The sequence below is a fragment of the Lissotriton helveticus genome, chromosome 2_1 (genome assembly GCF_964261635.1).
Source record: "Lissotriton helveticus chromosome 2_1, aLisHel1.1, whole genome shotgun sequence".
Lineage (NCBI taxonomy): Eukaryota > Metazoa > Chordata > Amphibia > Caudata > Salamandridae > Lissotriton > Lissotriton helveticus.
Genome location: NC_136059.1, coordinates 1,265,809,699 through 1,265,881,787, shown reverse-complemented (window position 1 = coordinate 1,265,881,787; position 72,089 = coordinate 1,265,809,699). Strand labels below are relative to the sequence as shown.

At 41.7% G+C, this 72,089-nt stretch overlaps 1 long non-coding RNA gene across 1 annotated transcript; it reads right to left on the bottom strand.

Moving 5' to 3' along the window:
- Window positions 1-11,678: 11,678 nt before the first annotated feature.
- LOC144819716 (uncharacterized) lies at window positions 11,679-69,992 on the bottom strand. Its single transcript, XR_013607532.1, has 3 exons — window positions 69,930-69,992; window positions 31,522-31,679; window positions 11,679-11,911 (listed from the first exon to the last, which is right to left on the bottom strand). It is a non-coding gene; the product is annotated as an uncharacterized LOC144819716 (long non-coding RNA).
- Between the last annotated feature and the right edge of the window lie 2,097 nt (window positions 69,993-72,089).

The window sequence follows — 72,089 nt, the reverse complement described above, 5'->3', positions numbered from 1 at the left end:
TGGAGGGAGTTACGGTGGGGCAGGGAGGCGGGAAGGGGGAGGGGCAGGGTGGAGAGGGCTAAAACCCGGCATATGGATAATTACAGGTAAGTAAACAATTTAAATAATAAAACGAATTTCGTAGCGTGCACTGCATCGCATTTTGCGATGCAGTGCGCGCTACGAAATTCGTTTTATTATTTAAATTGTTTAATTACCTGTAATTATCCATATGCCAGTTTTTAGCCCTCTCCAACCTGCCCCTCCCCCTCCCCACCTCCCTGCCCCACCGTAACTCCCTCCACGGCCCGCGGCTGCTCTATACTATTGAGTCTATAGGAACTACACAAAAGTACGAAAAAAGATTCAGACAAGAGTGATGAATCCAAAAGTCTAGGCATCAGTCATTGGTTCATGTTCTCAAAGGTACAGACATCCGTTGTGGGGTCATGTCCCCAAAAACACAACCCACGAGTTGGACAATTTTGGGATAACCACAGGAGGGGAGATTGATTGGAGAGAAAGTCTAAGAAAACGGTCGTGGTGAGGTACCCCGGGAGAAAGCAAATAAATCTGCTCAATTTACCAGCATGCCGTTAATGAATTCGGGAACGGGGCACCACTCTTGTCTCAATCATTTTACGTACCCATGACAATTCCTGGCAGCTATCACTCATTGTTGTGTTATCTATGTCATGACGATGACCTAAAATAATTAAGGTCAAAATGCTGTCGACTTGCAGAAGCTAAAATTTGGGCTTTTACGGTTGTTTATTAAAGTGAAAAAGTGTACACTTTGTGCACGTGAAAACATATAAAAGGCGCAAGTTGAGTCGACGCTTCCCATCGTACATATTGTTGGAGCCCCCAACCAGCTATCTTTTCCATTATATTTGATTGCAGACAGGCAAATAGGTTTTGCACTGTGTGCAGCGCATCAATCTATTCTTGTTATGGGGCACACATAAAATCCATGAACCCAGAGACTGGCATCACAGAATCTGGAATTTGCTAGGAATGGAGAAACTCACTTTTTCTATAGATTACAAAAAGGAGGGTTTCAGAGAGATATGGGCACCCTCCCTAAAGTTTCTATCCAGCAAATGTAAGGAATTCTCATGTCAGGCTTAATTAATTTAACTCTCCGGGACTTATTTGCAAGCCTCTTGCGCACCAGTGCTTTACTTTTTGGGATGCATCGGTGGCGCATCTTGCTGCATCATATTTATAAGGACACATAAAGCCACCCAGATTGACTTTTCGTGGCTTTGTAAATACGGCCCCTTTACAATCAGCACTTTGCGTGAAAGGGGCATTCTATGGGTGTTGCTATGGGTGTTCGCATGCAACCCCCATGGCTACTGCAGCATTTCCAGATTTACGAGAAATCGTAAACCAGGAAATGCGTCAGAATGCTAGGGACGCGTAGGGAGGAGCATTTTGCAGCACGCATAGAAAGAGGAAATCACGTCTTCTGATTGTTTTTGAGCCGGCGGAAGTTGTTTCTTCCATCACAAAAACAATCATCTCTTCAACGCAGGCACTCTTTCACTACGGTGCAAGGGTGTCTTTGTCGGCACATGGCAGCCCATTGTGCGCCAGCGCAGGGGAGAGCAAAGGGATCGGTCATATCGTGGTAGATATGACGCATCCCTTTGCCTATAAAGTAACACAGCATGGCACCGCCAAATGGCTTGCGGCACTGCACTGCATTATTTTGTTGTAAATAAGGCCCTCTATGCCTCATCCCCTAAAGATGCATTCCTGACTAAATACAAGTAGACAGGAGTTTTGTGCCTGGACCACAATGCTGAACTATGTCTGCAAATGCTGCCATACTATCTTTGGCAGTGCTTAAATGGGGAAAAAGAAGTGTAGGTACTAATTAAAATAGAGGTTTGTCAAGTGAGTGGGGCTTGGGACGGGGCAATGGGTAAGATATGATCATACATAATAACTTCTGTACCAGTTGCAGCACATATCAAAGCACACGAGAAATGCATTTATGTCACTAAAACAGATTAACTCATTACACATAATGAAAGCCATGATGACATTTTCACCAGAATGGGCACTGCACACCAGATTAACAGTGCAGGGTCTGTCTAGAGACCTTGTACTGTTAATCACAACCACGTGACACAAGCCCATTCAAACCCCTGCAGTTTGGGGACATTCAAATGGGTGCTGCTGGAATCTTCACCAGCAACTCTGCAAAAGACTATTTCACGGCTTCATTACAAGCTCCTCGGAAGCAGAGCGGCATTTGCCCTGCACTGGAGGAAACCAAACCTGCTCCTGTCGTACCGTGGGTCATGGTACCGGTACTTTCCTTGGCTACAGAAAAGTTCCGGTACTGACGGCAAAAAACATTCGTGCCTGTACTCAGTACCAGTGAGTACCGGCCCATTTAAAGCACTGAAATTTCGGTTGTAGGTGTTGGTTTTTTCATGCATTTTAATTATAAAAATTAAAAAAAACATTGATCCCCATCATAATATCAATACTAATAATAAAACTTTAGACACAATTATAAATCTTCTTGAAACATATTCCTGTTTTTTTTTTTTTTTTAAACAAAGCATCTCTCTCAAAGAAGGGAATAGTATAAATGAAGCGCACTTTTATAGCAGCATATGTTCCAGTTAATTAAACAACAGTAAGTGTTATCTGATTTCTGCCTCGCTGTTTGAAGTAATCTTTTATCTCTCCCTTCTCATTATGGACAGAAGAACAAAAACCGGTGTAAATTTCAAAGCTAGCTAATAATGATGGGATAAGTAGCTCCATGTTTCTCTGCATCATTGGATTAGAGAAGAGTGCCCGCTCTGTTTCATCTAATACTTTGATCTTCATAACAGTTATCTGAAATAATGTATGCCAGCAGAAGCAGTTTAACTGCAGTGATTTACTACTATAAAATGCAGCTTTTCTTCTATGAAACATTTTGATGAAACACGACTGTGAGTTTGCGGTAATATTTTAATCTTTTGAAGCAGGTCTGGGTATTTCCTAGGTTTTTTTGATCAAACATGTATCACCGTTCCAGCAAATACATAATCGAATAAAAGGGTATTAAAAATTCCCAAGTGGCACTTACATCAAACGAATAGTGCAACCTGCAACCAATGGGGGTTATTGCAAAGGGCAACAATCAAGGTACATGTCATTCCATGGTGATCGTTAACACAAAAGAGGTTTGACCTAGGCCACTTAAACCTCATTTTCATGATCACACTCTCCTGTGTGGGTAGATACTTCAATCGAGTTAAACGAAAATAGGCCACCTCACCTCAAACACTGGGACACAGGAAAACGCCTAGGAAAATATTAATAAAAGAAACTCACAGGGAATGGTTAACTCCAGACCTCTGCAGCAACAACCACCGGAAAAGTGATTAACAAGAAGAGCTGTATGAAACAGAAGACAGTAGTGCATAGAAAGGAAAGGGAAGGTTAACAACAACAGTGCATTCGTTAGCTGCATGGCCAACAAGTGAAAAAAAACAGCTGAGTTCATGAGATATAACTGAAAATAATAAAAAAATAGGAAACTTGAGACACATCTTTGGCCTATTCTTCCACTGGCCAAGGTAATGACTTTACAATTAAATATCAGAAACCTCATCCATCAACGTGTCCATGCTGTAACCATCAATCTGACACTTCGCGTACAGAAGACCCAGATGTAGTGGTCGACCTTTCCACCACGTGGGCTTCTCCCTAATCAGTATCCTATTTGGGACTGAAAAGTACCAACCTCAAAATGAGACCCTTGGCCTGTAAATCCCCGACTGGCCCCTCCATCTGACACTGGCTGCTGGCCCTTCAACATGCACTAGTGGCCGAACATGACATGTTGACAGCGCAACCCCCATGACCAGTGGCCAGGTCCCATTCCGTGGACTGGCAACACTACGTGCATATCATAGAAACAAAACTTAGGGCCTCGAATGACCACAGGGGATAAGGCATAAACACTGCTGTACGCCCTGGACTGCTGTACACATGATACCCTGAATACCCACACTTGGATAAGCCTGGAACAGGAAAAAGGGGACATACGTACACACATGTGGGCGTGACACTTAGATATAGCTGTCCCTCACCAGGGGCCTGCCTAGATCGCACCTATATGTAATGCTGCACTAGGGCAGCACACCCTCCTCCTTATTCTGTTCCCATATTTGAACCCATTACAACTAGACCCCGCCAGTTTGTGCTCTGCATTAGCGGTATATTAAGCAGATATATACATACAGCACTTACGTAATAGCCACACTAGCTTGGTGGTATCAAGTTTACAAGTTTTCTTTGTTGTTTTTCTCTTCTTTTCATTTTCTTCTTAGTATCGAGTCTCTATGCAGTTATGTATTATAATATCGGCTGTTTATCTTTGTAATGACTTGATGCTGTCAGTATTTGGGAGGAATGAGGAAAGTGGCAATTCACCCCCCCCCCCCACCTAGTGGGCATACACATGCAAATGAAGATGCGCTATGTTTTGTACTTCAATATGACGTTTATACAGCTGTACGGTATGATGATTAGAAAATTAATAAAGATTGTTAAAACTTTTTTTTTTTTTTTTAAATGAACGAATTATTGCCAAAAAAAACCTCAAAATGAGACCCAAAAGCACTCTAAGGCCAACTAAGGGTGGTGGTTAGCAACACTTCTAACATTTTTAAGTAATACAACAATGTTTAATGTAATATGAGACTGGCTGTACTAATTTTTAGGTCTGGCATTAGACAAGATATTTTGATTTTGCTAAAATTTAGTGTATAAGGGAGACGCGCGAGTGCGCGACCAAGATGGCCGCCGCCTGAAGAGCTCCGTCGCGTTCTCAGCCCATTTTTTCATTAAAACGACGAAAATCTGTCAGTCGCTTCGTTTTTAGGAGGTCGGTGTGCTCCAAAAGCCCTTACCTGATCCTGGCAGCAGTTTCAGCCACTTTTCTGCAAGAATAGTGAGTTTTTCAACCTCTTGGTTCCTGCTCCCAGTAGTGCTTCCAGTCACAGCCTGAAATCTCTGTCAGGGGGGCGGAGTGTCATTTAGGAGAGGGCCTGGCTTTGGCCTAGCCACTCCCCCGATACAGTTTAGCTGCTGCACCAATACTTTGGAGCTGTTTTGCTTCTTTTGCTTCTTTTCATACTCTTTGCCTGTTATTTTTTCAGAATTTAGTAATTTTGAGCACTATTCTGATAAAATGGATAATAAAGCTCCTAACAAAAGAAAACAACAAGTTTCACCACCTCCTTTAAAATCGATAATGGTAGAATCTTCAGAGCCTTCCTTATCTCTCATTTTACAGGAGATTCAAGCTCTAAAGGCAAATACTGACACTATTGCGACTGAAAGTAAAAATGTGCGTAAGGAAATGGCTTGTTTATCGATGAAAACCTCAGATAACTCAATCAAAATCCATGATAATAAAACCAAAATAGATGCATTCACTCCACTTGTGGCGAAAATATCTCCAATGAGCTCGCACCTTCTGGATATGGAAAATCGAAATAGACAATATAATTTATGAATTTTTAATTTACCAGAAGAAGTTGAAGGAAATAATTGTCGCTTATATTTGGAGTCCCTACTTCCTGGCCTTTTAAACCTCAAATTTCCTGAAAAATTAGAAATTGAAAAGGCCCATCGAATTCCTATACATCGTAATCCACATCATACCAAACCACGACAAATGATATTTAAGGTATTTCGTCATCATCATTTGGTTATGATCCGAAAGGCAGCAAGAGACATTCCTTCATTGATGGTTAACGGTCACAAAATCTTTATTCATCAAGATTTTGCAAAAGACACTGTTGCAATACGTAAGGAACATTCGCTGCTCTTCGCCCTCAACTACGAAGTCTTGGTTATAAATTTGGTCTCCTTGATCCTTCGACGATGCGCATTTGGAAGGACTCATTCTCCAAATCTTTCCAGAGACCTGACGTTCTTCGCCATTTTCTTGACCAGCAACTTCAACGTCCAATGGATACACATGATCCCCATCCTGACTCTTGAATTCTTGTTGTTCATTATCTGCTGACAGGTTTTTGAATTCTTATTTTACCTTGGGGCTCCAACGGTTACGGTCATGCTTGTAGATCGTGTGTGCGTTTCACGGTTCTTATTTCTGTTTCCTGTTTTGTCTCTGTTGTGTCTTTTCTTTTATGTTTTCTCCTATCCTTCACATTTCATAATTCTGCGAGCTACTTATACTCTTCAATTTCCTCTTCTTTTCTCTATCATCCTCTTTTTCTTCTTCTCTTCTTTAACTCTTCACTATGGCTAATGTTAAAGTCATTTCATTAAATGTCAAAGGCTTACGACATCCAGTTAAACGTACTAAGATTTTAGATTATTTAGGTCGTTCTAAGGCTGATTTTTGTTTTCTTCAAGAGACTCATGCTGATGATAAAATATTGAATTATATGAAAAAGAAATGGGTTGACTGTATAGTTTCATCTCCTGCTATTGGTAAAACAAATGGTGTAGCAATACTTATTGCAAAAAAGTCTCATTGCCAAATATTGAGCAAAGTTGCTGATGTTGAAGGGAGGTATTTAATTGTATCAGTTAAAGTTCATGACAATGTTATCTCCTTGATAAATGTATATGGTCCTACTGCAGATGAACCTACGTTTTGGTCTACTCTTACTACTGAGGTTCTTAAAATTGGAAATGCTCCTTTGATTGTTGCAGGGGATTTTAATGTAGTAGCTGACCCCTTATTGGATAGATTGTCACATTGCAAATTTCACACCTCTAAAGTTTATTTTGCTTTTAAACATTTTCTCCATACCACAAAGTTAGTCGATATTTGGCGTCTCCATTTCCCTACAGACAAACATTTTACTTTCTTTTCTAATCCACACAATTCGCATTCTAGAATTGATTATATTTTAGTTTCACGATAACTCATTCCATCTATCACGAACCCCATCATTGGCAATATTTATATCTCCGATCATGCCATGATTTCCTGTATCTTAAATAGCCAGTCAATTCTCCCTAATCACTCTAGATGGCGAATGAATTCTAGCCTTGTTCTCAATGAACGCAATAGACCACGACTTCTGTCAGCTATATCAGATTACTTTCAACTGAACCCTAAAGGCTCAACTTCTTTGATTAATCGTTGGGATGCGTTTAATGCCTATATTAGAGGGACTGCGATTTCTGTTATGGCTCATGAAAACAAAACTTTTAATGCTAACATTGTTCGGCTGCAGAAACAAATAGCACATTATGAAAGACTTTTTAGTACCTCTAATGATTCAAAATATAGAGATATATTGCAAAAACTACGTTACGAATTCAATACTATTCTTAGTAAAAGAGCGGGGGTCCAACTTTCCAGAGCCAAAGCTACATTTCGTTTTAACGCAAATAAATCGGGTAGGCTTTTAGCTAATTATCTTCGTATTAAAACAGACAGAACTCAGATTGCTTCCATTCGTAATCCTACTGGTAAAGTTGCGATCTCACATGTAGATAGTGTTAATGAATTTTTTGAATTTTACTCTACACTATATAATAAACCGGAGTTTAACGATGATTCTATAGTTGACTCTTTCCTTTCTACCTACAATTTACCCAAACTTTCTCAAGCTGATAAACTAGGACTAGATTTACCCATTACAATAGATGAAATTTTATCTGCTATAAAATCCCTCAAACAAAATAAATCCCCAGGTCCTGATGGCTTACCAGCTGAATTTTATAAAGAATTTCACTCACAGCTTTCGCCCTTTTTACTTCAACTTTATACTTTTTTTAGCTCTTCAGGAAAAATGTCTGGGTCCTTTTCAGAAGCCTTAATTATTGTTCTTCCTAAACCAGATAAAGACCCCACCCTTGTTTCTAATTACCGTCCCATTTCTTTAATCAATCAAGATTGTAAATTATATGCCAAAATATTAGCGTCACGTTTATCTCCCATATTAGATTCTATCATACATTCTGATCAATCAGGGTTTATGAAAAATAGATATTCAGATAACAACACCAGAACGTTATTACACGTCATTGAACAAGCACAAACATTACATTCTCCATCCGGCGTTTTGGCTTTTGATGCTGAAAAAGCCTTTGATAAGCTTCATTGGCATTTTTTATTTCGTACCTTACGCTCGTTTAATTTTGGTGATAATTATATTCATATGGTTTCAGCCTTATATTCTGCCCCTACTGCTAGATTATTTATTAATGGTCAAGTCTCTACTCAATTTTCCCTTTACAGAGGTACCCGTCAGGGATGTCCCCTTTCTCCTCTTTTATTTTTACTGGGTATTGAACCTTTTCTTGCTTCTATCCGACATTGTGATTTTATTAAAGGGATTAAAGTTAAAGATATAGTGGTTAAAACTCTGGCATATGCAGATGATGTGCTTTTGTTTATCAGTGATCCCCTGTCCTCTTTCCCTTCTTTATTAGACATAATTTCTAAATATTCTTTAGTTTCCGGTTATAAATTAAACTCCAATAAAACTGAGTTTTTTCCCTTAAATGTATATTGTACTCCTGATATGGTGCCCATGAGGGAAATTATTTGGCAAAAGAAAAGGTTGAAGTATTTGGGTACCCTATTTTCCTCTTCCATTAAATCAACAATGACTTTAAATAGTGATTTTGTTTTAAATTATATTAAGGATAAATCATCTAAATGGTCTCCATTACAGCTTTCATGGTGGGGGCGAATGGAATGCATTAAAATGAATATTGCCCCTAAAATATTTTACGCATCGACTATGATCCCCATCCAATTCCCATTAAAATTTTATAAAGCTATTGATAAACTTCTCTCCAACTTTCTTTGGAATAAAAAAGCTAAACGCATTAATTATAAAAAATTGAAGATGTTAAAAAATAATTCTGGTTTCGGCATTCCAGATTTTCTTCTCTATCAAAAAGCCTTTATTATGAAACAAAGTGCTATTTGGCTTAACCACCCCTCTATACCTAACCCTACTACTTGGTTCCTTATTGAAAAATCCATTGTAAATCCCTTTCCACTTCCCACTTTATTAACCATGTCAATTAAATCTTCCTATGTTCATAAATCTCATATCATTAAATCCACTAAACTCATTTTTAATGATCTTGATTCTATTTTTGAACACCTCATGTCTGCAACTAGTGATTTGTCACTATGGTATAGTTCTGTTATTAAATTGAATAGACATATTAGTTTTTGGTCTTCATGGATTAAAGCTGGAATTTTCTATCTTAAGGATATTTATAAGGATAATACGTTCATATCATTTCAACTGTTACAAACTACCTTTAAATTGGTGAATTCAGATTTCAGTAAATATGAATGTTTAATTAATTCTATCTTGGACTCATTTTCACAAACTATTCCCTCTGTAGTTCATGCTGATTTAATCACGTATATTCAAACTGTGTCGTCAAATCCTCATTGTGTTTCTATTTTATATAAAAAATTATCTAATAATTTAGGTTCTAATATTAATGAGATTGCACAATTTTGGAACAATGAACTATCTCTTTCTCTGTCCATTAATTCATGGGAAACTATTTGGATTTCCAATATATCTGGTTGGTTCCCTGTTTCTTTGTTTCAAACTAATTCTTATATTCTATTTAATTGCATGTGGACACCTGTGCGATTATTCAAAGCCAAATTACTTCAATCTGATACATGTTGGCATTGTAATTTGCATTCTGGTTCATTACAACATATGCTTTTCACTTGTCCTTTAGTTTCTAAGTTTTGGACAGATGTTTGGGGCATTATTAAGACGATTCTTCATATTCAAGAGGATTTAACATATAATCTGTTGATTTGCAAATCCATACTCTTATCTCATGATTTAACTACACTTGAATGTAAACTCTTTAATTTCCTAATTTCAGCTGTGTTAAAATCCATTACCTGTTGTTGGAAATATGTTTCAAAGTTATCTGTTCATGCATGGTGGTCTTGGGTTATTTTTACGTGAAGAGGAGCACAATTATCTTTATCCGGGGTTTGTCAAAACTCACCTTCTTTTCATTTATTTTGGGTTCCTATAGATATTTACTTAACGAATTAATCTCTAGTATTGTTTGTTATGAATTTCGTTCATATTTAACCTTTGTATATAGTAGCTCAATTTATTGCCTGTTATTTATCTGATATTATAGGTTTCCTTCCCTTCCCCTCCCTCCCCCTTCTTTTAGTTGTTTCATTGCATTGCTTGTATTTATACTTGGATCCATGAATGTATTCTATTTTTCTGTATGTCTTGTTTATTGTTACTTATGATAAGAACCTCAATAAAATATTTTGAACACAAAAAAAAAGTTTAGTGTATAATATACTTACTTCAAGGAGCTTTCAGACAGCCTTCTATATACGTTGGGCTGTTGCTTTATTCATATTTTGCTTCCTCCCACTGCTGCATTCAGCATGGGGCAATGAGCCAGCCTACTTCAACCACTGGCTACCTTCACTCTGAGTGATTGTATTTTGTTCTCTCACAAGGAGCACATCCGAACAAAAAGTAGTTCTCTTTAATGTGTGTTTTTTAACTTTATTATTACATTAGTGTTGGCTTTGTGTTTAGAGCCTAATGTGATGGCAGAAGTCTTCCAGCTCATGTTTTTGAACGTGAGCTCAGGGCACATTCCAGATTTATCAGTTCCTTACTCCTGCTTTTGTAAATTCATTTTGGATTGGCCTTTGTTTATCTTACTGTTGCTATTTCACGCCATACCAAATTGCGTCCATTTAAAACTGCTCCTTATAAAGTCATTCTTTTTTAAGTATGCATGCAATGAAGTGAATTTATAAGAGCACTTCTGTCTCTCATCCTGGTAAGTAGTTTAATTGAGGAGTGCAGTTATACTTGTAAACCAATTTAATAAATATGCCCTGCTTGTATGGCTTTCAGTATTCTTATATGGCATGCTTATATAGACTTTTAACTATTATATTACTAATTGAAGCTGTGATACTTATTCCAAATTCCATATCTATCTATCTATCTATCTACCTTTGCAAGTTTAGCTATTTATCTATCTGGCTAGGAAATCCTCTCAATCTATGTAACCTTCTCTGTATATGCAACCTTCTCTATCTAGCTATCTATGTATGCAAACATCTCTTTCTTCATAAACACCTATCTAATTGTCTATATATCTACCTATCTATTTGTCTATGCTAAACTATCTATCCATACATTCCTTTCTCGTTGCCTTTGCAAGCCTCTTTATCTATTTTGTAACTTTCTCTTTTGGCAGTTTTAGGTCTAGTGTTATCCAACAATATTTTATTATACTAAAATTATGCATATAACATAGTTAATTATGGGAGTTTTAGCCAAACTTCACCCATTAGTCTGTTTTTGCGTTATTCACATTTTATTTCCACCCAATACAGTGTGCATCATGGGGCAATGGGAAAGCCCACTTTAGCCATTGACTGACTTCACTATGAGTTATGGCATGCTATCCTTTCACAAGGAAGTTATCCGTACACAAAGTAGCTTCCTTCAGTGCCAGGGATTACTGTGCAAATGTGTGTGTGTGTTTTTTAGTCATAAGGGAAAGCAGGAAAACCTGCTTGTAGAGTGCACTGTTCCTAAAGGGGAAAGAAACCCTTTCCCAATGCTACAACAACATATTACTAGTAATCAGTACTATACACAAATGTTCACATACACATTTAGTGTTTTATTCTAGCATCTCTGTATGACATATCTATATTCTTTCAAAATATCTTTTTGTACAAACAATAAATGAAAATTGGTCTTTTCACAGTTCATAAGTTGAAGACCATATGTTTTGCTGACTCGTCTCTTGGTCGGATGTGGAAACAGGATTATTAATCACTCATAAAACTGTTGATGCAATTTTCACACGACATGGTGCCCAATGCATTTCGGGACCAGGAGGTACCCTTCATCAGGGGGAAATCCTAAAATATATACAAACAGTCGATCAATGTCAGGTTAAGGTGCAGAATAATATCACAGAAGTTAACAATCAAATGGTAGTTCACTGACACTACAGGGGGAACAGAGAGGTAACCCAGTTCATAAATTCATGCAATAATGCATCTATATGTAGTGGTACATAGGATGGAACACGAGGTAAATGCGGAAAACATATCATTCATCAGTACATGTGATGATACCATGTTATTTAAACATACCAACATAGTGAATAAATGTGTCTCCCAAGTTTTTATCAATGTGCGCCTACTTATGATACATTGCTATAGAAACATAAACATCTTAAACGTACGAAAATGTACCATACAATCAGAAGTAACTTTGGAAATAAATGATTAAATGACCCTGTACATAATACACAACTGAGCACTATTAATCTACCTCTAATATCAACCCATTACGATCATCATGACGTCACATACCTATGTGGTGATATGTCGCTGAGGGACGATGTCCTATACTCTCAAGTGAAACCCTAGGTTAATCTAGGAGCCTGTAAGCTGTAAATCTATGGATTAAAAATGGACATAAGAGGTGCTGTTGTCATAGGAATATTACTAAAAGTTGTACACAATAACGTGTTGATAATTTTTAAATCACCTGGATAGTGATGATCCTCCTAATACTGGTAGGTGCCCACAATAATCCAGCTACGTAAACGAAAACAGTGACAGGATTTAGATGAAAAATCGTGATTATAAGAAGGACCCTGTTCCCTACCATGTGCTAAAAGTTAACGAGAAATTGCATACCTTCGTAAGTTTCAAGGAGTCATCGATGACAATCTGAGGATACCAGTTAGCTTTAAGGAATAACTCGTCCAGACTACTAGTCTGTAAAAATAAACGCCAATATGTAACTTAAGTCCTGAGCATGAACGCCCAAACACGACTAGTGTAAATAGTAAATAATGTACCTTAATGGTTGCTAGCTGGTAACGTGCAGAGAGTTTGCACGTAAATAGACAGTTGCAGTATGGGGTTATGTAATCGTGCCGTTGCCAAATCTATTGGGGACATAAAAGTAGACTTGACTTAGAGTTTACCAAACTACCGAAAAAAACGTGAAAAATAATCTAGTCATAACTAGAATAAAGTCAACAGGAGAATCTTTCTATTTATTCTCAAAATAATGTACCTGTATGCTTGGAGCGTAGCCCTGTCTGGAAATCTGCTTGTCTGGTGAAACCGTGTTACCGCGCAAGGTTACCATACAACTATTTAAAGAGTTCCTTAGAACCCGCCCTAGGGTAATGAACTCTGGGAAATGTAGTCACTACACCAGATGTAGTTTGAGGCATTGAACTCAAATGTATGACTACAAGAGTATCATTTACAGTTGTAAGCTGTCTCTAAAAGAACATATCGATTCAAATTTCGAAACTGGTGCACGGGGAGATGAACTACGAAATGATAATATTATTAGGATACATCCTAATTTTTCAGAAGTTTGCCACGATATTTCTGAAAGGGGGCTCCTAACATTAAATAGTCTAATATTTTTACTAGACGGGGCAATCCATAGTTTAGTGACTCGCCTGGAAACCTTTTGTAAAAAGAATTGTACAGTAGTTAAAACATCCTTAAAAAGAATTAAAACAGAAAAAATACAGTATATAGCAATGCATCATCCGAATGTCAAAGGGTAAGGCTAGCTGTGCATCAATAGGACATTAATACAATACAATGTTACTACGTATTCATAAAAAGCACCCTAGATCTAGCCTATCATTCAGACCAATAGGAATTCCTGTACATAAAAAGTCTATCCAATATGTTTCTCGTTGTAATAGTTTGGCAGAGTTGTCTTGACCTTCTTTCTTGGGTACTAATTCTAAAATTTGTCCTCGTAATTGCGATATATTGTGATGGTTTTCATCCCAATGCGTGGCTAAAGGGGAACTCTTTTGTTTAGTCCTAATGTTACTCTTGTGCTCTGTGAGTCTGATTTTAAATTTACGTTCTGTTTTTCCCACGTAAAGTTTGCCACAAGGGCATTTCAAACAGTAAACTAGATTGGTGCTATTGCAATCTGATATGTGCTTAAGACTGATCTTTTTACCTGTCATGGGGTGGGTAATACTATTGCCAACAATAATGTTATTACAATGTACACAGTTTTTGCATTTCATGGTACCTTTATATTCAGGAGAAATTTGCGAACTTTGAGGTGAGCGCAATAAATCCATCAAATTGCGACCCCTCGTGTGGGCAAATATAGGTTTCTCTTGAAATATGCCATTGAATTCACTCTCATTTTGAAGAAGTTCCCATCTCCTTAAGATACTCTGTTTGATCTGCCTAGTAGCTGTTGAGAATTTAGACACAAATGTAAAAGTATTTTTACTGGATCTAGTTTTGGGGTTCAATAATGTTTGACGGTCAATTATTGCAAGTCTGTCTAGGCTTTGGTTTAGGATATCTTTGTAACTTTCTCTTTTGGCAGTTTTAGGTCTAGTGTTATCCAACAATATTTTATTATACTAAAATTATGCATATAACATAGTTAATTATGGGAGTTTTAGCCAAACTTCACCCATTAGTCTGTTTTTGCGTTATTTACATTTTATTTCCACCCAATACAGTGTGCATCATGGGGCAATGGGAAAGCCCACTTTAGCCATCGACTGACTTCACTATGAGTTATGGCATGCTATCCTTTCACAAGGAAGTTATCCGTACACAAAGTAGATTCCTTCAGTGCCAGGGATTACTGTGCAAATGTGTGTGTGTGTTTTTTAGACCACAACAATATTTTTGCCTTTAACCAAATGCTTTTGCTTTAAATTGAAAAGTGTCTGCCAGTTTCTGCCACAAAAGAGTTTTGAAAAAAATGTGGCAAAACAAAACAACCATTGCCAAAAGACTGATTACCAACGCCAGACCTGCTGGCTTTGGCAGTGCATGCTGTTTGATTATAAAGCATGCTGACATCCTTCGGCAGAGCTCTACAGAAAAATGCAAATATATAAATCGCAAATGAGATACAAATGATACCTCATCCACTGCATCCACCTAAAACAGACATAGGAGTACTACACTCATGGACATCATGTAAAGGTCACCAGAAGTAAAAACTGCAGCAGCTAGATTGACCCTTGGTATCAGTGGCACTGCCTTTGTGATACCTAGCCGCAGATGTGACAAAGAAAATGGCCAGGAACAGAAGTTAAACAAAGGCTTACTTGTGGTGGCTTGCAGTTATCTTTGGCATTTGACTATATTCCTAATAGGGGCAAATACGTTCAGGAGTAGAACACACAATGCAAATGAATAAAGAGGCATATATACAACGAAGTGACGGAGTGCAGCGTTAGTCTTCCGGGCTTAACGCTGCACTCCACCACTGCAGAAATGCAGGGCTGCACCATATTTACAAGATTATGGTGCAGCACCTGTGTTTCCCTCTGTGCTGGCTCTAAATTTAGCAGCCTAGCGCCAACACAGGCACCCTTGCAGCATGGTGCAAGGGTGTCTGCGTTGAGGGAATGATTGTTTATGTGTGGGAAGGTCTCTCTTTCTGCAAATAAACAATCTTTAAGTGACGTTTATGTAACTTTTATGTGTGCTGCTTAATGCAGCCCACATAGAAGTTGCAAAACGTCACTTTTTAAAGATTGTTTATATGCAGGAAGTGTCAGGAAAAGTATGCAATCAATGTTTTGTTTTTGTTTCTATGTGTGCTGAACAACACAGCACACATGGAAACAGGAAAATGGACTAGAAATAAAGTATTTCTCCTTGTTTTGCCTGTTTAAGACCAGGTTTTCCCTAGTCTTGATTTTGGCACTGCCTCCTATTTAGTCCACCCTTGTACATATGGGGCAGTGTCAAAATCAATGTGTGTTGCGGTGGACACCCTCCGCAACACCCATTGCCCTCCCTTTCCCGCTAAGTACAGCGTGAAAGGGTGCCTTATTTACAAGGCAGCGTTAAGCCACATTAAATGGCTTAACGCTGCCTTATGAATAAGGTGAAGCCCCTATCGCCACCACAACGTCACTTAAAGTGACATTGTGGTGGCGATTGGGGCTTGTAAATATGCCCCAAAATGTTGCCTTCCAGAAACTTAACAATGGCTCCACTTCTGACTTGGGGGTTATACTCTGGGGTGCCCCTAAGCGAACTTTACAGCATAGGAGAGTATGAAAAACAGCACACAAGATCAAAGCAGAAAGTAACAAACATTATATAATGTGCTCAATTGATGTTGGAAAGGGCCAAGTCAAAGAGGTGTCTCAGTGTCTTGGCTGTCCCCGAGCTTGTAAGAGGAGGAATAAAATCAGCAGAGGGGAAAGGTGAGAAAAGACATTGATGGACAGAGATAAAACAGGGGAAGATGACACGGGGAAGTAGAAAGAAGCTAGGAGAAGGACTCTGCAGAGTGTCAGGCCAGTGACACAGAGGCAAAGACAGATGCTTGTGTTTCTGTAGGCTTGAGCAAGAAAGATAATAAAGAGACAACTGAGACATAGAGGAGACCAATGTGAGAGCGATAGAGATCAATAGATGTGATATCACAGGATGTTGTGCATTGAATTTTGTTGGGTTTTGTTTGTGTTATTCTTTCTTGCTCAATGCGTGAATTTACTTTTTATCTTTGGTAGCTTTCCTCACTTTACTGACAAACAGATTTGCTTACTGGAGCAAAGATGGAATTGAGAACAAGTCATTTTTAGAACGTTTTTTTGTCATTGTAGTGGTAAGTACACTATATTTAAATATTGTGGGGCAGATTTACAAGCCTCCTGCGCCACCTGTACGTCACGTTTCGTGACATACTGGTGGTGCAGGTGGCTCCTCCATATTTACAAGGACAGGAAAAGCCACCCTGTGTGACTTTTCCTCTCCTTGTAAATACGCCCCTTTCGCACGCAGCACTTTGCATTGAAGGGGCGTTTCATGGGTGTTGTTGTGGGTGTTCCCACGCAATACCCATGGAACAAGACACATCTCCAGATTTACGAGAAATAGTACATGTGGAGATGCATCTGAATGCCCCTTCCTGCACAGAAACAATCTCCCCACGACGCAAGCATCCTTGCACCATAGTGCAAGGGTGCATTTGCCAGTACATGGCTGCAGTTTGTGCGCCAGTGCAGGGGGAAGCAAAGAGATGCAACATATTCTTGTAAATATGTCGCATCCCTGTGCTGCGGAAGTGCCGCAGCGTGATGCAGCCAAAGGGCTTGCAGTGCCACGCAGCGGCACTTCCTTGTAGATCTGCCCCTGTATATTCTAGCCCTCCCTTATAGGGTGCGGCAATGCATGCCCTTTGGCTTCAATGACAACACTGGAAGTGACACCACACTGACTTGGTCTCAATGAGATACCAGAGAGACAATTAAAAACCCTACCATAATTGTTTTGTTAAAAGGTTATCTCACAATTCAGCATCTAAAAAGCAGTTTACTTTCAGGATTCTGAAATGCAATGCGGCAAAGGGGATCACAGCTGCAATGATTATGTTTCCTAAATTAGGCTTGGGTCATTAGGTACGGTGGCATAAAATGCCTGCCTTTCAGTTCCTTATTAATTACTGCAGGAGTGAGTGGTGAAAAACAACACATATTAAAAGATTCAAGACCATGGGCATAACTGATGGACACAATATAGTATTAGTGGTATTTTTAAGTTCCATATCAATTGTGACCAAATGTCAGAATTAATGCTAATGGACTGAGGTAGTTCCCTGTTGTGGCCTCTTCCCAAACTAATTCACAGTTGCTCTAGAACTGCTACTTTTCAGCTTCCTAATCAATAATCTTCAGATAACTTCCTAGAAGTGCCATTTTCGGAGGAAGGGTGCTTATCAAATTTTAGAACCTAGTAGACTGATATGTTAAAGTTTAGATAGCAGATATGGGGCAGCAATATATCAAAACTCACCAGAAAAAAAGCAAAATAAAACCGTAAAATAAAACAACACACTACAGCATGAATAAGCAACAGGGCGTGATACTATGCAGCCACATACACAGCAACAAGACATCGGAAAACGATAACACAGCACAACATAGCAAATCAACAATGCAACCGTCATCGTGGTATTGTGTGAAATATGTGTATGTGCATGCTTAGACAATTCCAGAGCAAACAATACACCAGTTCACAAAAACATATCACTATAATAACACAACAGCAGTACAATAGAACATAACACCATGTACAAAACAACACCTCTCAACATAATCAAACACACAAAACATGAACACAATTCAAGAGCGTAACAAAGTAACAGAAAGTATGGCAATAAAACACACAACACACCACACAACAACACAACAGACCGACATTAGACCAAAACATGAATAACACACTACAACAAAACATAACAGAACAACAAAACAAAACAGTACACTACACCACATCAGCAAATAAGAATGCAAGAAAACACCACAGCACAGAACATATAAAGAAGCAAAACTAGTTGTTGAATCCAGCAATAAAGCCAGCAGTGAGAGAGCGAGGGGACCCGAGGGAAAATTGAAGGAGAAAGAAAGCAAATGTAAAAGGATATGACAGAGGGGGTGCAAAGAACAAGACGTAGGCAAAAGTAAAGAGACTGCTGTTGCCATCTTAAATATGCTATCTGTGCCTGTTGCTCCAGAGAGTCCAGCTGTGATATGGCAGCTCACCTGAAACTGAAGTTGAGGTTGAACTACTGGGGTTGCTGCCCCAGGAACCCATGATCAGATACAAAGAGTTCAGTCTACCCTTAACTTTCATCATAAGAATGTTACCACCCACCGTACCCATGCACCTCCAACGGCCTCACCCTCTGTGAAGACTGCGAGCCGAAATAATCCCCTACCGATGAACCATATCTCAAACACCGTGCAACTTACTGATGACAAATACAATTAAAGTTTCATTGATAGCTTTTACCACAAACACATTCAGATCACTTAATGTGATACAGCTAATAAGACTGACAAGTTCAAATACCTTCTACTAAAAGTGCCTATCTGACACAGCCCCAGAATTCCTACCTAAAATCAGAACATTTTGGGCCAGATGTACGACCTTTTTTTGTGGCCGCAAACGGGATATCCTCACTTTGTGACCGCAAAAAAGGGTAAGGGCATGTGCAAAATAGCATTTGCAAAACTTGCCATTAGGAAGGGGTGTCCCTTCCTAATAGCGAGTCACCATGCCACGTACTATTGTTTTGTGACCACATTTGCAGCTGCAAAAAACACTCGCAGTTTACCACCTACTTCAAGTAGGTGGTAATCCACTCGCAAACGGGAAGGGGTCCCCAGGGGACCCCTTCCCCTTTGTGAGTATGTGAGATAATATGTATTAAGAGTAGACAGGGGTACTAGGGACCACTGCCTGCCCTTTAAAAAATGTAACTGAAAAGTTTCATATTTCTTTTTTAAATGCATCCCGTTTTCCTTTAAGCAAAACAGGCTGCACTTAAAAAAATAAGAACTGCTTTATTAAAAAAGCAATCACAGACATTGTGGTCTGCTGACCTCAGCAAGCCACCATCCCTGCGAGTGCGAGCCATTCATAATGGGGTTGCAAATTGCACCTGCCTCATTAATATTAATGAGGCATGCAATTTGTGACCCCATTAGGAATCCCAAACAGTGTCTGAATCACGTTTCTACATCCCAATTTGCGAGTCGCAAATTGTGAGTCGCAAATGCTAAGCAATTTGCAAGTCACAAATTGTTGAGCCATACATCTGGCTCTTTGACTCTTATCTGTAGGTTTGAAAGAAACATTTGGTTTTGTGAGAAGGCCATCCAGGTAAACTAAAGCCTTCATATTACAGCTAAGCCAATATTTTCGTATGAATCTATTTACATAAAAACAGACAAGTATCCCATTTGAAAAAAGAATGGACATTCAAAGCAAAATCCTGGTCTGTTCCAACTCAGGCTACTTTGAGTACTTGTACCTCTCTTCACACCCACCTATCCCAACTGTTATTGGTTTATTGGCACTACTGCTAAAACTTGTGACCTGGATTAATAGCAAATGACGTCTCATAAGATATCTTACGAATTAAACAGAAGAAATGTGATGCTTCACTCCCTGAGAATTATGAGCAACTGCTGTATTGTGTGCAATACAACTAGCCTGCCTGCCTGAGGGGACTGTGCTTATTGAATTTGGTGCACAAGAGGTTAATGTATAGTCCCTAGTACAACATTTAAAAGGACAACTTAGTGACCCAGTGGATGGGTAGTTATAGTTAGGTCTGCATTTCCATAGGAAAACCCTTTTTTGTTTTCCTAATAACTTTGTCTCCGTTTAACGAATCTTCCCAGAAAAAAGTCTGTTACACCTTTTCTCCTTCCCAGAAAGTTTCAGGTGATCCGTCAAGCGGGGGGACCAAGAAAAAGGGGATGTCCCAAAATGTGTTTTCCTAATACATTTTCCATAGGAAAATTGAACATTGATATGCTAAAACCACTCAATCAAACAGTATTTGTATTGCACACTTATCACCACGGGGGTACCCAGGCGCTGCCATACCACTGAACAAATTTGGCAGAAACCTAGATCTTGGTCCAGAAAGCATGCTTTGTGTACATTTCAGACAGTGGAGGATCTGCTGGGTCAACAGGAGATCTTATTGTCTGCCACCACATCAACATAGATGTGGCAGCAACCACCTAAGGGCTCATGACTCAGTCCTAAGCCCTAAACAAAAGATTACAAAAATACATAAGGGGGAGGTTAGGGATACCCTGACCCGCTAGGGCTGGTGCAGGGGTCCCAGAGTTAGTCTGTCATGGTCCAAAATCATTTTTTTTAAATTTAATTGGCAGCAAAAAAAAACGTGGGTTTCTGCACTACTGCAAAAATTACACCTGGGGTGGGCCAGGATCATGAGGGGGCAGCAGAAAAACAAATTTAGGGGAGGGGGCCTAGCTCCCCAGCTGAGACTCTAGGAGGCCCCAATAATCCCATCCCTTGGGGCCATCATCATAATAAAGGGGAGTGGTCCCTCTCCTTACCCTCTATGGGCCCCAGGGAGCCCATCCTCTGGGGATGACATAATAAAAATGGAGAGGGGGCATGTAGCCTCCCTCCTCTAGCCTAAAAAAGGCCATCTAAAATTAAAAGGAGAGGGAGCATACAGCCCCTCTTCCCGAGCCTTAAAAGGACCAGGAGACCCCATTCCCACAGGCCTGGCTCGATTAATGTGTCCCAGGGAGTTCATGCCCAGGGTAGGTAGGTATACTTGTAAAGCGCACTGTTACTCCATCTCGGAGTGTCCTGGCGCTGTATACCGCTGGGGAACCCGTCCTGGCTTTCCCTGTGAGATGGTCCCTCCTGGGCACCTCCAAGGTGAAGCCAGGCATCCCCGGCGCTGATGGGGCCATTGTGGAGATTAAGCAAGCTATTGCCCAGAGTTGCAGAGTGGAACCCATGGTTAGCATAGGCACCTCGGCGAGAATAATCGAGTCCGCGGACATTGACCCAAGACCCTGCCGCCTCAGGAATTGAACCCTGGTCCCGAGCCGATCTCTGCTTCAGGGTCTGCCGCTTCTAACCAGTGAGCCACACTTCTCCAGGGCACAGTAGTTTCACTGCACACATTAGTGCGGGCAGGGAAACATATCTGCTTCCACCTGCCAGGATCATTTTTAAGGCTCCCATCATGATAGAGCAGACATGTGGGTAGGGAAGGCATGTCTGATATCACTTGGCAGGAGCTTTAAAAATTCTCCTGCTTTTGCTCGATGGAAAAAAGCATTAACAGCTGCTCCCGCTGGGCGGGGGCAATGACGCCCCCCCCAGCAGGCGGGCAGCTGGCTGGGGTCATGGGGGCCCTGTGGCCCCCTCCCAGAAGATACACAGGCCCTGAGGGACAGGGTCTCCTGGTCCTATCAAAGCTTAGAGAGAGGGACCACGCACCAATATGATTATCATAAATACAGGCAAAAGAAAGCAGCTCAGTACGAGGTGAAATTTAATAGGAGTGTGATTTAGGAAGTATTTGGAAGGGTTATGTAGGACGTGCTGTTTTAAACGTTTTTTGTATGAAGGGATAGAGGGATCGCCACTGCTGTTCATTGGTGGTACAATCCAAATCTTCGCCTTAAAAGTAGTGCTTCAATGTGGATGACTTTTACATTTGGGTATGTTCTTTTGTTTCTCCCATGGACCTGTTCTTTATGATGAAGCTATTCACGGGTGTAAAGGAATTTTGTGTGGTTTGTGTTATTCATTTTATAGACTGTTTTATATGTGACAGGAAGGCAACTTTTTTGAATTGTAATCACCTATTAAATAGACTATATACAGGTGTGCAGCTGGGGTTGCTAGATTGGGGTGGTCATTATATAAAATGGAATGGTGCTTTTGGGCACGTGGTTGGTCCTGGTGCATTGCGGACATAGAGAGAAACAACTAAATCAAATGTAGTAACCAACAGTAAATGCAAGTATAATACATTTCACAAAACACAGTAGAATTTAATGGGTCTTTTTCATAGAGTTTTGCTTTTTAACAGCTTTAGGCATATATTAGGCACACATACTACTTGAAATGTGGGCTTGAGTTCTCCTTAAGTCTTATGAGACGTTACCAGAGAATATGTTCCAGGATGCAAGCTACATATAAATGTCTGGTTCTCTTGGAAGAAAGGGAGGCTTCTCAAATGGGTTGCAATTATTGATGCCTTATGGATTCTTTCAGACTAATAGTTTGGACAAATACCCACATGCAGCAAGTAATTGTCCTGGATTGGATGAAAGAATATTGTATACAGAAATAACATTAATATAATTTCCTACATATCAATTAGAAAACGTTCCACCTTTTGGGTGCAGAATTTGACTATTTTTTGTAAACAATATTTTGTACACAATATTTATATCAGACAGTGTTCTGACAATAATATTCTGATACTCTACATTGTAAATTAAAAGGCAAGACTCTGTAGCTCAGGTTCAGCTTTGCCAGTTAGTGTTGTCTTCAGAAATCATTTGGTGCTTGATTGGACTACCTAAATCCAGTGCTTGTCAGCTTTGTACTGTTGATTGTACATAGTTTGGTGCACATGTTTAAAGACCCCCTGGCCTGGTCATTTTGAAAACACCACTGCTTTGCTACACATATTTAAAAGCCTCTTAATTGATGTGGTATGTTTTACAACAACTGGAGTTTGGCTGTTTTATCTTCTAGTACATCTTTTTCAATCAAACCAGCCTTAGCTCAAAATATAGAATGTGTATCCTGACATCCATTCTCTCTAACTTGTTTTCCAGTATGTCTGCTGCACATGTGTGCAGCTAACATATCACTCCTCGCAGCTGTGTTGCTTTGGGTGCTTATTTCTTCTTAGTCATAGAATCTTCTTTTCAATATTAGTGACTGTAAAAGCCAATGATAAACAAAGTGTGCTATTAAAACACCAAATAGCTGCCTATAAAAAGTAAGTTACAAAATGAAAGGTAAGATATTCAAAATGATACCTTTGCACCTTAATTGTCTTTAAAACCGTATCCTTACCATAAAAGAATATAAGCACTGACAGTTATGTATTATCCTACAGCTGCACCAAAACAGCTACCTGCTGGGAACCCTTTGCTACAACCTGTCACATTGGCCAACACCCTGACAAGGTTATATACAGATCTTCAAAGATTTTGCTTTGGGGTTGCTTCACCTGTTTGACGCAGACCTAACGCAAAATCCTTTCTGATATTTTCAAAACAATGCAAATGGTTACCTGTGTTGCTTTGTAAATAAAAAAGTAACACAACTCAGCGCATTGTGTTGCCTAGCATTACTTTATATCAGTTAGTCATTCCATAGGTGGTGCTTGGGCATTCCCATGCATCCACCCATGTATTGTGACACAAATCCATATCTACAAAGACTTGTAGACATGGGATTGTGCCTGAGGCTGCATAACGAGGGTAAAGGAGGAGAATTATCTTTATTTCTCCTCATGAGTTCCTCTTTGCTTGTGTGCTGCAAAACAGGAAATAGCCTCAAAGGGTACTTTTTGTGCAGGAAGGGTGCACTTCCTCCACAAAAACTAGCCTGATCTTCGGAGCTGAAGCCTCCACCAAATTAAATTCCAAGTTAACAATATATACTGGAGATCATCCACGTTTGGGCTGTAAAACCCAACAAAGATGAATTCAAAATCTACACTTTTCAGTTTTGCTAAAACCCACCTACTAGTGCCTCCAACACGAACCCTTCCTTGTCAGTATCACTACACCCTTACAGCATTGGTCTTAATCTGACACTGCAAAACACTCAATCCATTTCTACATGGGAAATAGATCTTTACTCTCCCTTGCAACCAGATGCGTCTCCTGAAGAAAATGTGAGTGTGACTTTCTTCCAGATATCTCAGCACCACCCTCTGCCTGGTGCGAGACCTAAGACCATTCACATTACAATAATTTGGTGATACTGAGGACTTTTTTTTTTGTTTTTTGCACAACTGCTCCCTATCAGTGTCCCACCACCACCCCAAAACCAACCTCTCCCCTGTGCCCTTCCATGGGGAACCCTCCCTATCATATTAGGCATATAAATGCCTCCTGAGCCTACTACTGGGAATTACAAAAGTAAGCTCTTAATCAACACATTTTGCCGTGCTATTACATGTCAGGAATTTGGCTCCCGGCAAGAAGGCTTTTGGATCCATCCTCTACTGATTTTGTCTTTTTATAGAGTTTGTTAGTTCATCCACATGCTGTACTGTCCTGTAGTTATACATTTGATTGTAGCACATTATGCGGAGCACTGCAGCAAATTTCAATTGCACCTTTGCCCCCAACGCCCTCAGCTGCTCCATTCTATTGCCCAACTCCCATTGCCTCTGCTCTGTTGCTTTACTTATATCGGATCTTATGATAACAGAGAACCCCATAACAGCATTAGGCCTATCCCTTAATGCCCACTGAGGATAGCCTCCTTGACCGAATACGAAAGAAAATTCACCAGGATCGCCCTTGGTCCATTGAGTAGTCTGCCTAAAAGGATCTCAATGCACTCTCTGGATCTCCGGCTCAAAATGTATATCCTGTCTGTTCTATAAGATTATATCTTGCAGAAGGCCAATTAAAAAAGCTTTTATGTCCGTGCCATCCTCCATCTCCAGGATATTCAAAAATCTTAAGTTGTTCCTACGAGAGTGATTTTCCAATCACTCAAGATCCTCCCTTAAAGATTGTTATTTTTAACCAGCAAGGTGATCCCCGTGGCATTTTTTACCACATCTTGCCTGATTCTTTCAACTTCTTCTTCCAGTGCTTTAGTTCGGGAGGTGATCTCAGTGAGTTTCTGCGCTAGCTCCAAGCATGAGTCCTGGGTGCCCACCGATTGGCCTCTGAGACTGCAGAGCGGCTCTTGATTTCTTCTTTTAGCCCCAAAAGGATACCTATCAATGCATCGCCAACATTTTCCTTGGGTGCCTCTTCAGGTTTGCCTTTCGCCTTACTCCTTACGGATAGCTCCAGTAGCTTGCAGCCTGACTTGTGCTGCCTCTGCCACCAGCTCTGGCCCCAGCCGATCGGCAGCGCCGCAGCTCCCTCGTTGACTCTTCCCAACACGTGGCTGAGACTACACCACTGAGACCCTCCCACGTTTCCAGTACCTCGTCCAGGGGTCCCTTACTGCCTGCAGTGACATCTATTACCAACATCGAGGGCCCCGGTCGACTCCGTAATCCCGCCGGTAAACACTATCGCCCGCCGGGGGCCGTGAAATTAATCAAGGAAATTGTTCCAGTTTGGGAGACTTTGTTTAATCTTGTGTATAAGGGGAAGACACGGGTTCCTGGGTCATGGAAGGAGGCTACTAATGTCCTGATTCTAAAGCCAGCTAAATATCCAAGGAAGGCTGATTCATATTGTCCAACATCCCTGCTAAACACAGATTATAAGGGATTAGCGAGCATTCTGACAGGGAGATTGGCTAAACTGGCACCTCAGCTTATACACATAGACCAGAAGGGATTTGTCCCAGGGAGGCACATACACAAGCTTACCCATCAGTTAATTGTCAGTATAGATCTCGCCACGACCCGGTCAACCGCCCTGGCCATTGTGATACTAGACAAATCCAAGCCTTTTGATCGCGTCTGCTGGGCTTTTTTTGTGGGAAGAAGTGGAGCCTATTGGAATTAGTCTGTGTTTTATTGGAACAATAAAAAGATTATATGAGCATTCTCCATCTAGGATCCTCCTAAATGGCTTCTTACATGCAGTTTTCCGGTCACTGGTGGCACTCAGCAGGAGTGCCCCCTCTGACCATTACTACTAGATATTTACATTGAGCCACGCACTTTTGCGGAGGGATGGGCAGGTTGTTCCATTCAGTTCAGGTGGCTACAAAAGTAAAATAGTATTGTATGCTGATGATCTTATAATATTCGCCTCAGATCCAGTCCAAACTATACCAAGGGTGGAAGTTTTGTTGAGAGAATTTGGAGCATTATCCAGATTTTTAATAAATGATCTGAAGTCCGGGGTAAATGGTTGGGATATAAGAGACTGGAGTGGGGAAGTAAAGGATGAGATCAGGTATCTTAGAATTACTATTTTAAAGTAATACCTCAGCATAACCTGAAAAGTGTAGTGAAGGAAGTGGATGCACTACTTACCAGATGGAAGAATTTGCCCATGACCATATACGGGAGAGTAAATTTGATTAAAGTGGTGGACCTCCCTAAAAGGACGTACCTTTTTAACTGCAACCCCCTGAAATTTCCGGGAATGGTAGTTGATAAGATCCATGGGAAAATAGTTGGTTTCATGTGGCCATCAAGGGGAGTATGGATGGCCTGAAAAAAATTAAGACTGCGGCTTGGAGAAGGTGGATTGACTGTTCCGGAGATTAAATTTTACTGTGTGGCCTACCAGTTTAAAAATGACAGGGTACTCCTCGGTAAACCAGTACCCACAACATGGGGAGGTATGTTGGAGGAAATGGTAAAAGAATGGAACGCTAAAGCCTTCCTATATAAGTTTGGTGCAAAGAAGTTTTTTCAAGAAGGTTTAGTAGAAGATTTTAAAGGCAGCTTTGACTGTCTGACTTGGAGTTAGAAGGATTCTGGAGATGGGTTACTTCTCGGATGTCACCCCAATTTGGGATACTTCTCGGTTTTCACCCTAATTTGGGATAGTCTTGGCAAATTGGAATTTTTTAAGGAAGGGGTGAGTCTCCCATTGAGGAGAGCTTGGATAGCGGTTTGGGGGAACTACTAACAGTACATAGTATGTTGCCCTGGTAAGTGTTAGCGGCAAAGACTGGCAATTATCTGTCCAGATTTAAGTACTTACAGGTGTCATCTTGGGCCACAGCCAATGTAAAAGAATTTGAGGGCTTGGGAATTTGAGGTAAAACTGCAGGATAGGCTCTCCAGGGAAAAGTAGGTTGCGATGTGGTACTGGATGCACCATGATGGTGATGATGGGAAACGGAAGGCCCCATATTCAGTTTGGGAAGCAGTTATTCAGGATACCGAATTATGAACAGTAAGGCAATCCTCCTTAAAACTACTATAATCTGTGGTTAAGTCAGCCAATTTGAAACAGAACCATTTTTATAATATCAACTGCCTATACTGGAGACCTCAGAGGCTATCGAACTTTGCACAAGAGCTGGTCCCAAAGTGTCACAGGTGCGCATTTCTAAGAGCCAATGACCACATATGTTTTTTAAGTTCCCAGAATTGCAGGTATGCTGGCAGGGGGTGGAGAATATGGTTAAGAATATCTGAGGGGTGAATATAATGTTAAGTTTAACATTGGTATTAATGGGGGTGGAAGCCAGCTACTAACAAAATCTAGGAGGGCCCTGCTATTTTATATGATGCTCCTAGCCAAAATAGAGATCTGTAACCGCAGGAAGGATTCCTTACCACCTAAGGTGATTGATTGGGTTCAGGCAGTCAGAAACATTTGTAAAATGGACATCGGTTCTGGAACTGGGGGGGCTGATCGCAGCTGGAAATGGGTCGACCTCCAAAGATGGAGTGGAATGTTAATGACTTATTGTGTGGTCTGATGATTACACCTGTGAGATACCAGGTACCAGGAAACAGGTAGGACTTGTCCAGCGGGGCCAGAGATATTATGCAACGGGGCCAAGGTGGCAACAGGTTTTGGTAGAATGGCCTTACAGATATTGGTGATATGAGGACACAAAAAAAACAATTACTATAAAAACGATCCTGATTTTAGGCAAGAGTGCCTGTGTTGGCGCGGGGCAGCCACAAGTGCACCAGCTCAAGGAGAGAGCAGAACTAAGCTATTTCTTTGGAGATATGTGCAATTCTCCTATCTTTGATTATGCAATGCAGTGCAGCAATATAATTTTCTGCTCTACTTTACATGTGCTTCATGAAAATACAACCTTTAGGGCTAGATGTAGGTAAATGGTATTTACGGATTCAAGGGGTGAGATTTAGGAAGAATCTGTAATTGAATTACAGATTCTTTAAAATTTGGTATTTACCGATTCGGTAAATACCGAATCGGTATTTCCTATAGATTCCTATGGGCTGTGAAGCCCATAGGAATCAATGGGAAATACCGATTCGGTAATTACCGAATCGGTAAATTCCGATTCCAGCAAGGGTGCAGGGGGTGTCACTTTGACACCCTCTGGCACCCCAAAAATAGGCATGTGCGCCATGTGGCACACAGACATGCCCTAAGGGCATGTCTGTCTGTCACATGGCTAGGTGTGCATGCACACATGTGCACATGCACACCTGATTTCGGTATTTTAACACCCAATTGGATTGGGTGGTAAAATACCGAATTTGTAGGGCCTTTGGGACTCAGAAGAGTCCCACCTACATCTGGGATTTACCGAATCGGTAAAAATACCGCTTCGGTATTTTACAGAATCGGTAATGTTACCGAATCGGTAAATTTACCGATTCTGTAAAATATGCCCCTACATGCCAATTCTTAAATACCGGTCGGTAACGGCCGAAATCGGCCGTTACCGACCGGTATTTTGGCTCCTACATCTGGCCCTTAATGTGAAAAGCAGTCTGCAAGCTACCACAGGACAAACTGAGAGAGGAGGGAGCACAATTTGGGTCTGTAATGGCACTAAGGAAATCAGGATCTTTCAATAAACTGGCAAGTATCATTACCGAAGACTTAATACCTAATTTCAGAAATAGTCCGGTTGTCTAATTCCAAAGAGCATTCTATTGTACATAGAACAGCAACCTTGCCAAGACTTATGGATGTGCAGCACCTACGTCTAAATTTTGAGTCAGCGGCAATTCAAACAGTAATCCTTTGCATTATTTAAAGCTTGATTTAGAGTTTGGCAGGTGGGTTACTCTGTCACAAAATGACATATTCTGGCCTTTCCTATTACAAGTGCAATAGGATATAACCCACTTGTATTAAGGCTGATGGGATATCATTCACATTTGTGAAGCAGTACTGGTGTGCAAAACTCTTATTCAAGACCTTAGCTTAATCTAGCTGCTAGCTGTCCCTAGATTTATTTTGTATAATATGTTGAAACTAATTATCAAGAACAAACACATGCCCACTCAGATGGGGTGACATTATGTCACATTACCACTTTGTCCAATTGCAAGAAATATTATAACAGTGCTCAAACCAACAGCTGTAAAAACAGCCATATATTTAAAGGGAAAATGCAATGCACACGTCTTAATTTGACTGTCTTCCTCGAACAAACACTGCAATGTCAGCTGCATAGGTAGATCTTATTCTAGCCCATTATATATGAGGCAGTGTGGGATATGGCTTTGCCCAGATGAAATGTTAGGGTGATGAGAATGCTATGGTGGAACAGGATCACTGGGAGAGTTCTGTATGAGGTGGTTTGTCAGCTACAGTTGGTGCACTGGTAGTATCATTGCTTTGAAGCAGATACCATTAGGTTACCCTCAGAGAGGTTCAGAAAACCAGGGCACCTGCAGATATCCCACCCAATGAGTCATCTCACCAGCAGTGATCCATAGCTTTCTATCAGACAGTCTCAGCTAATCTTTCAGCACCCACACATGGCTCTCGAAGACCCTTGGCATACTCCCAGACACCACTGGCAGGCCCTCAGAGATGGTCAGCCAGCATGTACACATCTTCAACCTCCTTTGGGTCACCCCCAGCCATCTCAGACCGTACAGTCTGCACTATAATTCTCTGAATCACACATCAGTGATCCTTTACTTATCCTGAGACACCCTAAAGTTCAGACAAACTTAAGACACAGTTTTTGGTAATTGGCCATTCACCCACCATGAAATACTCCTAGCTGGCATTAGATTCCACCAGATGTCCTTTAGAGACCCCGAACGTGCATTCAGACTTCTCAGCAGAACTAGGAGAGCCTGAGCCAGCCACTAAACACCATATTTTTCATTTAATGCACCTCTAGACTACTCTCAGAAACCCCGACCCGACCCTCAGAAACCTCCAGCAGGCTGTCATCTTGCCTCTTTGACACCTTCACTTATCCTTTGGACATGGTCAGGTGCCCATCAGTCTGCATTCAGACACTGCCATCTGATATTTAAACTAGACGTGCTCTGAGAGACCTGTGGTGTGCCCAAAAGACACCTCCTCAAGAAAACCTGAGCCTGTTTCAGTCACCACAAGATGTACTAACACTCCACTAGACATCCATTTGGGTACTTAGGGGCTCATTAGGATGGCGGACGGACTTGCGTCCGTCCGCCACCCTAGAGGAGGAGGGACCGTCCGCAGGGGCTGTGGCGGTCCCTCCAGTGCAATTAGGATGTGACCGCCAGGGTGGCGGTCACATCCTCTATCTTTAACATTGCGGCGGGTGCAGCTTCAAGCTGCACCCGCCGCAATGTTAAAAATGCATGCACTGCATCTGCGTTAACAAAGCGGCAGGCACCGCGCGGTGCCTGCCGCTTTGTTAACGCAGATGCAGGGGGGTACCATAGGTACCCCCCATGTGCACCCCCCAACCCCCCTTCACCCAGGGGGCCCGCAACGGGCCCCCGAAGTGAAGGTCCGTATGCTTTTCCATGGCGGAAAAGCCGCTGCGGAAAAGCATACATTTTACGGCCATCCTAATATGGCTGGCGGTGTCTGATAGACACCGCCAGCCATGTTACAGCTTTTCCGCCGCGGTTGTAAGCCAACCGCGGCGGAAAAGCGGCGGACGGAAACCAGGACCCACCAGCCATCCTAATGTGGCGGTGGGTCTTTGGTGAGTCCGCAGAGGATTTTCCGCATCCTCCGGGCCTCGGTGGCTTCCGCCGGCCCGGAGGATGCGGAAAATCCTCCATCATAATGAGCCCCTTAGTGTGCCCTGAGACACCTCCAGTAGGCCCTCCAAAGACTCTTGCTCACCCTTAGAAACCCTCAGCTCGACCTCAGAGCTCACATCCAGATGCAAAAACATACCCTTTAGAAAGCTTCAATGAGCCTTCAGACACCCACATTTAATCCTTAGACACCATTTTAACTGGCCCTCTCACAAGTCTCAGAGATGTTTTCCTCACCTTGACAAGCATATCTTGCTGGTCACCAGTGACTGAAGTTACAGGTTACCCACTGCCCCTCGAGTTCTCCCGCTGGCTATTTACATAGGAAATCCAAACATACCTTCATATATAATCCAAACATATCCATTCCCAGAGTTTGTCGAGATGGAGTACTCTTCTGACTGGATAGATGACGTACATGCAACAGATGATCGCATTCCACATTTCACTGACTCATGAAGCATTTTGAGAAGTTGCAATTGAATTGGTTTTGTTTTCCTTGGTAGAAGAAAAAGACAAAATGAGTCTATTTTTTTCCATTTTACAAACCTAATTATGTGCATTGGTACATGCTTTTAGTTCATCAAGGAGAGTAATGACTGTTCATAGGGATTTAATGTAAGGTTAGTTTAATTAGTTGTTTGTTTTGTTTTGTAATTACAAACTGACTGTGAAAAGAATTGCACACATGCTTTAATTATTTTGCATTTTGCCAACAAAGCTAGTATGTTTCATAATGCCCAGATTTCAGAATGTTGTTTTGGATAATTTCTTTAAATAGTTCTGGTTCGATTCTAAAAGTTGGCATGGCAAAGCTTCACAGTAGCGACGTGCACTTCATAAGGTTACATTTATACAAGTTAAAAAGTACCATACAATACCGACAAAAGAAAGAGAGAGAGAGAGAGACAATGAGTTCTAGGGGAGGAGGTAGAGTGAGAGAAAAGGTTTCTATGCAGAGAATATACTGTTGATATCAGTGGAAGTATGAGGAGAGAGCTAACTGTAGGATGAGAACAACAGAGTAAGGAGAAGAGATTAACACATTATTGGGTCACTGGCTTAAACTCCACAAACAGCCACGGTGACAAGAGGCCACAATTTCATTGACACATGGAATTATTATATTAGATTGCAAATATAATTCCCTTTTTTGTTTAGAAAGATTTTAAATCATGGCTTCAAATGTCCTCTGAGCACTTCTTTTCCCGAACTACTAGGCAGTGAGGTGTTTGTTGGCACCTAGAAGTACAGCTGATGGTTCATATGGCAAGACTGGATAAATGGTGATGCTACCTTTTAATGATTACCTGGGTCCAGCAGGCTGACCCTGGCAGCACAGACATTAGTCTACCTAGGATCTGTTAGAGGTGCACAGGACATCTGATAGAAGGAGAAAGGAATCACAAGGGACATTGAAAGACTAAATGCTGTGATGCTTTGGCATTGGGTATTTATGGTGGACCTGTCATTTGAAGGCAATATCAGGATTTGGTCAAGTGACTAATGATACCTGTGTGTTACACATTTTATACGCGACACAAAGGTGTTGCACAAACGTAAGATGTATACCACATGCTTGTTATATGTGTGCGTGTGTTTGTGTGTGTGTGTCTGTGTGTGTGTGTGTCTTTGCTTTATGATTGTGTGCATGTTTATGGGGTGATGGATCATGCAAATTGGATACTGCTATTAAATTAATCAGAGGCCCCCCTCTTGCATGATTCAGTGGTAGGGAATCTACCCACTGCTCAGTTACTTGAAAGCAGGTACTGTTTAATATATGTATGCAGAGTCCTGTTCTGAATAACCAGCAGGGATGTCTACTTATATCTTTAAATCGAGAATAAATACGTGGCTTCGGCAGCAAAAGAAATGCTTAAGGATAATAGATATCCACCATATCGTGTTTGAATCACCCAAGGAATGCTTCCATAAGGAAAGGACGATCCAGCCATTAAGACTGAAATAAACAATCTGACATGACAGGAACTGTAGGCCACTGTAGGCAAGCAAAAGCAGAGTTGGCAACAGTGGTTACAAGTGGTAACCGGGTAGCTATATTTGAGAATAGAAAGAAATACAAGATGTTACAAGATTCAAGTAAAAGAAGCTGAGAGGAATCAGTAAGGAGAGATCTTTTAGCTGCCTCGAGGAATGATAGCAGGTCGTTCTGGCATATTTTGACACATGATAATTGAACAGCAGCCAGGAATGCAGGACATTACCTACCACCGTAGGCTTGGTTTAAACAGCTTTCAGATAAATGTGTATATGGTGGGGAGCATCAAAAGTCTCAAAAATGTGGCAAAGCCCCAGGATTAAACAAGATCTGTAAAGATAAGAGGCCAAAACTCTGCATCGGCCTGCAATTTCCCATGATTATTTTGCAGTCTGGAATGAGCTGACGAAGGGAGGAAACATATCCCGGATGGTGGCAAAGGGACCGAGAACACGGAGGGAGAATTTCTGGCAGACATGGTCTCCGGAATCGGCGAAGCTTCGACGGCTAAGAGCCCTTGAAAAGGAGGAAGCCGAGAGGTGTGGCCGTCGCCAAGACCTAAGGGACCGGAAAGTTCAGGGACTGGTGTCCGCGATCGTGGCTGCACTGTGGTCGCCTGCTGCATGTGTGCTGCTGCTGGGTGGGCCCCAGCGGATCTTTGTTCTGGGTGGGGCGTGGAGGCCTTCGTCGCGGGAGATAGGAGCGCCTCTGGCAGGCCTAATGACAGGGCGAGGAGCAGTGCTTTGCGGCATGGATATGCCTGCGAAGAGGAACGAGAGAAGGCGGCCATACAGGTGAAAGCCCTAGGAGCTACGTGGAGCCTTCGAGAGCTCTCAGTGATGTCTCCCACTGCCAGTGTTGCATCAGGAGGCATCATGAGACCTGGGGAGTCCTGGGCCCTGGATTGGGCCTTGAGGCCTACGTCTATGCCTGTGCAGTTGTCTATGGGGCACAGTGAGTGAACCTGACAGGCAGAGTGGGGGAGAGATGCGATCCAAGTGGCAGAACTGGGGGATGCCGGGGCCACTTCAGACATTGAGGATCGTCTTATGGTGGAGGGTGCCCCCTGGAAACACCGCACTCGGCCTCCGTGTTGGAGGGAGGATAGAGGAAGTAAGTGCTGAAGGCCTCTAGGAGCAAGATTAGCTGCTGAGTGAAAGGAGAGTGCTTGGCAGACCCAGGCGGGCCTGCGGAACTGGAGGCTTTCCCCTGGGAATACCCTGAAGGGGGATGATTGCCCCCGTGCCCCATGGATGGACCTCCCTAGCTGGTCTAGCTTCTCTTTTAACTCGCATCATTGGCTGCAGCAAGAGCCCTTGGCTCAACCTTAAAGGCCTGGGCATTTGCGTTTTCTTTTCCTTGGAGAACAGCTAGCTGGGAAGAGGCAGCTGCCACGATATGCAGACAGAGCTGTGGACCACATTATAAGGAGACACACCAAAAAGGCGACTGACCTCCTGCTGTGCCATCGGGATAACAGCAAGGCTGCACTCTATATGCATGTGGCACCAGGAGGCCACCAGAGGGTGGCTGGCCATGTGTAGAGACTAGTGGAGATGTTTCTGTTTCCGTCATAAGCGGCCCGCCTATACAGAATGCCATGCATATTTTGTAGTACTGCTGGACCAGTGCGACAATGGGCAATGTCAGACCGAAACCGACGGGAGCCCCCCTGGTACCTGAAGATGACCCCGCGGTCCCCCAACAACTGAGTACGTTGTCACAGCAGCAAATAGACCTGGTGCAACAGCAATTGGCCAAGATCCAGGAAGCGATAGCGGACACCAAGGCCACGCTACATTAAGACATTAGACCGGTCTCGGTGTGGTTGGGGTTCCTTTGAGCTGAACATCAGAAATTGTCAGAGAGGTTTAAGGAAGCGGAATCGTCTATTGCAGACATAATGGCGGCGCAGGTTGAGCTTACACGCCAGGTCATGGGCCTTTCGTCAAGGGTAAAAACACTTGAGCGAGTGGAGGATGCAGAAGGCCGCAATAGCCGGAACAATATCCTTGTAGTGGGGCTACCTGAGAAAGTGGAAGGAAGGGACATGATTGGTTACCTTGAGTCATGGCTCCAGAAAGTGGTCGCACCAGAGGGACTGTCTTCATATTACACACTGGAGAGAGCACACTCGGTCCCGAGGAGGCCCCTGGATTCCGGCTGCCCCCAACAGTCAGTAGTGGCCAGGTTGCTGCACTATAAAGAGAGGGACTTGCTCCTGCAGAGGGCGCGGACAGATGGCTCGTTCAAAATAGTAAGGTTTCCATATTTCCCGACTATACACTGGAGGTCCAAAGAAAGAGGGCAACATACCTGGAGGTGAAAAAAACCTTGCGAGAGGAAGGTCCCCAATACTGGCTTGTGTTCCCTGCATGGCTTCGAATCATTCTGGATGGCCAGGCTCACTTCTGTGATGATCCAAAAATGGCGTGGGACTGGATACGAGCGTATAAAACTGGCAAACCGCTGGGCGAAATTTGCCAATCTCAGAGGCGACAAGACAGAAACAGCAGGAAACGACGCAGGAGAAAACCCAGATGGGAACAATTGAAGAAGCCTAGCCCCTCGCAGACCAAAAAGTTAAGAGCCGCTGCATTATGGGTGCTGGCTGAGATTGGGCAGAGTGCTGGAACCCCCTTGGATCTAGGCTCAGGCTTGGCCAGAGGTACAGAGGGCTCTGATTCCGAGGCCTCTGGAGTCAGCAGTGTGGTGCTCCCGGAGGTTACCCCTAGAACCGCGGATGACATAATTTTGATTATAAGTCACGAGAGACGTCTGGTCACATCTGGAACACATGGGGGAACATGCCCCTAAAGACTCTGTGGAAACTGTCCCAGCTCAGGCTTTGTGTTGTGGGCTGATGCAACAGGGTACACTGCAAATTTTTGCTTGGATGGCTGCACCCCCTGACCGGCGGTTACCAGAATGGTCCCTGCTCTACATTGGTGGTTAGTGACTTGGGTAAGGTTTAGGCAGCTGACCATTGTCGAACCGCGCTGAGATATGGGAGTTGTATGTTATGGGAAGTTGTGTTTTTAAGCGCAGTTGTTTTCTCTGCTAAAAAAAAGGCTGTCATAGAGTCGCTGGAAATGACTGGTGGGTGTTGGGGGAAAGTTGCATAATTGCATATTACCATTGTCCATGGCAGCCATACCGGGTGTTATTAGATTCCTTACGTGGAATGTAAGGGGGCTGGGGTAAATGAGCATGAGACACACTGTGTATAGCTACCTGAGGAGAAGGATGATAGAGATTGTCCTGCTCCAAGAAGCACACTTAGTACAGAGTGAAATAAAGAAATTGCATAGACGGTTGAGAGGACAGGTTACCCCATGAATTATTCAGCCTTCGCTAGAGGTGTCCTGGTGTGGGTGCAGCCAGGGGTCTCCTTAGATTTAATTAACACTAAGGTCGACAAGGAAGGGATATATGTACTGTTTTCTGGGAGGCTGGGCGGTAGGGATATTACTATTGGCAGCATCTATGCACCAAACTTTGACCAGCTGGCTTTCCTGCAAGGGCTTTCAGCTCAACTAGCTGACCAGATGCCGGGTGCCTCAATAATAGGGGGAGACTTTAATTGTCTGTCGGACGTAGCACTAGACCGCTGACACCCACCCTTCCCTGGAACACAGCTACACCGCACATCAGTGGGTTTCCAGGAATGGAGTAATCACTGGGGATTGGTCGACATATGGAGAGTACAGCATGCCAGGGATAGAGAATATTCCTTCTTTTTCCCTATGCATCAGGTGCATACTAGACTAGATGCATTCCTTTGCTCCACAGGCATTACCAAGACTATCACACACACTGAATATCTGGGGTGCACCTGCTCGGACTATAGGCAATTGATGTTGTTTCACAGACCCTTGGGAACCAGACCCCTTCCCTCTGTGGAGGTTCAGGCCTGAGATGTTAGTAGATGGCCCCTTCAGGGAGCCGCTAGGTTCCTCCATTGATACTTCACAGATAACACGCATTCTGCTTCCTCAGACTTGGTAGAATGGGAAGCTTTTAAAGTAGTGGTCCAGGCCCCCCATTTGAGCCAGTCTGTTGGGGTGAGGAGAACACTGTGCACTGAGCTAGATGATCTGGAGAAGCACCCGCATGCATTCGACAACACTCAGGGTACTGAAGCGACAGTGGCAGTGTCTCTTTTAGATGCCAGATCCCTCTTCAATGAATCACTGTAGCGCATAGGTTTGATTATGAAGGTTGTCTGGCCAGGGTGCATGATGAAGAAGGCAAACCACGTAGCTTGTTGGCACAGCTAATTAAACAGGAGTCACAAGGTTCCCCAATAACGCATGTATGTAACGCTGGTGGGACGGTTTATGCATGCACTGGACGAGGTCAATGCCCGTTATCAGGAATATTACGAAATCCTATATGTTAACCCGACTTTTAGGACGCAAATAGGGAATTCTTGGCACCCAGTTGTTTTACAATGTTTTGCCTCTAAGCTGGTGCCCCACCAGGAAACTCTGTATGCTACATCGCTATGGCTAGGAAGGCTCCCAGATTCCACACAAAACACCATAGAGATGCTGCTCCCTAAGTCATCAACCCCAGGGATACGGGTGGAAGATTATAGACTATTATCCATGCTTAATATGGATTAAAAAATTTTAAGTAAACTGCTGACATTGCGATTGCTCTCGTACATGTCTACATTAGTCAACCCCGACCAAAATGGGTTCATCCCCTCACGAAATACCTCATATAACCTGAGGAGACTCTATTCAATACTGTTCCATCCTGAGGCAAAAGTATGCAAGAGTGCTGCAATCCTGTTGATAGATCTACAAGAGGTTTTTGACACAGTTTGCTGGCATTGTCTATTTGATTGCATGGAGAGAATGGGTCTAGGTGAGGGTTGGATCAAATGCGTTAAATTATTATACGTAACCCCAACAGCAAGAGTCAAAACGGGTGTGTTTGACTTGGCCTTTTTGGCAGGTTCATCCCAAAACTTTTTGCATTTTCCTAGCCTGTTTCTGTAACCTGGTGTTGGTGATTTTAGGCGTCTGCGCACTTTTTCACTGTGGTCCAGTGTAAAGTGGGTGCGCTCTCTGTGTACGTGTGGTGAAAGTGGCCTGTCCTCCCATAGGAATGCATGGGGATATGTGTGTCCATCGTAGTTCCTGATGTGTGGGGAGTGCAGGGTCGAGTTTGGTATGTGCGGACTCGTGAGATTGAATGCTGCGCAATGATGTGTGCAGATTTAATGTGTCTAGTGTGGAAGTGCCACTTTTAGAAGTTGGCATGTCTGTGCAGTGAATGTGAATTGACTGTCTGGCTTGTGATTGGCTGGAGCTGGCTGGTGTGCTTGGCTCCAAGAGTCAGGATGGGTCTGCCCCGGTGGTGAATAGAGAGATCTGCATGTTGATGGGAGGGAGGAGTGCATCTGGGACCTGAATAGGGCTGGGCCTTCCCTCCACAATGCTGTCTCCACCTCCTGTGGTGTGTCTGATGTCCCTGACCCATCCTGTGAATAGGCAGAGAGGCTGAGCAAAATGAAGTGCTCAAGAACCAGTTGCATCTGGTTCTCCCTTTGCCTTCACTTTTGGAAACAAAGGCTTTCTTTGTATTAAAGAGGGGCTGTGACCCCATGAAAAGGTTCTTTTTTTCCAACTCAAATCTACCAGGGGCTTGCTGCTGCTGGGGCCCAGGGGAAGGCTTGCCTCCCTGGGCCCTGCCCAGTCCCTGGATTGCTGGAGGACTTCTTTCTGGGGCCCTTCTGCCTGGTCTGAGGATGGCTGGAAGACTTTTTCCTTGCCCTGGAAACATTTTCCTGTGTTTCCCTGCTTGTTGCTGGGACCCTTTGCTTTTGGGGTCCTTCCTTGGGGGCTTGGTGGTTGCTGTGCCCCCAACGCCTCGTGAGCACTTTACTTTTAATTTATTGGCAGAGCGCTGTCGTTTTCCTAGGGGAAAGCGATCCTGCCCTTTTGTTCACAGCGCGGGTGCCCACCCCGCTTATTTCAATATTTTATAACAGATGCCCACCCTGCATTATGGCCGTAGGAGTTTTATTTAAATTACAGCGGATGCCCACCCTGCTGTTTATTTTCGTTCTCGAATGAGCCTACCCCTCTGTGAGTCCACCGAGGATTGAGGTGCAGTCCTGCCGCGGCCACCCCGGAAGTCAGACCGGCTTGCCTGTCATGTGGGCGGGTCCACAACAGGAACGGAAGCAGGAAGCGGCCGCCTAGAGCCTCGCGGGCTCCACATCCTGAGTCCCGTTCCCGAGATGGGGGACCGGGCGAAGTTGGCGCCTTGTGAAGGCGGGGCTCTCATCAGGAGAGTGAGCCCCGCAAGAGCCATCTGTGTTCTGAGGAGGGGGGCGCAAGGCACATTGCCGGTGCCTGCCCCCCCTTGCCGCATGGTGGAAGTAGAGCCACCCGGAGGAGCCCCCGCCAGAGAGAACAGCCCGGTGAGTTGTTGAGGCTCGGGAGGGCTCCGTGGGAACTGTTGGTGCCGCCAGATACAGGCACCGCACCACGGGAGGCAATTCGAACAGCCCCGGCTTGCAGCGGGCCGCTCCCGTGGTAGAGGCCAGTTCTTTCCCATTGTAGCCCTCATTATTTACCGGGTCAGAAGGGCCCGGGTGGCCCCAGCAGTATTTCCTGAGCCCGAGGGCTCCAACGAGGCCCCAGTTATTTTGAGAGTCATCTGGGGTACATTGTTTATTGTACCATGCCCCACCATGGCTCCCCCACATTGCTGATGATGACCTGAGCCTGAGGGCTCCACCGTGCTAGATAATTATTTTAGGAGCCAGAGGGCTCCAATGGACATAGCTGGTTTCAGGGCCTAGAGGGATCCAACGTTTGGCACATTATTTGTTCAGAGCCTAGATGGCACCCAAGTGTGGCGCAGTTTGTCCTGAGGGCCAGTGAGGGCCCATGCCGCATTTTCACTTTCACAGCTGCCCAGCAAGTAGTGGGCAGCTGCACCGTTTGGGTATTTCTTTTAGGGGGCATGTGCTTTTTGGACTCAGGAGTGGGACGCACTCCTTCGCCTCTACCTTGGCCTTTCACAACTGGGCAGCACTTAGTGCCAGCTGCTGCGTTTAGGCCCCAGTTCATTGTTCCCAGCTGCCCAGCAAGTAGTGGGCAGCTGCAACGTTTAGGTTTGCGCAGATGGCGCACCCCTGACTGGCGATGCATGGGCAGTGCACCCTGACATTCTGGACACAGGGTATTTGAGCCCCTTCTTGGATGGCCAGTTGGCCAGGGGGGCTGGTATAGGGATAGGGCGCAAGGCCCGAAAGTCATTTATGTGCTGAAGTGATTGTGGTGCTAGGACATGTAATGCATTTAGTATGTTTTACGCACCCTGTGTTTGATACCTCTAGAGATGATAGAGATGGTTTAGGCCTATGAGGTTGTTTTACCTACTTAGGTTTGTGTTAGCGAGATTGTACTTCACTCTGTGATTTACGCCCCTAATGTGAGTTATACTTAGGAGGTAGGGTCTAATGTGTTTAGACTACTGAGGTTGGCACAGGATGTAATTCGCGCCTGATGTGACTGTGCATAATGTAAAGTCATGTTACAGGTTGAGGTGGAGTACTGTGATCACCAATGGCTACTGGTTGTAGGTTTATGATCTATTCTTACTTGTACCAATTTATGCTAAGTGTTGATCCTGACAGTGGCCCATGTAGCCCTGTCCTGTGTAAATAATCCCTTGTGAATATTGCTGTGCCAGTTGGCACAATGTATATTGTGTGATTACTATCTGATGTGTTTTGAGAATACAAAAGTAATTTTTATAAAACCTTGTGTGGAGTTCCTTTTGTAGTGTGCCTGGGATGTTGTCGCTGTGTGTGTGCGCAAATGCTTTACACATTGCCTCCGGGATAAGCCTGACTGCTCATGCCAAGCATGAGCAGTCAGGCTTATCAAACGGGGTGAGCAGGGGTTATCTTTGGCGTGTAACTCCCTTGCCCTGACTAGAGTGGTGGTTTCTTCCTGGCTTTGTCGCAAGCCTTAGCCAACCAGAAATCCCAGTTCTAACAGGGTGGGACAGTTTTACCCCAGTATGGGATCTTCCGTGGCACTGACAGAGGTGTCCACTGTTGCCAGTATTGTTTGCTCTGGCGATGGAGCCACTTGCAGCTCTGTTCCATCAGGGGGTAGCTGGGATGGGGTTGATCAATGATGGGGGCAACATATTATATCCCTATATGCTGACGGCCTTTTAATTTATCTACAGGAGGCGGAGGCTGGTTCGACGGCGGCTCTGAGCCTGGTCGACAGATTTGCCAGAATGTCCGGACTGTGAGCTAATAAGTCTAAGACTTAGTGTTCCAAGTACTGGGCCGCTGGCGAGACCCCAGACACTTCTGGAAGATCTTGATTGGGCCTGAGACACATTCAAATACCTTGGTATACATGTTTATCACTCCTTAGCTGATATGCGAGAGGGGAATCTGGATGGAGCGCTTCGATCGCTCAAATCCTGTGTGATATTCTGGAGTTCGCTGAAACTACCGGCTATGGCACGTATATCATTGACCAAAATGGTCATGTTGCCCAGATTACTGTATTATTTTGTGAATCTTCCGATAGTTCTTTTCAGAAGCTGGTTTGTCCCTTTGGACTCATTAGTGCGGGACCTGATTTGGGCGGATAGCCGCCGGTAAGTCTTGTTGGCGATACTGCAGTGCCTGATGCAAAAGGGAGGTTTAGGGAAATGTATTACATAGCCTCCCAAATACAATGGTTATCACAGTGGCTGGAGAAGGCTAACGTAGAAGGCACATTCCTGAGGGGGCCAGGCGAACATACCACATTACTACTGGCTAAGATCCTGGCACATGAGACAGTGACCCCTTATAGATCCTTATTACAAAACCCTGCATTACAATGATGGAAGTATGTCCTGGATGCCTATGGCCCCCAACTATACACCATGTGTCCCCTTGGTAGGTTTCCCACACGGAACCCCACGCCAGATATTCACCCCAGAAAAGCAAACAGAATGGTCAGAAGTGGGCTTAACGATGGTGGGTGATTGTAATCAAGAAAACACGTTGATTCCCTTTGAGGAGCTAGTAGAACAGTATGGGTTACCAGTGGGCCAATTTTTTTAAAATGAAGCCTTGGTTCACACTTTCGGTGATCTATGGGGCGGAGGCATGGGGGAACCAGATACACACACCTTAATGCGTGCATTGCTCACACTGGGAGACGCTGAGCACCAAGTGAAGTGGTTTCACATGGCCCTGGTGGAGACATTATTGGTAACATTCCCAAAAACCAGAGGCCATTGGGATCGTGCACTGGGCAAACAGCTCTCAGATCGTGAATGGGAAAGAGTCCTGGCTTCCCCATAATCAATATTCTGCAATACGCGGCTGAAGTACATTCATTTCAATTAAATACACATGACCTACCTGACTCCACACAGGCTTTGAATAATACATGGGGGGGAGATGCAGGAGTGCCCGAGGTGCGATCAACAGGATGTGGACTTTATCCTAATGGTCTAGAAGTGTTTGTTACTGACTCCCTTCTGGGCTGAAGTTGTGAACCTAACGGGGGCAACCCTGGGGAGGATACCCGATGGTTCAGTGGAGTTGGGCCTCTTGGGCCTATTTTCCTGAAACAGAAAGTAGGGACTACATTTATAGATCTAGCCATGCCCTAGAAGGGGACCACTGATAGAGACCTGGAAATTGGATATCACAAGTTGTACTGAAGCAGAGGGGAGGGCATTCTCTGGGGAAGAAGGGAGAGGCATGCGCAGGCGACCCATAGTGGAGCAATGGAGGGAGTTAGTGCGGTGCTGGGAAAATCTAATGCTGGAAAACAGGAACTCAGATGAGGAGGGAACTACAGAAGCACTGGTTAGAGTAACTGAAAACCCCATGGAGTGAGGGTGCAATAAATAATCATAGTAATTAACTACCCTTCGCAGGCGGAAACATGCCGTAACCAGAATCCTGCAGACCAGGCCCTGCATGCATGCCGTGGTAGATGAACGAAGACACTCTTTACCAGATACAGATGCTATACTCCCAGTAGCCCAACTTAATGATCGTATTACCATTGAGGCATACACAAGCAGAGATTAGTTTGGTGCAGTTTACATTTCTTCTATTTTCTGTTTATGTTTTTTTTCCACACAATATTGCTGGTATACCAGAGTAGCAGACGCATGTTGCAAGCCTAATCTGATTACTGAAGTATAAGAGAGGATATGTGTAAAACGCTGAGTGTCTAGACCAACGCCAAGTCATATAGCAGATTACTGTAAAAAAAATTAACAAATTGTTGGAATTGAGATGCAATATATCCTGCTATGCTATGAATAGGCTTTTAGAAATGCCAATAAAAAATGTTTAAAAAAAAGAAAAGTATGCAATAAATGTACTTCAAATGATAATTTGTCTTCACAAATGCAATTATTCTCCGGTTAGATGGCGGAGGAAGACATAGTTGACAGACCGGATACATATTGAGCGAGGGGTATGTCAATGTTGTGCGCTTTCCCCAACCCTTTTCACCCTATGACCAATTCCTTAGATGACTGTAATAACGACTCCCTGGCGTTGCTTGACTAAACAATTCCTGCACACTCTTTTGCAGGTGACGCTCTATTGCTTTTGCAATCCCAGATGGTCTCCAAAATCTATTTAATAGCTTTGCCACCTCCTGTATCATCTTGGTCTGGAAACTGATCTGAACAATGAGACTGGGGGAACTAATGATGGAGAGAGTCAGTGATAATTATGAGGGGCGAGGCTGGCTAGCTTGCTGTCTTAGTCCTGGCATGTCACAAACAGCCAAATTACTCTTCACCACAGAGCTTGAATGCTACTGAAACTACAAAAGGCACTGTCTTACCAGAAAGTTTCACTGGTAGTAGAAATATATCATGCTAAAGGCCTGGGTGCAGCGTTGTATGTGGCAGAGTTGTAGGGTAATAAGAACTCAATCATCTTAGTGACAGCTGCAAGCAAGTTTGTGAGAGCATTACTCATACTGCCAAAAAGTGCCCTTAATTCACCGAAATGCCTGGGCCTATGGCTGAAACACATACACATTCATACCTGAAACCCCGAAGCAGCGTGATTGATCCGCGTGTAAAGGAGAGAATTCTTCTCCTCTCGAGGCTTCCGCCCAGACGATTGGAAATTCATATCCAGAATTCCCATTTTTGACTGCGGCAATAAGGACCAGCAACTTCATGCTTTTTAACCTAAGTTAAAACACTTTTCTGCATAATAACGATACCAACTAACTCTAAAGATGGAACAACACGGACAGTTTTGAAAAGTACTTCATCTGTTCATCGTCGTGGTTTATATTAATTACACCACGTTGTTTGCAAATACAGGATATCTGTAAAGACTCTGAACCAAGACAGACACCGAATTTGTAGTCTGGAAAAAGGTGGAAGATTAATACGACAGAACCACCGAAACGCGTCGACGCCCAAACTCAGTACAATTCATATCTCCTCCTCCCTCGTTGATATACAAGTGTTAGTCTACAAGACTAGGGAGAGATCGAATTGGAGTATCGAATGTACACCCTGTATTTCACAATTTTCATGTTTTGCAACTTTAGTCTGTCTGTTATATTGTGCAGGTCACAAGAATCTGTCTAATTGTTTTATTAGTTTACGAATTAATTTTATTTGTTTTTAAGAAATGTAAAATGTATAAATGTGAATTGGTTTGTTTTTTGTCATTTTAATAAATGTTTTTGTACCTTTTGAAATACACTGTATGCTTCTGTGATTATAGTAACGAATGCTCCATAGCCTGATTGTAGCTAGATCTAGTATATGTTCCAAGGGAATGGTCTCATTTCTTTAGGTCTTATACCCTATTTCCCTTGACTATTCCAAGGGGTTCCTCTCTCTTTTTTACATGAAACACATACATGGCCAACCTGATACCTCAACTGTACTGGATGACATGTTGGCAAAATAGTCAACTGGATCCTTCCAGGAAATCATTTATCGAGCCAAAAAGTTTTGATCATAAGCTCAAATTAGCAGGTTGTACTCATGTGAAATCTTAGTTTTATCACTTGAATCTGGTATCTATCTGGGAAACATCAGAATCTATCTCCGAGGTTTCATCATCTTGGGTGAAATCAAGATATTGGTCATTTGTGAATGAAAAATTGAATCAAGAGTCAAGAAAGTGTAGTTTGGTTGGGAAGTTTGTTAAGGGAAAACGTTTGTTGTTGTTTAAACACATCCTAGACAGAATTGACCCAGCTTAGGCAAGAACTCTCTATTTAAAGTTTTGGATGGGGATCTTACCAATCAATAGTTTTGTAGTACATAGAGACTTCCTCCTGCAGAATGAGATGTCTGCCCAGTCAGTAAGGCTCAGTCCGAAACAGAAGGTCATCTGCTTTTCTTCTGTAAAAATTATCATCTCATCAGGATGAAATGGTTAATTCCAAACTGCCGGAATATGATGTAAGGCAATATGAAATTGCACTCAGGATTAATAAAAAGTATAATAATGAGAAGATTGGTTTAGCTCTGTCTAAATTTTATACTTTTCTTAGCATTTAAGATACATATGATGCGGCAACTATAAGAGAAGTATGATGCTTATTGTTTTACCCATTTTTTTCTGATTGAAATGGAACTCAGTATATACACTTTTGAGATACTTGTATATGGTATTGTGTGATAAATTTGTTGGGGTATTTTACCCCAAAACAAGAATTATTACTCTATTTTTTAGGATCAATCAAATGCTCTGTTTAAAATTGCATTTAGTGCTGGGACATGGGTCTGCCATATGTGGTACCATATGCAAAAATGTCTTTATGCTATGCATGGTCACTATTGAGTTCTTTGTCGTTGTAGTTCTTAAATCCCTTTACATGATTTTCTTTAATAACACATTATTCAGAAATATGAATTGAAAGCATAACAAATTCTGTTGAGCGCCTGTAAAGGGTTTTGTTTTGCATTATGACTTCACAAATCTGTCCGAATATTTGAAAGGGAAACACAATTGTTTTAATATCACCCTTCCCCCTAGACTCCCTTACAACTTGATTCACATTGGTCAGATGAAGTAAATCCTGGTGCATTGCAGACAGAATCCAATTGGAACATAGTAGATTATTTTTATGGAAATTGGGAATTCACAACATCTACAGCACTATGCTCCCTAGTCATAAACGCCATTTTGAAATGTGTAAAGTAGTGCTACTTTATGTACTCTAAAACGTAATTCACAAACCTCAGGCTGAAGGTCTCCCCTCACCTAACTTTTCTGTACATGAAATATGGATTATATTAGTAAATGAGTGAGGGACAACGAGAAGGAGTGAGAACATGACAAATAATCACTAATAAATGGGTGATGTTTAGGGAAACTAAAGAAGGGATTTAGTGGGGGGCAGGCCAATACAAAGACACACTTATAATTTAGTAAGACAATTATAATTTTCAAAATACACACCTATATCTACTGCAATAGTACTACTGACAAACCAGGTTTAAATCTATTCCAGCCAAGCCATTGAGTAAGTCATACATCACACACGGCCGACCACTGGTACTGCAGTACACATCATAGAGATCAATAGAATGCAGCAAGAAATAACACTAAGGGCCCAATTACGATGCAACTCGGAAGGCTCCGACCGATGCTTAGAGTCTGCCGAACCGCATTGTGAGTTGCTGGTTGGAATCCTTTCCGACAGCGTCATTAAAATGGAGGTGGTCGGAAAGGAATCGGACTGGTCATTTCGGCTGGCTTCCAACGGGCTCGGAGAGCCCGTCCGCCAGTCGGAATGTGTCAGGTAATCTCAAGGCCGGGCCGTTGTGCCCTTGAGATTATGATGACGGTTTCTGACAGGTATCCATGCTGGCCTGTCTAACATGGAAACCATGTCAGAAAGCTTCTTTGGGGGCCCTCACCAGGGCCCCCTTGGGTGCATGGCCTCCTCCACACAACAGATAATTGGTCATAAACCCAGAACTCTAAATACTACTTGGGATCTTCCACCTGTTAAAAGTCCCCATAGCGGTAGCAATTGCATTGCTTGTAACTTTTCTTATAACACAAAGTTGTTTGAGTATAATGATATCAAGCAAGAACTACATTTCTTCTCAAATTCCAATTCACAAATGTGGTTTATTGTATTTGGTGCCCTTGCAAACTATCAAATATTGGACACATGAAAGCAGAACAAGATGCACAGTTTTGAATGCCCCATTGGTCACCCACTACATAGAAAAACACTATATGGCAAATGACCAAAAATGGCAGGCCGTTGAAATTGCCATCATCCCAGAAAGAGGAGGTGACATGGAACAGATTTTACAAAGAATGGAATGCAAATGGATAGAACAAATCAATTCAATCACCCATGGTCTCAGCACCTCAGAATAATAGCATGGTTTTGTCTCCACACTAATAAACTAACTGTGCAATTGATCAATATTCTTCGAACAACCAGGATGTATGGCTTTGATTTTCAGTCATAAATGACAAATGAAAATACAATACATGTAAATGCACTCGGTATGTATCATCCTCTCGGGTACTTACTACATTTCACGTCCATAGAAACCCTTTTTCCTGTATCTTAACATTCTCCCATAAATATATATTAACACCCCAGAAATCCATACCTTGGTCTGTCGAGTGCACACCTATTTCTTTCATCAAGATAGCATAGAGATTCTGCCATCTTCACTTTTGACTGAGATATTGCAATATGGGAACAATTTTAGGCACTCGTTGTTGTCCCAATGAATTGTTTATTGCCTGGAATGCTCTTCCTCTTTCCTTGCGTTCCATGCAAGGTGTGGCCCAGTTTAAGAAAAATTTGAAAACCCACCTTTTCAGGAGTATGACATAAGCTGACTTTTTTCGTCTGTCTTCCTCTGCCTCTTCCCTTCCGCGCCAGGATACTCCCAAGTAACAGAGCGCGTTACAAAACAGTTTATACATACATACATTGTCTTGTGTTTTGAGCCCGACAATGCTCAAGCACAATGTAAGTATAATCAAAACGAATGAAGTCACCGAACACATAGTCTGTCAAGTGCTGGTTTGACCATAACTCAATTATTGCCTCAATCAGCACACACATCTAGACAGAGGCAGATGGAAGCGGTCCTCCTTGTAGTGGCACATAAATTTATAAACTGCCCGGCTGACTTTTGCAGTCTTAACTTCCTCAAAGAATATACTACATACTTACAGTATTCCTCTGGGGTAAGATTTTCTCAATACGATAATGACCTTGGTCCCCGACCACAAATACAAAAAAAACTTTCTCCGCGCTTAATTTCATCTCCTTTAACTTCTAGAAGTACTATGCCCACAAGGATTCTTGATTGCAATCAAAGACTTCTAAATGGATGTCCACTGAAAAGACTGTCAGACCCCCTCCCACGACAGGGGTGAGCCCTTTATCATATTTATGTATTGGGTCTCATCCATCCCAAGTAACTAGTTGATTGTATTTTTGTCTCCTCCAAACCAGTGCCCAGTTGCGCGCCATGTAAGTAATTCCTCTCCCTTAACTCAATTTGAGTCAATTTTTTTAGGGTGTGCACTTCTCCGCTCTGACAGACTACCATTTTTAATCGAGGTAATGGAGTAAGCCTTTTAGTGCCTTTCTACAAAATCTCATTTTTCTAAACAACTAATTCCCCCTCTTTCCAAATTATCTGATTTCAGGTGTCTCTCATTGCTAAGTCCTAATGAGACCTCCTATTCTATGAGAAGTCAAAATACCTAGGCACACTTATAAAACGATCCAATGTACCCAACCTTCACAATTGTTACTGAAGGCTCTGAACAATTAATGAATATTGATTAGAAGGTCGTTTTGTATATTTTTTTTTACTTTTTGGAAACCTCAGTGTATGTCACAATTTGTCACTCATATATATTAGGTTCTGATCTCACTTGGGACACTGTACATCTTTCTTCTATTGCTTTATCAATATTCAATATAAATAATTTTGCATTCTACTCATTGAGCTGTTTAAATTTTCTTTGGTGTGTATGCATCTCCTCTCATAAGTATTGCCATTGTCCTCAAACGATTATCATTATTAGACATACCATTGTTACTATTGCATTTTTTCCACGGGTACCATTGTTTTTTGATATAAACCTGTTGATTCTTGCACCTTGTGGCAGGCACCTTGATGTGCCTGCCACAATCGCATTCTAATGTGAAGGTCGGGACTGCTGACTGCATGGCCGTCGGTTCCATGACTGATGCGGGGTCGGGCGAAGTGATTCCGCTCAACATCATAATGAGGGCCTAAGACTAACAACATATAGAAACAGATGTTGAATGCAAATAAAAGAAATTGCATTTTTTTATGTGTTATAATTTAATATGATAAATATTATTAGTCATAAATGAAATTTTATTTTAAATTATTTCATACCTAATCTAAATTAGTTAAAAAACATAATTACATAAAGCATAATGAGGTGGCATGGTGGATAAAAGAACAATACGTTGGATTGCTACCCAAGCAATTGCCACTTGTTAGACTTATTGCAAGCATTCCTTCCATCACTTTTTGTGTGTTTGATGTGACACAGTAAGTAACCAAGAATATGCCAAGATGTGAGTCCTTTGACACTGTGTCACTGAGCTGTGACTGGGGTGAGTGCCTGAAAAGTTTCTGCGCTCCGTCCATCATCTCCATGTCTTTTTGTAGTGTAGCTCCTATTTTCCCAATAGGCTCTGCGCATTGGAATAGTACCTACAGCAGTAAAGGCCTAGACCAGACGTTAACTAGGTCTACTACTGTCGATACTAGACTTAATTTTTGGGTTTGCCAGCTAAGCTCAGAGTTCGCTAGAAACTTTCTCGAATGTTCAAGGAAGGATTAACTCCCCTGATTAGACAAGAAGGGATTTAGTTTCTGACAACCATAGAACATGACAACTTTGCTCTCCCCTAATCAAGAGTCAATCTCAAGAGTCGTGTGAGCACAAGGCAATTATTTTACTCAGTCAGTACGTGCATTCTTAGTCTCATCAGAATGTAGAGAAAAGGAAGAGACGGGCGTGTTCAATAAAAAGGTGTTATTTATTGATCAGTCTCTTTTCTCGTACAAGAGAAATGGATCGATATTATTGCAATACTTATAGTTAAGTAAAGTGCATACATTAAAAGCAATAGTATAAAATAATACTGTAAAAACATTGATATGGTTTCTGAGCCATATGATGTTTTAAAATGATTAAAATATATTTACATACACATATACATTTGACTAAACGTACTCAACTGGTGTTTCTAAATATGCCTACCCCGTGTACCTGACCTAAGTCTAATGCGTGGGCGGGAATAGAAAGTTACAGTTTAAGTTAAGTTTGTTTTTGCCAAGTGAATAACTAAAGAATTCTCTGTGAGGGGTTATTCAGTTCTGTACCTGGAATTTAGGATGGATGAGGAATGGTATCTCTTTCTCTGCTCTCGATATTCCAGGCTGCCTGCGAGGGCTACCCGGAAGCGCCGGTGCTGGGTCTCTCGGCTTGAGATAGCAGCGCGTCTCTCAGCGGGGCTGCTGCCAGCGGGGTCTGCTTCTGCTCTCGGCTTCGGCAAGTATGGCTGCTCCGTCTTGTCACCACGCGTGTGTTTGCATAGGGCAAGGTCGGCAATATTTATACCTTAAAGGTGCCGGGATTGACGTAAGGATGGACATAGGTACGTCAATAAAGATGTCATACGACTTGCTCGTTAGCACATTCTTTACTAAAGTTCTCTGTGAAATCAAAACAATGGCCGCACGGATTATCCAGGTTGTCATAGGTTTGATTTGTTATGAGAACGTCGTATGCCTTATCAGGGGCTGGAGGAATGTCGCTTGTCTAATTAGATCTCAAGCGTTATGACCTAATCAGATAACACGTTCCTGTGCCGGAGTGTGACTGCGTCAGATAACGGTATCTGCATCATGGGGGATTTCTTGCCTCATGGGCTGACTGTTAGTTAACTAGATAGTTAGTTTAACCAGAATAGGGTCAGGAATAGGGGGACTGATTCAGAACCTATAGAAATACACGACACCCACTCCACGCTAACTATGGTCATATCTACTAATCTATGCATAGTATAACATAGTACAACATACTATAGAGTATAGTGTATACCTTACCACCCCAAAATACATAAATGCATTTCGAAATTTTCAAATATACTGAAAAATTGCAGTCATATATATTGTATGCACTTAAGCTATGAATTAAATGCAAAAGTAAACACGCATTTTTATGTATTATTGCTCTTTGGTATTTGAGTAGTACACATGAAATGGCTCTTAATATAGCTATACAGAAAGGAAAGTCGAGACCATTTCATCACATAATAAAATATTTGTGAACATACCAGCGGGCAGCTAAAGTCTATATAAAGTATCTAAAAATAGAAATCTTAGTTCTCTAGGAATAGTTTCTTACTTTAAGCAGAAGATCAGTGTCCCGGAAAAAAAATATATAGAAAAATATTTTAAGGGGCTTGCTGAAAAAAGTTGCTGTCCGTGAACTGGATTGTAATTGTTCATGTGACTTTATTTTTTAAAAGTTGAAGGCCGAATTCAGGGAACGCCGTGTGCGAGTTTACTCAAAAGTCTCTATTTCTGTTCCGGAGAGAACATCATATAATTCAGGCTTTCGAAAAAACTGTCAACAGCTTCATGGGAAAGTTCCACTAAGTCGGAAATAGGTGTAACCATGCATTCATGCGCATGATTGTCTGCATTGACATTCTGATTTGCATTGCTGACAGAAGGTCGTACCTGTTCGATGTTGCTTTCATCTTGAACTTCACTACTCTTCAATCGCAGTGGTGAAGATTCCAGGAATGCCGTCATCAGGATTGGCAGCCTTTGAGGGCAGCACAAAGCGTGAACCTTGGTAGGAACCAACAGTGTATCTGCATCCACCGGCGCATCCGATTGTAGCGTCAGACAGGTGTCTAACACGCATTCTTCTCCGCATAGCAGACACCTTAGTACAGGTAAAACACACCTTTGCCACATTGGTCGAAATGATAGAAACCAAGTCATGTTTAGGTCTCTAAGCCGGGAGAGTCCCAGGATTTTTGATATCCGGTCCCGGTATCCAATGGCTAGGATCGTATCTTCCATTGTCGCGAGAGTTTGATCTGTGACATGGGTTGCCATAACGAAAAATAAGGACTAGGAATAGGATTCCTGCAATTAGTCCCAGGATCAGGGGAAGTCCGCCAAAAATCGAATGGACGAAATCTGGAAAAATACCCAGTATGGCTTTGAATGGTGTTAATGCCATCGAAAATACTGTCTTAAATACCTTTGAGACCCCAGTGGTATCAGAAATATTTAAGATTTCGCTCAGGATTTCTGCGAAATGTACGGGGGAATTGGTTGATAATAATGTATGTATCTCTGCAGTCGTCCTTGCGACTTGTAGATCATACGTTTCTTTTGATGACGTGAGCCTTGTAGGCGTCTGAAGAAGCACTGTTTTCATTCTGCTTAAAGTGTCTATTCGAATAGAAGTAATTTTCAAACTGGGCCATGCCCTTGCCTCCCTGTCTGGAAAGGAGCTGGGGAATAAAGAACGTCCACAGCACTTGACCTTCGCCGTTGTTGTTACTAGATAAGGAGTCCCGGGCATAAGACTGCAACATCTGCGGTCTACAATAAGAATGTAACTCCCATTATAGAGTCTTTGAAAGAATGGTTCTATTTCAGTTGCAGGTGCGCCTTGCTGGTGACATGAAAGGTTGTATGAATTCCCTTCACAGGCTCCGTGCAAACTAATACCGTTACACAGAAGTGTGCCGCTTAGTGACATAGCACAATTGTTGCCACTAAGAAACACTTTCTGTCCTTTATTACTGACACGTGCATGTGAATAGGGCAGGTTCCAAGTTGTTTTAAGGTACCCCTTTCCCAATTTCTCGTACATGCCAGCCTGTATATATTTTTGGCAGTATTGAAACCTGAAGGTTGAGATTGGAATATTTATTATTCCGTGGATTATCCATTCACTGACAGGTCGTTCTGACATTGTCAACGGTAATCTTTCTAGTTTTTCAATGCTCAAGATTGTATAATCAGCACCCTTCTGTGCCATACCGATTTGTCTATCAGTAAGGTTAAAGATTTGGAATAGTGACGTTGTGTTGATTAAACGCCAAGGCACATAGCCTGAACGCAGATTTTGTAACGTCCAGCCAAGCTGTACAATGGAACGCAATTGTGACTGTCCATGTTGTAATAACAGTAAGTCTTGCGATAGTATATCGATTGCTGAAGACACAATGCTGTCCAATGAAAATATTCTGGAGGACAGAGTCATTAACCCATTGTCCACTACAGAAAGTGATTTTTCCAAATTAATACGGTCAATTTCCCGTATTCTTTCTGCTGTTTCAATTTGAGTAACCTTCCAGGCCTCATTGTATGCTGCATATACAGAGGCTGCTATGAAACGCTTATGACGCTGTTTGCGTGGTCCCAGTATGAAATCACGCAAGTCAGCACCATCAGTAAGTAAAGTTAGGTGTTGCTTAATTTCAGGCAGTGTGGAAGTTTGTAGCCATTGAAGGCATAATTTGCCCACACTGTAGGTTGTTATTATCCCTGGGTGATGTCTTTGGGGATATCTAGGGTCTGGCCTTGTCATTATGAAACCCTGTGTTTTATTCAGGAATCTATCTTGACAGTGATTTGTATCTGTGGGCCAGATCAACCATTGTTTCCAATCAGGATGTGTTCTGTTTTGGTTAAGTATATGGTTTATGTCTATTTCTTCATCTGTTTCAGAGCTATTGCTAAACATTGTTGGCTTTGGAATAGACGGGTTATTTAAATCTTTGATTTTGGCTAAGCCAAGACAGGTGGTTTGTTGAACAGTGTCATTTAAAAATATCATTTGTTCTGGGATCATGCAGGCTCTGAACAAAGCTTCTAAACCCTGTACTTGCCATTCTTTTGTACCCCAAACACTTTTCAAATCAACATTTTTGTCCCAATAATCAAATCCAAAAGTATTCATCTTTTCAAAGAATATGTCTGAATATATCATTTTTGTGTTGGTTATCATGGTTTTCATCCCTGTCTTGTTTGACAATTTATAATAAAATGTTTCAGCATTACTAGTGTTAAAACCTTGAAAGTATGAATATTTGTCATAAACGGTTCTAGAGTTCCCTTTTGGAGGTGTAGCACAATGTTCCCATTGATTATAATTTAAAACATTTCTAGGTTGTGCAGATTTATGCAAGAAATGGTTACCATAATGGTTATAGCAATACATACTATCATAATTTGTAGAACCTTGCAAATAATCATGTTTTGTAAATTTAGCAGACATTACTAAGTCAGACATCATATTGTTTATACTTTCAAAGTCCCAATCATCAGCAAATGAGTTTGGTTTTGCAAAGTCACTCAAGGAGATCTTGATTTGGTGTGGATATTTCAGGATCTCGACCGGACCATAAATTTCATAGTCAGTGTTGTCCCAGGCTACCCCACCAGGTATTGGAATTGCTGTGAAGTTGGCTGAAGAAAGTTCTGAAGAAAGTTCTCTTTTCTCGACGTGTGAAGATGTGTGTGGTTTGAGGACCAAGTTGATGTTCTGACTTGCTGTGTCCATTTTAGCATATTTTCCCTCAATGAAGCGTCCCAAAGTAAATACCATGATGAGCCAAAGTATGAGGATAAATGCACCAAAACCCACCCAAAATTCAATCCATGGAGAAACCAGATATGTTTCTTTCAGTTGTTTCAAAAGTTCCTTAGCTTTGTCTTTAAAGGATTTTGATGATGGCTGTGTCTTTTGTTCGCTGAAACCTTCAGAGGAATCATCGAAGTTGATGAAGTAACCAGATGCAGTTCTGTCAATTGTTCCAATTGGTTCAGGATTTTTGTTTTTTGCATTTTCACTTGGAACTTCATTGTAGATTGGTGTGTCTCTGCTAAATGTTTTTATTTGGGTTTTCAGAGGTCTTAGTTCTATTGCATTGTTGCATAGTCCTTGTTGTTCTTCTGTAGGCGTTTCGAATGTGATGAGCCTCTTTGATAGGACCTCTGTACTGGTAGCAAACCTTGGTGTTCTGCTACTTATTGGGAGTCCACTTGGCCTACTGTTTGTTATTGGCCACATGTTGTGGTTTTACCAGGTCGATGGATACAACTCGGTTCTCCTTTTTTCCAGCAAGTGGCGGTAGTACAACTGATCTTGTCCCGTTGACAGACAAGACAGGAACTGCTTTTCTGTAAGAAGGCCCAAATTCCTTCTTTACCGCGATCTTCTCCCTGACTAGATCCCCGACTTTTGGAATCCAGACAGGTCTTGCTGGGACAGGTGGTGATTCTTCAGTGGTTGTTGGCTGTTGTTTCAACTGTATGTTGCTCAGGTCTTTTCTTGTTTTGTTTAAGTCCTGTAAAATAGCCAAACGGTCTTTGACATCAAAGGTTTTTTCTATTACCACTGAAGTCTGACTATCAAGGTCAGAGATCAACATCCTAGTTCCGAATAATAATTCGTACGGACTGAATCCCTTCAGAGAATTATTTGGCAAGTTATTTAGACTACGTCGGACACTTATTAGATGTTTGACCCACCCAGCTCCCGAACCTAATATCCTTTCTATTATAGATTGCTTTCTGCCTTGGTTTTTTCTTTACACCATCCCATACCCTCAGGAAGGAAGTGAGAAGATTCCCGCTGGGCTGTGCTCATTTGGCCATGTTTCCCCCCCAGGCTGGTTTGCCTGAGTGAAAACAACGGTCGAACGTAGCATGCTCTTAGCGTATATGCCATTTAGACTCGCAAATCTTGTATAACAGTCCGGACGTCAGCCGAGTGCCGTGGATCTACATTATAAGTGGAAACTAGCCTGTATATGTTAATCGCAAGCCATTCTTTTTGCTGGTAATATTATCTGCCTTGATTCGACGAGGTATTAAACTGCTTCTCTCCCCTCTGCGATCTCTGTTGCAGTTTGGGCAGTTTTTTACAAACATGGTGTAGTGCAGGCTCATGCCTGGCCACCAGTACCGTGATTGTAATTCTTCCAGAGAATCTTTTAATTTAAGGTGTCTGAGACCCTCGCCCATGTGTGCGTCGGCGATTAACAAGTTTCTCCTGTCCATGTTTGGAATCACTCTATCCCCCACTCCAGGGATTCGAGCAAAAGGGACGGAGTTTGCATCGATTATGTATGTATAATTGAGTGGATAGTTGATCGGTAACGCTGAGCAGTCGCCTTTTGATGACGTTTTCACCGCCAGCAACGTTTCACCGTCAATGTATTTTAATGTACGCTTTTTTCGATCTACGGGAGCCGATTTAGTGGCTGCCGTTGCGGCTGTGTCAGCCAATGAATTCCCTACAACGTGAACGCCATCACGTTGATGACTCAGTGAGTGTGTCACGTGAGTCTTTGGTAGTTCTTTTTTCAAAAGAGCTACTTGTTCCCAGAGCAGTCTCTGCTTTATTGGTGCATCTGTGTCATCTTTGTAACCGTTCTGAATCCATGTCTGCAAATCCTTGTTATATGCTTTGACGCAGTAATATGAATCTGACACTATAAGTGTCGGGAATTCGCGATCCGCATTATCTAGCGCCATTTTCAAAGCTATTATTTCAGTTTGTAGTTCTGAATTAGTTTCTACTGAGTGTGATTTTGTTAATAGAGGTTTTAATTTACCTCCGCGCCACACTTCTTTTGTAATCTCACATGTGGGGTTGTATGCTTGTTCTCCCCAAACGGAGGGTTGAGCATGTCCGTCTGTATAGATTACACAGGCGTAATGTCGTAGAGGCAGAATGTCGATTGGCAGAGGATACGTCTTTTCATATTTTAGATTTTTTAATTCTTCTAGTTCTGGATCAAAGTAGTAGTATACTTTGTCCGTTGTGATTGAATTCACCCATTGTATCCATTCTGGATCCAATGTTGTTGATGGTAAATTACACGGTGTTGTTAATGCCTCAAAGGCTGATTCAGCTGTTCTGACTGTGATATGTCTACCGTCAGCTATGTCTTTTTCTCTAGCTATTGCGGTTTGAACTGCTTGAACAATTTTTCCTTTGTTGCTGAATCTCTGTTCAGCTTTTGTGTACAAGTGTGATTTGAATGCAATTGGTACCTTTTCTCCCTCATTAGAGGTCAGGTATGTGAATCCGCATCTCCCTGGGATGACTCGGATCACAAGGTTGCGTGTATTATCACGGGTTTCTAATTTTGTTTTAATTAGCATGTCTGTTTGTAAGGATCTCAAAATTTCTGTGTGTGTTTGAGTCCAACTGGATCTTTTAAAGTCTGGTTTAATTAGATCGTAAAGGGGTTTGACCCTTTCTGCGTAATTTGCAATGTATGTTCTTCCGAAATTTAGGAAGCCTAGAATTGACTGTAGGTTTTTTAGTGTTTTAGGAGCTTGGATTACGGCACATTTCTCTAGGAAATTGTCTGCCAGGCTTTTACCTTCACTTGATAACTCATATCCTAAGAATAGGACCGTCAGATGGGCAATTCTGGACTTTTTGAAGTTGAATTTGTAACCCTCTGCAGCGAACCCAAGTATTATGGTGTTCACCCTTTTCAAGTGAGTCTCCAAGTCATCATCTGTTAAGTAAATGTCATCAACATAAGATAATGCTTCATCATCATATAGTTGTAGTAATTCTGTTACTCTCGCTGAGAATACCCCTGGGCTGTTCTTGTACCCCTGGGCTAACCGACAGAATTGTTTTTGAGTGCCATTTACTGAGAATGCAGTTAAATATCTGCTCTCTGGTGCTATATTTTGACAAAAGAATCCATTGGAGATGTCCAAGGTTGTTTTGTATTTTTTGCGCACTATGTTATTCATTAGTGCAGCACTGTGTGAGTTTTGCACTGCAAAGGTTTTGCAACATGTGTTAAGGTGTCGGTAATCCAAAACTAGACGGTACGAATTGTCTGGTTTGGAGACCGGAAACAAAGGATTGTTCATTTGTGAGGTGCAAGTTTCAATCACCCCCTGGTATTCTAGCTGATCTAGTATTTCATTTACTTGTTTTTTAGCTTCTTGCTTGATTGGGTACTGCCTTTGTGCAGTAGGTTGCGATTTTAACTGGATTTTGTGAGGAGGAGAATCCTCATCCCATCCTACATGATTTTTATATAAAGCAGGTGCTAAGTCCACTGCCCACTTTCTAGCAAGTGTGTATTTTTTATGAATCGGTATTTGATTCGAGAAGGCAGGCATAATTACTTCTTCGCCATGAGGGCACTCCCTGACAAACTCTGGTGGCCAGTCTTTTTCAGCTAGAAGGATGTCATAGCCCTTGGATAGGTTATCCCAAAATAGTCCCCTTATTTTCCTAGTCTTATCTCCCTCTATACGTAATGTTATCTCGTATATCTTGTGGGGCTTGCTAACTCTGGTATCTGCAGTTTCCACTTGAAGGTATTCATTCGTGTCCACTGTCTCCAGATGATTCATAAGGACTTTGCGAGCTATGCTCACCTCTGCTGCGCTGTCTAGCATTGTCTGAGCCCACTCTCCGTTTTTCAGTTGTGTCCTCAGTATTCTCGGCATTGTTAACTACCTTGATACTGGCTACCTTCTTTTTTGGAAATTGTAATTTCTTTTTCAGTTGAGCAGGTTCCTTGTCTTTGGACTTGGCGTGCTCTTCTGATCGTCCTCTTCTTTCCGATTTCTGCGAGGAATTCTGAAAAGATTGAGAGGGACGTGTATCAATGTCTTGATATCTATCAGGTTTTTTAATATTATCCCTATTTCTAAGGTTATATCTATTCCCAGAGGGGTCACTCTGCGGTGTGGGAGATCTTTGGTTTGGAGATTTCTCTCTTCGCCTCGGAGACCTTCCTCTGGACTGAAATTTCTTTTCTTTAGGATTGGATTGTTTGTTTCCATCCCAGTTCTTTTTTGGTGAATTATTATTATTAAAAAATATTTTTTCTGGACTTGTAGTCAGTTGCGGTTTTACTGGTATTCCACCTAGACTATCTCTGCCTAGTTCTTCATAGGATTTTTCTATGATTCTGGCAATTTCAGCTGGTTGGTCTGCTATATCTGTCTCTTTTAACCTCTGGCGGATCGCCACGTTTGCTGCTTCACCTTTTATGTTGGCTAGTAATATAGCCGAAACCTGTTTGAAGTCTTTTAGTAATTTCATACCAAGAGTTAAAGCAGGTTCTGGACCGTATTCATCTTGAATTTGTTTTAGCACATCTGGTATCACCGAAATGGATGGGACACCGTGCGTTTTTGTGTAGATGGAAGCAAAGACTGTACCCCAAGTGTCACAGTCCTCAATGTGTGGTGCGATTCCTATTGGGAGACATATAGTCAGAATCCTGTGTTTTTCCAGCGGGGTGGTGTCAGGAAACACCGCCTCTATTTGGGTAATTTTCTGTGCCAACCAGAATGGTATTTGTTCCCGTTTAGCTGGAACTTTACCTAGGCAGGATTGGATGTTCTGTGGTGTAATTTTATTTGTGTTCCCCTGGTGTGGGGTCAGCTGTGGTAGTTTAATCGCTGGCTGAATTGTTGAAGTCCGCATTACATACTGAACTAATTGTCTATGAATTTTTTAGCAGTTGTTTTAGCTGTATTAACAGCTCTGCTGCAGGCATTCTTTCGATGTCTGGATGTGGTGTGTATCCGGCTAAGACCGGCCACGTTGCTCCTGGTCTTCCTAAAGGACCGAGCCTTGTAATGTGATTGTTATGTTTTAGGGCGCCATCAAATAAGAGCAAATGCTCTTGGAATTTGAGTGGTACTTCCACCTCCTCGAAAGGAGTGTACGTTTCAGGAGGTTCCTCTACTTTGTAATAGTGGAAGTACTTTGTTACAGCATTTGCTGCTGGAAAATGTATCCATGAATAGTATACCTCTGTCTGCCGATATTCGTGTGCCTCAATTACGAATATGACTGTGCCACCTCTAGGTGTCAGTCCATTTTCTATAAGTTTTAAGGTTATAGATCTCCTTTTGGCGACCTGGATGAGTATTATATCCGGGTCTGCTGTTTGCATGGTAGCATCAGCATCTGCTATTTCAGTAGCTAATCTAATTGCCTCTCTTTCATCATCACTCTCTGCCATTTTACAGACAGGATGGTATTATGTTTGTTTGCAGATCAGGTTTCTTATGGAGACAGAGATTAGATGCACAATATTCTGGAACTGTTTTATCCTTCAACGTTGATTTGACCAAAAACCATACATAGGAGTTCCCTCCTGCGAGGTTTTGGAGGATATAACCTTTCACCCACTCCAGACGTCTTTGGAGTATTTGGGAAAAGGGGTCTGAGTGAGAAAGCACGACTGAGTTACTCTAAATGTCTTACGTTAGTTTTATCGCCCTTTCCAAACGCGTTGGGCGCCATGTAGTGTAGCTCCTATTTTCCCAATAGGCTCTGCGCATTGGAATAGTACCTACAGCAGTAAAGGCCTAGACCAGACGTTAACTAGGTCTACTACTGTCGATACTAGACTTAATTTTTGGGTTTGCCAGCTAAGCTCAGAGTTCGCTAGAAACTTTCTCGAATGTTCAAGGAAGGATTAACTCCCCTGATTAGACAAGAAGGGATTTAGTTTCTGACAACCATAGAACATGACAACTTTGCTCTCCCCTAATCAAGAGTCAATCTCAAGAGTCGTGTGAGCACAAGGCAATTATTTTACTCAGTCAGTACGTGCATTCTTAGTCTCATCAGAATGTAGAGAAAAGGAAGAGACGGGCGTGTTCAATAAAAAGGTGTTATTTATTGATCAGTCTCTTTTCTCGTACAAGAGAAATGGATCGATATTATTGCAATACTTATAGTTAAGTAAAGTGCATACATTAAAAGCAATAGTATAAAATAATACTGTAAAAACATTGATATGGTTTCTGAGCCATATGATGTTTTAAAATGATTAAAATATATTTACATACACATATACATTTGACTAAACGTACTCAACTGGTGTTTCTAAATATGCCTACCCCGTGTACCTGACCTAAGTCTAATGCGTGGGCGGGAATAGAAAGTTACAGTTTAAGTTAAGTTTGTTTTTGCCAAGTGAATAACTAAAGAATTCTCTGTGAGGGGTTATTCAGTTCTGTACCTGGAATTTAGGATGGATGAGGAATGGTATCTCTTTCTCTGCTCTCGATATTCCAGGCTGCCTGCGAGGGCTACCCGGAAGCGCCGGTGCTGGGTCTCTCGGCTTGAGATAGCAGCGCGTCTCTCAGCGCGTCAGGAAGGCGGGGCTGCTGCCAGCGGGGTCTGCTTCTGCTCTCGGCTTCGGCAAGTATGGCTGCTCCGTCTTGTCACCACTCGTGTGTTTGCATAGGGCAAGGTCGGCAATATTTATACCTTAAAGGTGCCGGGATTGACGTAAGGATGGACATAGGTACGTCAATAAAGATGTCATACGACTTGCTCGTTAGCACATTCTTTACTAAAGTTCTCTGTGAAATCAAAACAATGGCCGCACGGATTATCCAGGTTGTCATAGGTTTGATTTGTTATGAGAACGTCGTATGCCTTATCAGGGGCTGGAGGAATGTCGCTTGTCTAATTAGATCTCAAGCGTTATGACCTAATCAGATAACACGTTCCTGTGCCGGAGTGTGACTGCGTCAGATAACGGTATCTGCATCATGGGGGATTTCTTGCCTCATGGGCTGACTGTTAGTTAACTAGATAGTTAGCTTAACCAGAATAGGGTCAGGAATAGGGGGACTGATTCAGAACCTATAGAAATACACGACATTTTCTTTGTTCACCCTAAATTGGCATGGGATGCCCTGATGTAGGTCCCTTGTTCACTTTGCCGCTGGATTCAGGCTAGCCTGACTGATAAGGGGTGTTACCACCAAACCGGTACCAGATTGCCTCTTTACAGTCCAGGAAAGACCTGGCTTGGCAGGTTGGGCTGGTTTGTTCTTATGAGGAACAGAGTCAAGACTGATTTGCATATAGCTGGGTCTGACCTGGGGTGGCAAAGTGAGCTAAAGAACATTTATGGATTCAACCCAGGTCTGTGACTGGGGGTTAGCATCTGAAAAGTTTCAGTGCTCCCTCCATCATTTCCTTTTTTCTGCTTTGCACGCCCTAAGTTGGCAGGGTATGCCCAGACGTGGGTCCCTTGCTCACTTTGCCACTGGATTCAAGCTAGCCTGGCTGATGAGGAGTGTTACACTGAAACCAGTCCCACAATGCTTGTCTCCGTTCCAGGGAAGACCTGGCTTGGCAGTATTGACTGGACTGTTACCATGAGGAACAGAGTCAAGACTGATTTGCATATGGCTGGGTCTGAACTGGCATGGCAAAGTGAGCTAAAGAATGATGATGGATTCAACCCAGATCTGTGAATTAGGGTGAAAGTCTGAAAAGTTTCAGTGCTCCGTCCAACATCTCCTTGTGTTTGCTTGGTAACTCTGTAAGTAGTCAAGGATATTCTAACAAGTGAGCCCTTTGACACTGTGCGAGTGCAACCTAATCAGGCCTGTCTTGGGTTGCTTGTGTTCCGGTTCCGAGAGGACATGGCTTGGCATTCTGGGAATGACTGTTTCTATTGTAGCAGAACGAAGACTGATTTACATATGGCTGGATCTAATCTGAGTTGGTGTGGTGACAAAAGAAAAATGAGTTGGAATGCTACTCTGAGTGATTGCTAATGTATAGATTTATTGCAGGCACCTGCCCTTCATCTTTTGCATGTCTGAGGCTTAGGAATTTAACATTCCATCCTTTTCCAGCTTCATGCAGTTAATCCATATAGGATCTATTATTCCAGCACCATTATTAAAAAAATAAAGTAATTGCCTGCACCAAATCAAACTTCTTTCTCAAACAAAAACCTCCTCTGGCAAGTAATATTCAGAACTAATTTCACTTTGAATCATTGCAAGAAGTACATTTGAGTCACTGAGATGATCTGTTAAATTTGACCTACAGGTGTCCCTTTAATTTTAGGGTTCTGCTGTTTCTGTAGCATTTTTCTGTCATTCACTGAGAAATCCCTTGATTTAGCCCTATTTAAGAGGTGGAGTGCATGCTTGTTTATATATGTTTTGGTATATCACATCATTTTGCCATTTATTTATGATCTCCACAAGGCTTAATGATCCTATGTTTCTTCAAGGTGTGTTGTGTTCCCTGTCACAGTATCTGTTGACGTCTGGCAATTCAAAAGTGCGGCCTTGTCAAAGGCGATCGCAATTACTGTATATCTATCAACTTTTTAAAACTTTGGAATGCTAACAGGTCTAACTGGAAAATGGAGCAGCAGTTGGCTATAAACATTGGTATGGGCCTGCTGCTGCAACATATATTAATTTACAGCCTCTGACCTTCCCTCCCTCCTCTCTCTCCATAAATAGATTGCAGGGGAAAGTGACAGGCAGAAGTTGTGGGTGAAAACCCACAGCAAACCTTACCCCTCTCCATCCAGACATGCTTCACAGTGACACTTGAGTACCAGGAGGAGGAAGGGGAAGTTCTCCTCAACTCCTGTGTCTTTCTCAGCAATAGGCATTAAGCCATCCCTGAGTTCAGAAGAGAAAGAGAGCAGATACCTGTAGTTTTAAAATATGGATTCATGTGCTAAGACTTGATGCAGGGGAAAGCAGCAAAGTCCCAGATATAATAGAAGGATGTAATTCATCACAGGCATAATGTCAAATGCATGCCCCAGACATCCCATTAAGGATGGTAGGTCAAAGTCCGTAGAACAATTTAGAAAGTTTTAGACAAGGTCTAGGAAAGTCCTAATGGATAAAGCTTAGTGTACAAGAGGTAACTACGCCGACGTTTCTAAGAGGGAACATATGCAGATTCACTTAATTCTTGCTCTATTAAAAGGGATTATGAATGATTCATTACTAACTTTTAAAATAAACTAAAACGTTAATCACTGTATAGGGGCTATCATTTATATCTGGGGGACTTCATATAGTATAACAACGGACTATTTAGATGGATGAGCTAACAGTTTGAGGGATGCAGCTGAAATTTAAAAGGATTAATATTGAGAAATCACTATTGTTGGAATACAAAGGGCATTTACAGCAAAAAGAAAACGACCTTGTGGTCAGCTGTGCTGGGATACAAGAATAGCTCGAGGCCTCTGAATGCGCAGTTTAATCAAACCCTTGTATGAGAATGATATCCTTAACAGAAATGTTACACAATCTAATTTAAAATTGAAAGATGTCCTCCCCGAGATTTCGAAGCTTTAATAAAGTTCTTTAATAATTCAGTAGTGAGTCAATGGCTAGTGTTATCAATATTTGTACAAAGATTTACTCTAGCTTGCCCATGTTTAATTAAATGTTCAAGCATTTGCATATTGCATTTGTCAGTAATAAGAGAATGCACACTTTGTGAAGGCTGCTTAGTTGAGTCATTTCAATTCTGCGACAAGCATGCAAATTCTGAGAGGTGAATTCAAGTGGCAGAACAGATTCAAATTACGTCTGCACCTAACTTTGCAGGAACATATAGCAATATACAGTTAACATTTTAGTAAGACAAATATAAAGGTTTTCTTCACTATAACAACCATTGAGAAGAGTGATGTACAGTAGCTGCTACAGTGCAAGTGTGTTTATCCCGAATGTTGACTGCATGTGATAAATCTTACCATACATATATATCTAATCGAAATCACGGCTGTTTAACACAACAATTATTTCAAGAGAAATCACCTATCAATCCAAAACTAGTGGGAAGTGCTAAAGTTTACTCTTGACTGCTATAGCCCCTTTGACGGTATGACCATGCCTGCCCAATGTTAAACATTTTGGTTGCCTGCGGCTACTAGCATGCTGAACAAATAAGTTATTGTTAACATGGTGATTCAGAAAATCACCATTTACTATAGTCAGATAATGTAAAATATATTAGCTAAGAAATTCATCAGTAAAAAATGAATGCCAAGGCTGTAGCCCTATAGAGGCCCTATAAGGACCCATGCAAATGAGATTATGCCATTAATAGAGCAAATAGACTCTGTGTGCCATGTAGGGAATAGAGCACAGATATTGCTCACCCACACCATCCCTGCTGTTGCAGGGTGGAGCAGTGTCCCACCCAAGGATACCCCTCCACTCCACAGTTGTAATAAGGGCTTAATAGGGAACACAGTGATAGCTAACCTGTTCCATTGGTTAGATCATATGAAGTCAAAGACTGGGGTTGGTTGGCTAATGTGCTGGCATCCATTGATCATCATTACAAGAATTCATAACATAAAACTTCATCGAGGAATCTAATCTACGATTTTACAATTGAATGTAGTTGTGGAACCACCTCAGAGTGGGCCATATGTACGAACATATCTTCTCATAGACATAGAATGGGTAAAACCCTTTGATACATCGGGCCCAATCTATCTAAAAAGCGAACCATGGATTTCGTATCACGGCTACAAGCTTCACAGCTTTGGGAGGACAGCAGACTGACTGGTTATTTTTGTGTCTATTTCACTGCAAGTGCTTACTGCTGAACTACAGACATCCAGCTTCTCTGCACAGCTGTGATAAAGTACAAGGTTGCTTTGTAAAGCATCCAAAATGTTGTTAAATAAAATCAATGTGTTCATGCAGCTAGGTATTCCCAAGAAGAAAACAGTGTTCGGAGGGCTCTTACAGAATATCAATGAGCCCAGCACTCTTGTTATTATTGGTTGATTTTAATAGTAATCTAACAAAAGGAGTTGATACTGACAATAGAGTAGATTTGCTTGATATGGCCTAGAGAATCCTGCACGCTGATAGTTCTACACACCATGGAGAGAGAAATTAGGTAGCGAAATGCTCACAGGGCTCCTGGTTGTTTAATAATTGGCTTTGAATGGACAGTTCTGTTCAGGAGTAACTTTATGTTTTGCACATATTGTACCCTGAGTGAAAAAATATGGTGAAAAACATCTCCCCACAACTTTCATCTTGGAACAGTTGCACATGCTCACTGGCGAATTCACAATAATAATAATAACTGAAGTAAATTATGAATTCCACATTAAGAGCATTATTACGAATGGGATTTTTCCACATGTATCATGCATATGTGTACATTCAACACATATTCAGTCAAAATCTACACACAGGCATCGATACATGCGAAAAACTATTGCCCACCTCCACAAGACTGCCACAGCTATACTGCGGGCCCGGTGGTTAACTCATAATATGGTGGTCTAAGGACGGCCAGCACTGTGGGCTGCTGGTGGGCACAGTTTTCAGATGGTCCGATCACCAAACTCCTAATCAGGCCTTAAGTCTGTTAATTGGAAGTTTACTTAATGACAGAGCAAGGAATACATTAGTTTACTAAAAAAAACAGATTAAAAAGAATTTATGATGCTAAACATTAGTTTATTTCAAAACAGTTCACGCAGGCATAGAGGTTCAGCACACATCAGTGACACTGGGTGCATGTGTGTCTGATTCTGCCCAAGTAGGAGTTTGTGTTTAGGAGCAAACAAGAATGGGGGCTACATGAGCCTATCCTTGGAGATAAGCAAACAGAATGTAAAAGAGCGTGGAAATACTGACAAACATGCTACTCTATTCTTCTGTTGTCAGTTAGCCGACAACAGGATTCACTACATCTGAACACGTGGCTTAGATTACCAAGATTTGAATGGGCTTCTCATGAAGTAATGAATGGTATGTTGTCACTGATGTCACATGCATTGTTTGGGAAAGAGATTCCTGTAACCGTATAGTTTTCTAATCATTGAGATGGAACTGCAAACATCGCTGTAATAGAATAAGTGTCTGTATACTTCATTATAATAATAATGATGATAATAATAACAATAATAATAATAATAATAATAATAATAATAATAATAATAATAATAATAACAATAATATTAAACACACTTTATTTGGCAGTAACACCGTCATAAAAGAAATCATACATTAAAAACAATATTAAATTAATTTAAAACATATTTCATCACACAATAATCATATCAATATCATTATCATTCTACTAGGAAACTGGACAAACCTTGGCTTAAAATTAGTTTTAGAGATACTTATAAACGGCACTATTCGTTACATAAGTTCCAGGTGACATAAATATAATCCCTAAATCTTTCCTGTACATTTAATTCTACTATCATCCCATCCTGGCTACACAATGTCCCTCCCGAGCACAATCATGTCCTGATTTTCTTCATCTTATCATTGCTGTTAATGGTTCTATATAGCTTTAGATGATTTTTGTGTGGGTTTTTTTTCGGAATCTATATGACAGCTAGCACTACTGCTTAATTGCTATTTACCACACTGAGAGATATTGTTTTACTATTTAACTTTGTCATTACAAAGTGCTGGCCTTTGTGAGGATGGCTCCTCTAATGTACCTTTACACATTTTAGTGCATGAGAATGAACTCAGGGGATGCTACATTCACTGCTCTGCACATAATATACATTTAACAGTTCGAGATGCAGATCATGAAATTCCAATGAACAGGACTTTGTATTATAATGTGACAGGTGTAATCGTGTGTATTCACAAATCTTACATATGTCTGACATGTTTTGAATGATTTCAAAGAAATACCAACGATTGCCTGCAACCATTTTGTCTAGCCCAATGAATAGTTCTTGCAGCCTCTTTGGAATCTGTGAGCATCAACAAAGCACATATTGAGGACTTTTTAGATGACGCTACCATTGGAAGCAGTGAGGTAGAAGCAACAGCTGGTAGGTTCCCACTTCAACTTTTACTTGCTTAAGTGTTCCTTTTTGTTGTTAAACATATACAAGACATTCTTATGGTTCAACTTCAGCAGGATATAAACAACTCTGTGATTAATCCACAGACTTCCAAAATAAATCTGCAGTGTCTGCCTCAGAGATGAATTTGGAATGGAATGAACCCAAAAAGATAAGAAAACATTGCCATTGTGAAGACAGTTCATCTCCTCGCATACTCCAGTCTCAAGAAGGCAGGTCCAGCCAGAGTTACTATGAGCAGATAGACAGCACAGTGGTCACCCTATGGAAATGTTCCAAGTAATAATTTGTCGTCATATGCCCAGCAGTGACATATTCGGTATCGAAAATGCCAGGTGCAAATATATTGTGTATTTCTATAACATTAGTTTTGATGATTTTAAAGCTCCACTGTGACACGTTTCTAAACATTTCAAAACAGAGGAAAATTACTGTAACCTCTTTTCAGAGGATATGTGATGCAATGTCTGCTAGCACATCTTATTAGAAAGATAGGGTCCAGATATATGAAGACACCGTTTTGCGATTCCCTAATTGCGAATCCTTTCAATTCGCAATTAGGAGATCGCAAAACAGCATATATGAAAGTGTTTTGAACACTTTCTGAGATTCCCAGTGGGTCACACATGACCTACCTCATGATGTAGGTCGTAATTTGCGACCCATTAGGAATCGCAAAAATCACACGGATGGCGGCTTGCTGAGGTCAGCAGACCAACATGTCTGTGATTGCTTTTAAATAAAGCAATCTTTTTTTGTAATAAGCCATTTTTCCTTTAAGGAAAACGTGATGCTTCACAAAAATCAAAAGTACAAGTTTCCCTTTCTTTTCACTTTTCCATACCACCACTGCCTGCTCTTAAAAAATGCTTTTTACAAACATTCACAAAGGGGAAGGGATCCCTTTCTCATTTGTAAATGGGTTACCACCTACTTGAAGTAGATGGTAAATGCGAATGTTTTGCAACCGCATTTCAGTTGCAAAACATTCTTACATACCAATGTGATATAGTATTAGTAAGGGACGCCCTAAACACGCCCCTTCCTAATACTGAATCGCAAACCTAGATTGCTATTCGGAAACAGGTTACCGAATCGCAATGTGGGTTTGATACATGTGAAAAAGCCATTTTGGCGTTCACAAACCGGCCAATTCTGTGAATCGGCCCGTTTGAAACCTCAAAAAGGCTTCATACATGTGGCACATAGTTACTATGCCACTTGCCTTAGCTGTATTAAGACTTACAAATTCACAGCATATCCTGAGCTAGGACACAAATAATAGATACAATCATGCACAGAAATTCTGGAATTCTTTGTTTCTTCTTTTATTCACAAATGTGTAGTCTTCCAAGACACAGTCTAGCCGCCAACACATGTTTCGTCTATTGTGGTTCTCGCCACAGACTTCTTCAGGGCTATAGCTAGGCTACCGTTATGTTAACTTCTTAAGGATGTTGTCAAATAATTGAAGCTACTCTTCTTTCCGATTTAAAATAATGTTCATGCCAGATTCCAATACTGAATTTCTTAATTTCTTCACTGGACTCCAATATCATGGAATTGCACAAAATGACCTCTAACCGAGTACGGACCAACAGAGTATGCATGAGAAAACGGTGTGTAGCACATAGGGACTTCTTCTTCACCACCTAGCGCAAATTATCACCCAGCCATCTGACCCTGTTCCTTTCTGTATCAAGACTTACGTTGAACAATGGGACAAGATGGACTAATTACTGTTGCTGCACTTTATGGATATATAAAAGATGCCACACATTTTCATCCAGCTCCAGGTGAGTGTCTTCAATGTGCCTCAGCTCAGTGAAATTCATTCTGCTTGTGGATATGAAAGCAGCATTGCATCCATGTGTGAGCATAAGAGCCAAACTGAGAAAGCATATGCAGAAACTGTTGAGTCCAAATACATATATTGATTGAAGCTTAAGGCGTAACTGTGACATGTTTCTGAAAACTGAAAGAAAGAAGGGAACTGACCTTCATCTTTTCTGCAAGTAACTGGTACTCCATGAAGTGATCAAGGTCGCCATTTGTGTCCTCTTAAAAAAAAATTGAGTGAATTATGACATAGTTACAATTGATGAAAACGCAACAATAAAAAACCCAGCCAATCTTCAAACAAAACTGTCCTATATAGCAATTGATACATGGCATGAAGAAAAGAAGAAATGGAAGAAAGTGCTAATGCAATAAGGTGATAAGATCCCAGCAAAGAATACAATGTTAATTGAACAGGAAGAGCATAAAAACCATCATGAGGTGCATAAATAGCATCTTTAACATAGATCGCCCTCCCCAATATTAAGTCAAATGGCAATACAATTCATAATAATACAAAAATAAGTTCCCATTTAAAAAAAAGAAGAAAAACAGACATTATACAAAAGATTAAAGACATTAGCAGCAAGTGTGCAACAAGGAAATCCTGCTATACAAAACTAAAAACCCCCTGACCAGATCACTTTAAATCTACTTAAGACCCTTATACGTTTAGCATATGCTTCTTCCCAAATATATGTTCTTGCCAATTTCTCATGCCAATGGTGAACCGAAGGTATCTTATCGGATTTCCAGTTCTGAAGAATTAACGACCTGGCTACTGCCATAGCTATGGAGAGCAAATATTGCTGGTATTTTGTCAAATGGTGGACCTGCGCTAAAGAACCAAATAAGAACAATTGAAGGGAAGGGATAATATAAATTTATAATGATTGAATATTCACTTGAAACACTTCAAACACAAATTCTTGTCAATGGCGACAATTAAAGAAACTATGGTTCCAAGACGCTATCGCTAGATCCCGACACCTAAAGCAAGGAGCATTCTTTTATAGTTAGCAGCTCGCAGCGCTCTATGCCCTACTTCACATATTGTCTGCCACTCTTCGTTACTGAGACTACATCCCATTTCCTTTACTAGTTTGGAAATAAATGTACCAGTCTCTTTCTGCTCCCCCAGGTGAGGAAGGAAAGAGTACCAAATGAAGACTACATTTAAACCATGATCATATAGTTGGCTTAAACTCATTGATGCCGTAGTATTGACCATACGATAATTTGACCTTAAAAAGCTAGTTATTTCATTAAAGCTAAAAGAAAGGGCTGAAATCCTAGAGCACAACTGCTGAGCCAACGACTCGCAAGTAGTCAAGTTTGATAGATTATAAAAATCCCCAAGTCGTTTAACCCCACCTCCTTTTATAAATCTAGGATCCCCTGGGAGAATTGTAAACCAAAACCCTAACAATTGGCTATTTTTATAAATGGATGATAGCTAGGAATGTTATGTGATGTATAAAAAGATTGCACGCAATAAGCTAAACCTAGTATTGTTTTATAGCTTGATTTTGTTCGGTATTTCGAAAAACAGGTAATTTAATTGCACTTTCATCCAACATTGTACTTAGCACAACATTTTCACATTTTGATGATGACATTGGGAGCTGAACCAAAACATTGAGCAAGGTTGCATGATAATAAACTTGAAAATGTGTATGGGCGAGCACCCCTGAGTCAAGATTGTAATATTGCTAATGAAGTTCTGGCTGTTTATTTTCCCAAATTAAATTCGGAATTATTTTATCTAAGTCCAGAAAATAAGATTTAGGTATTTTAATAGAAAAAATAATAAGCAAGAATATAAATAATGGTAAATTAACATTTTAACGATTGATACACAACCAATTAGTGTTACAAGGAAGGAGAAACTAGCTGTCCAACAGCCTTTTCACTTTTTTAAATCCTCTTCCATAGTTTAGCATAAATAATTGATCATACTGGTTAGTCACGAATAAACCTCGATATCTAATAGGTTTAGCAACTGTCTGTTGGAGGGAAAATGGAAGCAATACTGCCAGATCATTAAACAACAGAACATCAGTCTTGGCTTGATTTAACCTATACCACCCCATTCGTGTAAATGCTAATATTTCATCAATTGCATTTTTGGTAATTTAGTGAATCTGCTAATAAATAAAGAATAATATCATCTGCAAATAGTTAGGTTTTTGGCATTGCATCTAAAGGTGGGACTATCCAGGAATTGTTACGGTTTTTTATTGCCAGATGCTCTATAACAAACTGAAAATAGAAGAGGGGACAGTGGGCACCCCTGCCTGGTTCCATGTCTGATCTTTA